This window comes from Erpetoichthys calabaricus, chromosome 1 (assembly GCF_900747795.2).
Source record: "Erpetoichthys calabaricus chromosome 1, fErpCal1.3, whole genome shotgun sequence".
Classification (NCBI taxonomy): domain Eukaryota; kingdom Metazoa; phylum Chordata; class Cladistia; order Polypteriformes; family Polypteridae; genus Erpetoichthys; species Erpetoichthys calabaricus.
Genome location: NC_041394.2, coordinates 319,752,938 through 319,825,026, shown reverse-complemented (window position 1 = coordinate 319,825,026; position 72,089 = coordinate 319,752,938). Strand labels below are relative to the sequence as shown.

At 39.4% G+C, this 72,089-nt stretch overlaps 1 protein-coding gene across 2 annotated transcripts; it reads right to left on the bottom strand.

Annotated features, from left to right (window-relative positions):
* Positions 1-12,754: 12,754 nt before the first annotated feature.
* Positions 12,755-66,212, bottom strand: csrp2 (cysteine and glycine-rich protein 2). Of its 2 annotated transcripts, none has more exons than XM_028818172.2 (6): positions 66,080-66,212; positions 34,760-34,878; positions 21,302-21,470; positions 14,875-15,004; positions 13,242-13,335; positions 12,755-13,047 (listed from the first exon to the last, which is right to left on the bottom strand). In XM_028818172.2, the coding sequence occupies exons 2-6, from the start codon at positions 34,869-34,871 to the stop codon at positions 12,971-12,973; spliced, it is 582 nt and encodes a 193-aa protein (XP_028674005.1). In that variant the 5' UTR covers positions 34,872-34,878; positions 66,080-66,212; the 3' UTR covers positions 12,755-12,970. The 2 variants fall into 2 exon arrangements, with proteins under 2 accessions (XP_028674005.1, XP_051775582.1); XM_051919622.1 differs by lacking the exon at positions 66,080-66,212 and adding an exon at positions 65,789-65,807.
* Between the last annotated feature and the right edge of the window lie 5,877 nt (positions 66,213-72,089).

The window sequence follows — 72,089 nt, the reverse complement described above, 5'->3', positions numbered from 1 at the left end:
AAAATTAGAAAGACTCCGTCCTAAAGACTTCATTTGTTTGAGCTCTGTTAATGCCTGGATTCCCCCTTGGGGACCAGTAGGGTAGGATAAATCGGGAATTCATCTTGAAGTTCTACACTGCTGTGCAGAAGGACTTGACAGTCCTGAAAGAGCAGAGCCGTGAGGACGTGAGGTCTTTAAGCCGGAGGGATTTGTTAAGACTTAAAGACCTTGCGTCCTCACGGCTCTGCTCTTTCAGGACTGTCAAGTCCTTCTGCACAGCAGTGTAGAACTTCAAGATGAATTCCCGATTTATCCCGATTGACAGCACAAGCCTGCATGATTCAATATTTGTATACAGAAATGCAGTGGGGGGGTCCATGACTGGAAGGAAGAGGGGTTTCATCCTGACAAATCACTGTGTAAAAATATGCCTTCGAACGTGACCGAGAGCCATTGGCTTTAATATCACGCCATTCTGCGCTGTCGTAATTAGCTGGCTCAGTGTAGCTTTTACAGCAAAGTCTAAATGATATCTCACGGGATGGTGACCAGCACATGCCGTTTGAGGCTGTGGATCAGAAAGATGGAACTTCTCTATGCGCAAGTTTCAGTCTGCTCTGCACGTGGTATTTCAGGTCCAGCCAAATATGTGTCAGCTGTCCTTAATTAGTAAGTTACTTGAAACATCATAAACGTGTCACATGGGGGTCATTCATAATAAACACAAGTGTGCTTTGGCATTTCCTAGATCGCTGTGTCGGTCACGATGAAGGGCTACAGGTTAGTGCAATTTGATTTTTACTTACATTCAGGACAGAGCTGCATCAGCTCCACTTGTGTGATCAATTTTTCATTTATACATTAACGTTCGCACAAGCACCATCACAAGACAAGTTGATGTTGTTGTTGGAGTCAATGATTGAAATCTACATAAAACTACAGTACCGAGTGAGTGGCAGTAGATTGAGAATCCACAGCGGTCAGTTGACAATATCAGGATGTGTTCTGCAGGGAGCGCTAGCTCCTCAGAAGGACCAGGTTCAGGGTGGGAGTCGCATGGTTGAAGGTTGTTCCACTTACAGTGCCACCACAAAAATCACAAGGGTGGCAACACGAATGAGTTTATCCTGGCCTCAGCCTACAAACCCACGGTCAAGCTCTGTTGGAAGACCCCTGAAGTTATCCGAGATGCTTCAAGCAGTCAGCTGAGGTTCAGTGTACTCCAGTGGTTACCTTCTGCAGATACTGTGGAGGTGTGTGCACAAGTTTGGAGTGCAGGGTTATAGGGGGGGGGGCAATAATTCAGAATTCTGGGGTCTCAAAATGCCTGAGTGAAGCAACTCTTTTTGTAAATTTAAGATGTTGCTTTGGTAGAAAAGAGCAGTCAATGGCTAACAAGGAGCTGCCCGGTAGAGCCCATGGATGTAGATGGCATGAGAATGAAAACCAAAGGCAAGCACTGCATGATAAAAGGCCACGTGAGGTTTCCAACATCACGGTAAAGCTCATCAAAAATAGCGAATGTATTTTGTATATGAAAGAGTCGCATGTTATTTCCTAAGCAGGCCATTAATGAGTGTAAAGCTTTTTAAATGATACGAGCACACTGAGCAGCGGAGCGTACACAAGGACACGAAAAGGCAGCTGAGAAATAGCTGGCCTTCCGATGGATGGAGCTTCACAAAGTAGAACCCATGAAGGTCAGTCCATATTCACCAGCATTTGTTGTGCTTGACTTTGCAATGGCAATGTTTAAAAGAAGTTCTCGCATTGAATTACCAAATTCTTCAACTTTTCAAATGCTTTTGGTCCTGCCGTCCCTCAATGTGTGGGTCGCTGGGTGACAAATCAGATTAGTTCCTAAATGATGGGCACACCTTACCTTTAATCTTCTTCCAGTTTGTTTGGTGGACTTTAAAGTGTCCACCTCGCGTAAACATGACATCTGTCACGTCACCTGCCTTGAACATTCGACCTCTCCCAGTGGCCAGCACGTGGTCCGCAGTTGCACCTCATCTCATATTTCATATGTGGCCTCAGTTGGGGTCTTCTTCCTCATCCCCTGTTCTCACACACTGGGTCTCCCGAGACTTTCTCTTCACTCCCCCTCCAGTGTTCCGTTTGTGTCACATGTCATGTCTTCACTTCTAGCTCTGTGCCATGTGGCCTCCTCTAGCTGAACCCTTTGAATCTTTGGATGCACTTAATTTAGTTTTCTGTTACCTTGCTGAGAGTTTCAAATGGCTGGCAACTTGTCCGCTTAAAGCCAAGTCAGCACCCTAAAATGGCCACCTCTTGTAGTTTGCTGGGTACATTGTGCTAGGGCCCACGTTAAAACTATTTATTATTTTTACCTTGGTTGATGCCCTTTAGCCAGGGTGACTTTCAGCTTGCATTTTTCCCTGCAGTTGGAGCACAAGCTTCTGAAGTGAAGACTCTTGGTCACACACATGGTGTCAGCGGTGGGATTTGAGTTTGCAATCCAAAGCCTTAGCCACTGAGCCACACAGCCCAAATAAAGAATAGTTAGAAGTATTTTAAAAGTTTAAGGATATGTAATATTGTGTGCTAAAATGAAATGAAATACTTGTGTGTTTTTATTCAGAAAGTTCCAGCATTTTCATGAAACACATCACTGGGTGGCCATTTCATTGGGTCCGCCTGTCTAAGACTGGCCTGCAGAATGGACTAAAAGGTTTGTGGCATGAGGTTAAGGATTTTGGTCCATGATGGCTGCAGCTCTTGCAGTTGTTTTTGGCCACACCTTCAAGCAGTGAACATCCCATTGAGAGATGGAGACCTTGTAGGCCATCATAGCGAATGGAAGTCTCTGCTGTGTTTGTGGAAGCTTTGTGACGTGCAAGAAGTTATCTGTTTGAAGAAGGTAGCACTGTAGCCATTAAAGGATGCAAGTCACAAAAAGCGAGGCTAAATGCATTAGCGTGCGTGTGTGTGCCAACACACCATTATGCTACCACCAGCAGCTACACTCAGCAGAGTGGAACTGCAGACCCCAGTGCCTATGTGGTGATGCCCCAACATCACGAAACGCCTCCTACGTCAGTCATGTAACACATTAGGACACCATGGCACTCTGAGTAAGATCAGGGTTGTGGGAGGGAGTTTTGTGACCGACGTTGTGGGCATTACTTGACCCACAGTATGTCACAGCCTGCAGTGAGACCCTTCTCGCCACACCGGCAGTACAACATCTGCATGTCAAAGCAAAAAAATCGAGATTCAGTAGACCAGGTGACATTTTTCCAATCTTCAGGCATCCAGCTGTAGCCACACTGACTGGACCACAACTTCCAATGTTTGTTCTGTTGTAGCTCATCTCCTTCACGGCCCACTGAGTTGATGCCCTTCTGCACACCACTGGTACAAAGAGCTGAAGTTTACATAATGGTGGCCTTTCTGTGAGTCTGCTCTCCTCTCATTAACAGGATGTTTTTTCTCCACTGAAGTGCTGCTTTCTGGATGTTTTTGTTTATCTCACCATCCTCTGTAAACTCCAGAGACTGCAGAGCGTGCACAACCCACCAGGGATTCTAGTTGTTTCCAAAGTGCTGGCACATCTGGCACCAACAAGCATCCCACTGCCAAAGTCAAGTAAATGTGACCGTGTCTGCCTGGTATGTCGAGCGAGTTGTAGCCACATAGCTGGCGCTGCTGGATGAATAGGTGGACCAAACCTCCTCTGATCGTCTCCTATGATGGCTTCTGCTTGTTTTGGCTAGTGATTGTGATGATGAGGGTCCAGCTTCATACTTCCTCTTCCCTTTTGGGAGACTCCCCAACCCAACACCATCAGTAATGTAACGGGGTGAGCTTGGCCAATGCAAACAAATCACACTCCGAGCAAGGGGATGGTGGAAAAGTGTTTTTATTAAAACCAAATCGCAACAGTGTCCATAGTGCAGTCCTCCAAAGTGTTCTAATAAATCCATAAAAGGGTAAAAAAAAATCCAAATGTTTCAAACGAGAGTAAAAAAAACTGCAGCCGTCATTGGGGCAAATCAGCCAAACGCAGCTCCCTCCATGTCCCTCCAGTTCGGATCCCTAGGAAGGACGCCACTCCTCTACATAACCGGTGGGCGTGATCCTGTGCCTCGAGCGCCAATCACTCGCTCTAGTATAGTACACCTGACCGCGCTGACCCCGCCCTCTCTATTGGCTCATCCACTCTCTTTTTCCCCCAATGCTCCTCTCTCTCTCTCTTTTCTGTACTTCTGCAGCTCCGTGGGGGCAGCCCCTCAATCGTGCACCGCAGGAAGCCAATGAAGTGATTGAGAATGAGGAGACCGTCACGTGCAGGTGCGACTCACCTCAATTACCTCATCAACTCCCCACAGCTCCACGAGGGACTGACGTGGCCAAACGGATTATTTAAAAACTGGCCACTCATTCAGAGACAAGATCCCGCTACACCACAATTTCAAGTCATCTTCATGTTCATGGTAACAAATGCTGACCCATTACATAAATGTGTTTATGGGTGTAACAAAATGAAAAAAAACCGCCTTTCAGCATTCTTATGGAAACGGACAGTCAGAGCAGCCTTTTCATCTTTGCAGGACTTCACTTGGCCAGTTCAGTGAGTGCGCTTTTCAATTGAAACTGATCTGTCATGGTTGACAAACTCGGGCATACTGTGTATGTATATACACACACACACACACACAAATACATCCATCCATCCATCCATCCATCCATTTTCCAACCCGCTGAATCCGAACACAGGGTCACGGGGGTCTGCTGGAGCTAATCTCAGCCAACACAGGGCACAAGGCAGGAAACAATCCTGGGCAGGGTGCCAACCCACCGCAGGACACACACAAACACACCCACACACCAAGCACACACTAGGGCCACAAATACAAACACACGGTATTTGGAATGTCTGCAATCAAAGATGGCAGCTGACAGGGTTAAATGGTGGGGAGGAGGAGGAGCCCGTGTGTGTGTGTGTGTGTGTGTGTGTGTGTTAACAGGTCATGGTCAATTCCTACACAGGGCTGATAAGCCTGATCAGCAGGTGGCAGCACTCTCTCCAGCAGTGGGCCCACTTCCATTTTACTTTTGTTTACTTGGCTGACTCCTTTATCCAAGGGGACTTGAACATTTATGATACGATTGCTTTAATTTCCTTTGGTTTCCCAGTTGGAGCACAGGCAGGTCACGTGACTTGCTCAGGGTCACACCGTGTCAGTAGATAGATAGATAGATAGATAGATACTTAAGTGGGATCTGAACCCCCAACCGCAGGGTTTGACGTCCAAAGCCTTAACGACTCCACCACACTGCCTAGCAGTGACACATCACATGCTGTCCATTTACACGTAAGCGCTGGTAGCTCTCTCATGGAATGCTGCGGGGGCTCACTTCTGACCCCAACCGGACAGTCCCAGGGGTCCATTATGGCTGCAGGTTTTTGTCCCAACCACCATCTGCTCTGAGCTCAAATCTTTATCTAGTGAGCTGTTGGTCTGTTTTTGATCTCAAACCAGAAATTGAAAAACTGAATTTCCCAAGTTTAAAGGAAGAAAAGCATCTATTTGTGCGTGTGTCATGAAGAGCAGGGGTTGGGGTAAGATATGGAAACTTGAGTGTTACGTCTTTCTTCACACAAAGATCCACAGACACATGCAATCAATTAAAGTAGCGTGATGGAGAGGACGACTTCCAGAACCTTCACATCTCAATTTTGAGTAAAATGACATCTCCATGAATAGGATGGCCAGGCTTATGGGGTGGACTGTCCTGTTCTCATGATGCACGAGGTTTATCTTTTTTTTTTTCCTGCTCTGATTATTTAGGCCATTCTTTACTAATGCTCACACTAGAAGGTCCAAAACTGATGGAGCTGACGCCTTTCACCATTTAGTGCGGTCTTGTTAATTTACATTATTGGGAAACCACCGGAGGTGAGAATGCCTCAGGAAAAAAAGATAAATAGGAGACACGTTTTGAAAAGTGAAGCACTTCAGGGGATTGCGAGAAAAAACAAATCTTAGCTTTTTTTGTTACTGTCAGCGTCACACTGCACATGTGCTGCTTTCTTGAAAGGAAGACAAGAGAAACGGTTCTGCTAATTAAAAACATAAAACCGGAATAAGGGGAGTAACCCGGATCAGACACAATCATCTCCACGCACCGAGTGTCATGACGGAGTCCTCCTTTGTCAAAACGCTTACAGCAGTGTTTAAAATTATGAAGGGAATTAGTCCAACGGATCGAGACACATTTTAAAATGAATTCATCAACAACACAATTGGAAACTCACAGGTAAATTTCACACAAACAGTAGGAAGTTTTTCTTTATAATAATAATTCATTACATGATGGACACTTGGAATAAGCTACCAAGTAGTGTGGTAGACGGTAAGACTTTCAAAACTTGACTTGATGTTTTTTTAGAAGTAGTAGTAAGTGGATAGGACTGGCGAGCTCTGTTGGGCTGAAAGGCCTATTCTCGTCGACAAGTGGCCTAACGTTCTTAATGAACCGATGCTTAGAAGTTGAAAGTCGACATCATCAGCCACCGTGAATCTGAAAACAAGCACAAAGGCCAAGATCGTGGTCTTGTGTTTTATAAACATGTTCAGCATTTCACGTGCTGTGAAGTAAAGAACATCGATTCCCAATCTGAGTGGGCAATGATTTGCGGTAGGAGCCGGTTGTCGTCGTGTCGCCCGATCAACATGGGAGCTGACCTGACACTTTATTATGACGTGTTTCTGTTAGCGGATTGCAATGCAGCATATGCCACCCTTTGCTGCTCGGTGGTGTGGTTGAGCCCTGCACAGGACTGGCATACTGGTATGTGCGCCTCTTGCCTTACACCCAGTGCTGCCACCATCAAACTAACGCTGCTAGTTTTACTTTAATAAGTGCTGCGCTCTGCATTACGAGATGTAATCCAACATGCGTCAATTAGGACACAAATAGTCATTCCTAGCTTGTAGAAAAGATGCAGTCAGCACAGTCCACATTTGACACTGGTGGGAGACCCTCAAACAGCAGTAGGGGGTCAGGATGCTTGCTGTCACTGCGCCAGCTGTTAACTTGTCAAGGAGAAGTTTGTGGAGTGGAAAGCGCATTAATGATACCTTTAATTTATCGTATATACTTGCGTTTAAGTTACCCCATGGATAAGTCAGGACTTGATTTTATCGTATAATTTGTGGTATGTTATAATGTTGGCCATATAAGTCGAATGCGGAAAAGTCACGCTCTTGATCCAAGAGATTACGATATGCTAATGCCCACCTGAGAGAGTAACCACAGATCCACTGCCTTTTATTCTATGCGGGTGTGGCAGTGCGGTGTGTGTGTGTGCTCTCTCTCTCTCTGCGATGTTTGCACTAATTTGGGTTGTGTCTCACACCCTCATACACGTGCAACAAAATTCGACGTGTTTAAGAAATAGATGCGAGATTGGAGGAGGCAAGAAAATGTAAAAAATAAAAAAAATTGTTACATTTTTGAACGGGCATATAAGTCGGGGTTGGGTTTCAAGACCCGACTTATACGTGGGTATATACAGTATATAGCGCCTTTCCCATGCTCAAGGCACTTAACTGGGTCTTCTCAGAGAGAACAGAAGGGTGTAACATTGGACGCTGAAACAGATAAATACAGGATATACAAAGCATTAAACAGAATAAAGGACAATAAACCAGAGTACAATACTACATTCAATACTAGAAGTAAAGCCTGAACACACATTTATGATCACACACACACAGATTATCCTGAGCATCTGGACAGTTAAACTGAACGAGGAAGCAGAATGTCCGGTTAAGATAAAAGCCTTCCTGAACAGATACTTTTTTTAAAGAATGAATGGAGTCGGCTGATCTCATTAATTTAGGGAGGGCTCTCCAAGTCTGGGTGCTATAGAGCTGAAGGTCCTGTCACCCACAGAGTGCATGTTAGTGTGGGGCACAACGAGAGGACCATAGTGGGCGAACAGCAGCATAGTGCTGGAGAAGCTCACAGATGTAGTGCGGTGTGAGGCCATTTAAAGCTTTATACAGTATGTTATTGTGATGGTGAGGGTCCTCCTCCAGCAGCCTCTTGAACCCACCCCTGCTGATAACGTAACCAAGGATGAGCCCGGCAGGTGAGGACGCATACATCCAGACAAGGGGTAGGTGCATAAAGTGATTTGTTTTAAGTAAAAGCACTAAAGTGTCCAAATAAATAGTGCAGTTCAATCTTCCATAAATAAATAATCCATAAAAACAAGTGCAATTGTGGATGTTAAAACATGGCAGGATTCTTCTCTTTAAAAATCGCAGCCCCCAGTGATCCCCTTTTAAACCGACATCTCTCTGGCTGATCCTGTTCGGATCTTGCAACATGGAGAGACGTCAGCCCACCAGCACAGACAACCTTCAGTCCTGCTCGTCTTCCCGCCACACATGCCATGGCAGTCGACACAGGGTGCCACCGAGCCCCCAGTTTGGACTACACTGCCATTGTGCGGAGTCCCTCTGGAGTAATACTGTTCTTACTCCCATACTTGGCAGGAGCAACCCTCAGCCCCCTCGAGCACCGGCCACACACTCCTCCCCTAGGGCTCCATTGTCATCGTCCTCCTGCTTCCTTCTCTCTAGCACCACTCTCTTTCACTCCTGCCTTTCTCCTTCATCCATTGACCTCCATGCTTTCTTTCCTTTTTTCCACTGCAGGCTCCTTTTAACTCTGCGGCCACATTAAGGTGCCACTCTGATCCACCCTGCTACGCACGAGTGTGCAGCACAATCAGCCCACACTCTCAGTTAACCGCAGACAACAAAATGCACTCGCGCACCCGATTGGAGTCCAGCACCTTCACGGGGACGGGATTATGTATTTAAAGAGTCGCTCTGGGCCACGGACCACTCATCACAGTTATTAATATAATTTTATATTCGACCCTGTAAGACACAGGGAGCCAGTGAATGCGAAGCAGAATGGGTGTTATCTGCTCACTGTTGCTGGTTCAGGCAAGGACTCTTGCATTAGAGTTTTGAATCAACTTGAACTGTGAATAGAAGCGGCACCTGCTAGTAAGGAGTTACAATAATCACATCCTGCATCAATTTAAAGCATGGACATGTTTCTCCACATTAGAAAAGGAGAGGAAATGAGCAAACAAGGGATTTGTTATGGAGGTGCAAGTAAAAAAGTTTGTTAATGTGGTTTATGCGAGTGGAATAAGAAAGGAAGGAATCAAAAATGACATCACGATTCCTTGCATCAGAAGGTGGTCAGCATTGATCTTCACTGCCCCTCTATTGGCTGTAAACAGCTCCATTTGTTTTGTTTGCTCTGTTGAAAAGTACAATTGTGTGAAGTCATTACAATGCTGGCATAGCCCGTCGTGTTTAGTAATTTTTAAGTTTCTTGATGTTACTACTAATGAAGGCTATATGGCTGACAGATTGTGTCTTTGTCACTTCAGCGTGCACGGGACTTCTTTTCAATTTCAGATGCACTCGGTCACAGCCCTACATGACTGCCACGTGTATGTGTTTATCCTTCATGTGTATTTGGAAGTCTGCTGCTGAATGATAAGTTGGGAACAGCTAGCTCTGTCCTGGTGATGGTCATGGCGGTACGGGCCAACAGAATGTTGATTTCCCACTCCGGGGGGTGACACAACCTCTGAGGAGTTCAACAAGGACATCTTCTGACCAAGCCTAACGAGTACAGCAGTGGCAATGCTGCTGCCGTGAGACTTCTAGGCAGCCATCCCACTTTGCACTTGACAACGTGGGGAGCGGCTTTCATCATTTAAAGGAAATGCGTTCTGATAACCAGAATGTAGGAACTCTGAAGACTATCATGGCATGAAGTGCTGTAGCAGTTTTTACACAAATAGTCAACGGAGAAAACCTCAAACTTCCAAAAATGAACATAGCAGTCAGGGGGCAGGCTGGGCCAGGCTCACACACTGGACATTAATATAATATTAAAGGACTCTACATAACCATTTCATTTCTAGCCATGTTTGCCAATTAGGTTTTTATTTTATTCAATTTCTATACTTTAAAATACTGTCATTTTTTTGGTTTAGCCAGAACCCCCAGTAGGTGTAGCACATTTATAAATTACTCATTTACTGTAAGGTTTAAGATATTTGGACATCCCCCTCTGTGACGGCATCACCTAGGTTTGAGTAGGAGTGTGTTAAGATCGTCCATGGTCTCTCACACACACACAGTGTCACATGTTACAGTACAGTGCTGCACGACAAGTAAATGACCCTCATAGAGATGGACAACAGTCAGTGCCCTTTCAAGGTGGCGGTTCATCACCAGTGGCTGGGTATGAGAGATGTGTGGGACTGGAGTGGTCTGCACATTTGTCAACTCTTCTGCAACCCATAGCCAGTCAAACAGCTTCTAACTCAGAGTTGCACGGGCAGAAGGTGGACTAACATTGCCTTTCTAGCAGGGCATCTCCCAACCAATTGCACTGCAGTAATGATGAGGGTGTGATGGCTGTGCTGGGATAACAGGCAGCTGCAGTCCTGCTTCAAGAAGATGATCGCATCTGCTCAAAGTGAACACTACTGCTTCTGCTAAAATGGCCATTTAGTCGATGCACTGGTCTTGACGTACAGCCTGGCTATCCAGAACCACATCTCTAGCTGTCAAATGCATGTACAGTGCATGACATCTTCTACCTGGCATGAAGAACACACTGTGGGCACCTTCACCATACTGTTGGTGCCACTGAGCTGGGGTTTAGGTCCCATCAGCTGTTCCATTACAAATTGAATTACTTCATGCATTTCGTTTCCCCTGCTAGTGAGCATATACACGGCTCCATGCAAAAGTTTGGACAGCCCTTTTCTTAACATTTAAAAGTACATTACTAAATTCAACTTTGACAGAATGGCATTTTTATGAAAATGTTAGAATATGTGATATATCTAATGAACTGAAAAATGTAAAAACCAAAAGTAAACGTTTGGTCCCCCTTTCAGGTGTGCAGCATTAATAAATTCTTTGACTTTGCAAACTTTGTGCAACACTTGGCCACCATGGGCTCTTCGAAGAACCTGAACGAGAATCTGAAACTTAAACTAATTGAAGCTTATGGATTAATGGGGAAGGCTATAAAATATCATGAGCTCCTGCTAGCAATCTCATGTCATGTCATGTCAAGGAGGAGGTGGAGATATGAAGGACCAAGACAGACAGATCCACAACTCGTATGGTGTGCAGGAAGGCAAAGCTAAGTGCAGAACAGAGTGGTGGCACATTGGTCTTTTGTACAACTTGACTGACATGGCCTACATGGAAGAAGCCTCAGCAGGTAACCTTACCTGCAATCCCCTTAGAAAACATTTATAAAGTATGCGAAGCATCTCCTTAAGATGTGACGTTGGTAGATGCAAGTTAAAAATCACACTTTACTGCTTGTTTTTTTTTCTTCTGTGATTATAGTTACTTTCAGAAAAGTACACTCCGTCAACTGTTAAATATGGGCTGGATCACTCGTGCTTTAAGGTTGTGTGGAAGCTAGTGGCAAAGGCAGTGTGTGAGGACAGGAAAGAATGGATTTCAATAAACATCAACACATCCTTGAGGAGAATATCATACAGAAAACTAAAGCTGAGAAAAGGACGACCATACCTCATGAAACACAAGGTGAAGGTTTTGAAATGGTACTCGGCCTCCAGACTTTACCCTTGAAAATCTCTGGATGGATCTGAAAACGGGTGCTGTGTGCACAAGACAGTCCGAGAATGTTGCACAGCTGGACATGCCAGGAAGAATGAGGGAGAAATCCAAAACAAGAGATCAAGACTCGCATAGCTGGCTACAACAAAATAAATAAATAAATAAAAATGGTTGAAATCCTAAGGAGGCATTACTGAGCACTGACATCCAAACTTGAAATGCCACATTCTTTGTTACATTTTTTTTTAGTTAAAAAAAACTAAACATCAACATGTAACTGTAGATTAACATTTTCATAAAAAGCTATCATTAGTTTGTCAATGTTGTACTAATGTTTATTTCAAATGTACTTTAGGCAGAGGTGTCAAAACTTGTGCACAACTGCATATACATACAAACATATGTTCATATACACACACACACACACATTATATACAGTATTTTATTTATATAATTATATTTCTATTGAAATTTCAACAAATACAAAAAAGGGAGCACAGACCTGGCTACAAAACAAAAACAGAAAAGATGACGCATGACATTGGTGCCAAAACGTGGCAAATACTACCCAGGGCACTTAAGAGATCCAAAGTGTGAGTTTGAGCGTCCCACAGCATAACATACAATATAACTAATGAATACATTTAAAGAGAATATGAGAGGTAATGAATATTAAAGTGAAGAGGTAAAGGTAGCAGAGCTCCACAAGTCTTCAATCTTGATGTCAGCTAGACAGAGGAGGAGGGGTTGAAGGGTAGACAATGTTGACTCTCCACAACTTAAACATTCAGACATCAAAAATGCCATCAAGCCCGCTGATGCCCTGAAACTCCAGGATGAGAAGCAGACAGAGAGAATACTTTTATATTTCTAAACAACTGTGCTAATCTCAAGCTATATTTTGGAAACCCCAACCCCCACCCTTAAAGTGGCAGTATGGAAGCTGGGCATTTAGTAGTACTGGATCAAGGGCACAACTTGCACAACCAGGCACACACACACTGTAAACTCCCTGCGATCTTCTTGTAATGTGCAATAAGTGGAGAGCGAGAAACATTCACATGAACGGACTACATGAAGTGAGCAAATGCTTTTGAAAATGTTTATGTGCAAGTGTGTGTACAAAAAGATAAAAGCCAACTGTTTGATTAGACCAAAGCAAAAGGGAAATGCAAAAAAGCTGCAAACCACTTGGCAGCATAAAGCAAAATGCCACATGGTGTTCACAGTAACTGTGTACAAATACAAGGCGCCATGTCTGGCCTCCAGTAATTGCTCTGCTTTTAACCCTCTGAGAAGAATCTTCACTCTGCATGAATGAGAGCACCAGCACCTTGTCCATATCCAACCCCTTTGGGACCAAAATTCTTGGCATAGCAACCTTTGAAATTAAAAAAAAAAAAAAAAAAAAAATTAGATGAGAAGTTATTCTGAAAGTCTAAAATTATGAAAATACAGTACATGAAGTACAAAAGATATGGCTTGGTGTAGAAAAATAATGTGAGACATTTTAGTATCTACTAGTCGTTTATTTTTTTTCCCCCTCTGGAATACCTAAAATATGAGGCAACTTACTTTTACAATAGATTTCTCCATCCTTCTCTGTCTGGGTGGTAGACTCCAGGCTCTTTCCACATTTGGCACAACGAAAGCAAGTTCTATGCCAAGGCTAAAAGAGAACATTACTTTACATTTAGTTTACCTCCGCACATTTACATTTAACACCCAGTGATCATCAAAGGTGACTGTGTGCAGATGGTGCAGACCTATAAATACCTGGGAGTGCAGCTGGATGATAAATTAGACTGGACTGCCAATACTGATGCGCTGTGCAAGAAAGGACAGAGCCGGTTATACTTCCTTAGAAGGCTGGCGTCCTTCAACATCTGCAATAAGATGCTGCAGATGTTCTATCAGACAGTTGTGGCGAGCGCCCTCTTCTACGCAGTGGTGTGCTGGGGAGGCAGCATTAAGAGGAAAGACGCCTCACGCCTGGACAAACTGGTGAGGAAGGCAGGCTCTGTTGTTGGCATGGAGCTGGACAGTTTAACATCTGTGGCAGAGCGAAGGGCGCTCAGCAGGCTCCTATCAATCATGGAGAATCCACTGCATCCACTAAATAGTATCATCTCCAGACAGAAGAGCAGCTTCAGCGATAGACTGCTGTCACTGTCCTGCTCCACTGACAGATTGAGGAGATCATTCGTCCCCCAAACTATGCGACTCTTTAATTCCACCCAGGGGGGTAAACGTTAACATTTAACATTATACATAGTTATTGTCTGTTTTTCACCTGCATTATTATCATTCTTTATTATTATTTATTGTATCAGTATGCTGCTGCTGAAGAATGTGAATTTCCCATTGGGATTAATAAAGTATCTATCTATCTATCTGTAAAACAACTTTACAATGCAAGTCTAAGGTTGCGCTCTCAGGTATTTTTAAATAAACAATCCAGCATGAAAGCATTGAGAAGAATGTGTCCTGCACAGCTCTGCTTTCCACTATAACTTTGTAAAATAAAACCCAGGAGTCTGCAGTTGCTCATTTTTCAAATATACGGTTTCCACTACAATCATATATGGCCTTTCCAAAGCATTCTGTATGCGCAGTACATTTATGTACCTGTACAAACGGTACTTGGTTTAATGATTCAGCGAGGGCAAATGATTCAGGCATAAGCTAAAAATTGTCCACAAAGCTTACATTCAAAAATAAACCTTGAATGTATTGTCAGGAATCTTTAATTGCTCCATTTTATTTTGAAACAAAACTAAATAAAAGAGATGAAGGTGTAAAAAAAATGCAGCAAGCTAAGTGGGGGGGGGGGTGCAACACATCTATCTACACAGTACCCCCTCCCCCCATTAGATAAAAGAGTTCACTGAAAGGAAAAAGGCACTGCATAGTGGTTAGACGTGCAAGAAAGAATCTAGTGGAGTTAAAAGTAGAAGTGCATCTTAGACAGAAACCCAAAAATATTTCCTGAACTAAAGGGCTTGAAGTCGTACAAAGCTACAGAGTGATGTGAAGCAGGAAACCGAACCAGTCCAAAGTAGAAACTGTTAATGGATACTGGAAATGTATTGCTATAAGCCAGCCAAATGAGACCGACACACCAAATGGTTTATATTTGTTAAACTTGCATTTAAAGAGTAATCAGCAAAACTTGAAGATGTGTGCAGAAGTATCCACCAGTGCTCACCTTGCCAGCTCCAAGTACCTTCTCAGCAGCATAAACAGAGTTCCCACATCGAGGGCACTTATCTGCACCACCAAACTTCTGAGCAAACTTTGAAGTGTTTACACTGCTTGTTGGCCTCTGATCTTCCATGCTGTTAAGAAACAAGAATTGTTTGAGGTGTGTTGAGGAGATTTAGCCAAACGTCCTCTGGAATTGCATTAAAGAAAAAAAAAAAACAAACTTCCAAATGGTTATCATTCTTACCAGAGTGTGACAGTAGTAGTTAAAGTGGCACATAAGCACAGTTTCAGAAACGGTTTCATATATAAAAACTGATTAAAAAGGTACAAATGGAGGCCTGCTTTATGATGTGCATGTTTACAAGTTAATAATCCTACAGCCTATCAAATGTGATAACACAATGTCATCAAGGACATTCACATTTAATTAGCCAATGGTATATACATCTTGCCTGAAGAAGGGGCCCGAATTGCCTCAAAAGCTTGCATATTATAATTTTTTTAGTTAGCCAATACAAGAGGTCATTTTGCTTGACTTCTCACTACATTCACAAAGGCTAACACGGTACAACACCCTACTACTACAACAAAATAAAATGGAAAGAATGCACAATCAGGTAACTTAACAAGGACAAAGAAAGAAATCACACATGGCAACATGAATGTACAAGTGTGATATTCAACAATTCCTACAGGAAGGAGTAGCAGCCAAACAATGTGGGTGTTTCAGTAATTTCTGCCCTAGGTCATCTCGTTTTAACCTATAGGTTTGGATTTTGATGCCAATATACTTTCTGCCCTCCAAGGTCAGGCAGACAAGTTTGGTCAATGGATAACTGCAATGCTCTTATGGTAAGCTATGCAACCTTTCCCTGAATAAGTGGGTTAAGAAAATGGATGGATGGAACATAGAATTGCATTAACAAGGGACTGTTAGGCATAGGCAGTCTATTGCATCTTTGAGTTAAGCAATATTGATCTAATCCAAAGTGACATTTAGTGTTTCAGACCAAGGACAAAGAAATCTTAATATAAAAAAAAAAAAAAAAGTGTCTGTACTTCTGTGTGTCCATCCAGTTGCTATATCTGTCATATGCTATTTGGTATGGGATTCATAAAAGCAGGGCTAATGTTTGTGATGCATTTCACTTTTCCTTCCAGAAGATGGTGTACTTTATTACTACATGCACTATAAAATATGTTCCAATAGGTGGTGCACTGCAAATGTTAATGCTGAATATTTCCAACAGAGAGTAACAGCCAAAAATGGACAGAAATCGGCTTATTCACCTTAAAAGTAATAGGGTGTGTGGGTCCGTATCTGTGCGTCTGTCCAGGTTAGTAAGAGAAATTAAAAACAAGCGAAAATGCAGAAGGGTCAAAAAAAATAACAAAAAATGATAAAACATTGGGTCTTATTGACGTATTCTGTTATCCAACATTATACAGCAGCAACTGCAGCATGGCAGTGACTGACTTGCACCCACGTGGGCTTATAAAACCAAAAGGTTTATAGCTGCACTACTAATGACTAATAACTGTGTGGTGGGTAATAGAAGAGTAGAAAGAACAGCAAATCTACACACTCAGGGAAACTAAGTGCACTGTATATGAGGTTCATTGTGGCAAGTAGTGAAAGTAGCCTTTGAAATTAAAGAAGAAAACTTTGGGTATACTTGTAACATGGAGCATAACAGATCTCCAAGCAAAAGTAAACAAGAAACATGTCCAAAACAGATAAATGACAACCCCAACATTTAATAGAATTGCCCAAGTTCACAATGTACAGGTTGCTCAACATCATACTAATCCAGCAGGTTCACATATAAAAATTAACTTGGTCAATCATTTCAAAGAAAAGGGTCAAGTTAGTTCCAAATCTAGCAGTGAGCTGGCAATAAAAATCAGAATTTTAATATTGGACTACGTAGAGTCACAAGTGAAATTGTTGTTGTCTGTAGAAAAGTAGTAAAAATAGGCCATTTTATCCTTCGGCTTGTTTACTTGACAATATAAAATCCAATGCTAAATAGAACGTTCTTTGGTAATTATGTTAGCCTCTCAGCAGCTGATCCTAAGTCAAATGCAGGTCAAAGAACTTTGTCTTTGGTGAGCAATGTTTAGTAGGGATTAAGAGAGATTAACCTACAAAGCCTACCAGTATTAAATGAGTATGAACCTTTACACAGAAAGTTTTGCTAAAGATTAACAAAGCTTCCTGGTAAGAAGCTGTTGGCTCTGTGCTATGTATGTTAGAATTATTCATTTTAAGGTCAATGGTCACTACAGTGAATATTTAACAGTCCTCCTGATGAGTATTTGCCTTTATCATCTGACCCATCATTATACATAACAAATATCAAAACACATTTCAGAATTACTACAGTGACCAAAAAGTAGGGATGAAGAGCCATCAAAGCCTCACTTTACTTTTCTAAACTATCTTTAAAAGCAAGGCCAACACATGCAAAGGCGCTTCAAACTTCGGTATATTGAACAAATTATTTGGTATTTCTCATTCTACTTCACATTTTCAACTACATGCCAGCATTTTTTTTTTTGTTTAATGGTTTTCTAAAACTAATATTTATTAAACAAATCTCCAACTAGCCTGTCTTATAGGCTTGTGTTACTTTGTCACACAGTTATGTCACCAGTAAATTCTTGGAGATGCAAAAACTAAAAATTTAGTTCTACATACTTAGCTGCACATATCTTTCTACCGCTCTTCTCCACATTACTTGAGTGGTACATTTAAACTACTGTACATGCAATAAGATGAATCTGTATTTTGAGATTATATGGGTATGTTTTTAAATAATATCAAAGTTCAGTCTTCCATAATTCTGAATCTGATACCCCAAAGATAATATTTGCAATGTCTGATTTATTCATCTATTAGTAGGCAATGCAGAAAATGCTAGCCTCTTTTTGTTTCAATTGCATTTTGTTTTTATCCCCACTAAAATGTCACATTCTATAAAGAACTTAAAACCAATATTGCATGTTGACTTCTCACATGATTTCGGTGGTGCTGTTGAATGTGAAGAGACCAAAACATCAATTGCTTAAAATTTCAAACCAAAGGCCTGGCTAGCTACTCCTAAATGGGATCTCCAGTGTACAACGTAGCTTGATTACTTTACAAATATGGGGATACTAATTACCATACAATATGGATTTTATATATGCAATTTATAAAGAGTGTTCTTAATTCCCAATTAAAAACTTTGTTCTCTACGCGACATGTCCAGTTATTTATTGTGCACAAATATCCATAGTGCATACTGTTTCTCTATCTGATATTGGATTCTTATACAGCAGACAGAAGCTGCTTGGTGCAATTGGCTATAGATTTCTCAAAATGATTATTCTGAAAGACTGGAAACTGCTGCTATCAAAATTGTTTAAAGATCTGCAATTTTTTTAAATAAATATGCAACCTACACATTGAAAGTACCTTGGATGGAACTCAAACTCTACATTCCTAGAGCTAAGGCGACAGTGTCTTATACTGTGCCATCATCCCAACAGATTACAAAACAAATTCCATTCCTACCTGGAGCAAATAATAGTTATCACCCGAATGTAAAGCTGCAACCCTTCTTACACAGTATTCATCCATTTAGCTTTTATTTTGAACCAGTTTGACTGGATTGCAAAATAAACACACAGGCATCTAGATGCTTGACAGAAGACTGGAGGTTTGTAGAAGGCATGTATAGAGCTTGCAACAGTATGCAGCATGTGGAAAGGTCTACAGCAATGCACAATCCCACTGTACTCTCCGTATGTGATAATAAAATTGACCTTAGTATTGCTGTACCTTTACCAATTTCAGAGCTAACTGCCATTATGGAATACACATAATGGTACTTGTGCATTACAGTTTAGTTTCACACTAAATATACATAATTCTAATTAAGGGAGAGAATCCTGCTTGGCAAAAATCCCCAAGCAACTTCCCACAGTGCAACCTATAGCTGTACACTTACTTGAATATAATCAGTGATGCATACAAGGTTACGTATGGAAGCTAAGTGAAGAAACTACATTAACACAGTAAGCTTACTTTATAACTGATCAGTTTCAAAGACCTACACCAAGCTTCATCAACCGGCGCCTGCAGGCCAGATCCAGCCCAGATGTAAGGTCTTCACTGGCCCAAAGCCAGGTTTGGTGAAAGGATTTTTCAAACACTTCTCACTTATTTAATTTGCAACATGTGAATTCAGAGCAGCACAAGCACTCATGCATCCAATTCACACCAACTCCATTCTGGTTTCAATCCTGCTGGAAGGAATAAACTATGCAGCTTCTGTAGTTTTGGAACAATCTTTGGAGGTACATTTATTATTGTCAACTGGAACATTTTTTTGCACTCCAAGTCTTTCCTATTTTAGAAAGTAAATTCAGCTTCAAATCACAACAGATATGGATATTTACAACATGTACAAATGGTACTGCAAAACGCATTAATGATTCTGATTTATGAAGAATTACAAGGATGGACATCTGTATAGGGAGTAAGGATCCATCAGTGTTAGACTGGCACAAAAGGTCCGAGTGCCTGTTAGAAAGGACTATTTATTAGTGTGTTTTTTTTTTTTTTTTTTTTTTTTTGTAAGGGCTATACAGTACTGCTCATTTCCATGCATCAGTCCTTCACCACACTTCCATATACATTCAATTCCTTTATCCCTGAATCATTAAACATATTTCCAAAGAACTAAACACTTTCAATGCATGCGTTTACTCCTCTCTAGTCCTTATACTGTACATACAGTGCAACTTGTTGGAATTTTGTGAAAAACAAATCTGATTTGTCACACATGTACATCTGGGTATTACCTTCCTGGCTATGGTGAGGTAAGTAATTCCACCTCAGGATGAGATGGGGCACTGATGCGAATGGTATTGCCTCTCTTTCTCCAGCAGCATTGAAGGGCTACTGAAGGAAGATGCGCAACTATGCCCTGCACATCTAAGAACACTCCACCTCCTCTGGCGTGGACACTACAAAAACCTGGCCAGCAGGGAGCCAGATGTCAGAACTTAACCTAAGAAAGAGGACAGTTTCCTAATCCCAAGCCAAAGTAGAAACCAGAGCAGATTTTCAGTGTTGCCGGAATGTGACTGTACTTCAGTTAAGATTAATGACCTGGCTGACACCCCAACTTCCATTAAGATTAGTGACTCAGCTGGCACCCCAACTTTTAGCCTGCCTATGATAGTTTGTTATCAGCCATGTAACAAATTCCAATTTAAGAACTGTAAACAATCTTTTTATACCCTGATTAAGTTTTTTTAGGTGGCATGTAAAATGCAAAGGGATATACATTTTCCAGAGGTAGCTTATTATAATGGTTGGATTTCTGTTGTGCGATTCTCTTACACTTCATATCTATAAAATTTTAACTGCATAGAATGCATTTCTGAAAGAATGAGCTGTAGCTTTGCATGAACAGAAAATTGAGAAACCATCCAGCAGCTGATCCCAAGTACAGGTCAATGCACTTTTGTGAGAAATGTTTAGTCATGATTAAGATAGTTTAAGCCATACCAGTTTTAAACTAGTTTGAGGATTTCACAGGAAATATTGCTAATGACTAAGAAAGCAATCCAGCAAGCAGCGGTTAAAATAAATGGCTCTCTGCTATGCATTTTAGAATTGAGCTGAACAGTTTCTATAATGGATATTTAACAATTCTCCTGATGAGTGCTTTTCTGACCCAATCATTGTACGTAAAACTGCATAAATTACAACTGTCAAAGACTAGGAAAATCCACTGCGCCTCAGACCAATTTTCTAATCTGTCTTCAAAATCAAGGTCAAGATAGACATGGGAGATGTTCAGTAAATACTGTCATTCTGACTTATAAAACTGCATTTCTGAATTAAAGAATTATGAACTGTATAAAAAAAAAAAAAAAAAAAAAAAAAGATATGGCTGATGAAGGTGTAAGATGAAACAAGGTCAAGGGTCAGGTGGATTTGCAGTTTCATTGAAAGTTAATGTAAAAACTGATGCAGAAATGAAAATAGTGCGATGAGGCTATCTGGACAGGAGAAAGGAGACGCAGTAAATCACTGAATGAAAGTGGCCTGTGAGGAAGCCAATAGAGACCAAAATATAACGTGGGAGTGGTAGAAAAATAGCAAGACAAAAAGGCTCTCACCCTAAGCACTACCAAGGCTGTAGAAGGCAAGAGGGAGGAGGTTTAGCCTCAGTCTGTGCTAGAAACAGATAAGTGATCCCATAACGTGTGCTTTACTTTCACAAAGAAAAAAACTGGTCTAAAGCACTGGAGATGACAGTAAATTCTGGTTCACGGAAGTGCTTGCTGAAAGCTTTTGTGGGGAATGTGGACACAATTATTCATATAGGAATTTTCACACATTTACAAAGAACAAACTACATACTTACTCCTGAGGCTTGATGCCAAGTCTCTCTCCCCGGTCCATGTTGAGGGTACCTGCTCCTTGTCCATAGCCATAACCCTTGGGTCCATATTTCTTGCCATAACAAGATTTACAGTAGATCTCCTCATTGTGTATGGCAATAGTTGTGCTATCAAGGCCCTTCCTGCACACCACTGTTAAAAAAAATTTAAAAAAAAGAAATAAATGTATTTGTATAATGTTCATTATATGACCATGTTTTGCAATAAATCCAGTTTATTTGGATGAATCTCTCAAAAGAAACAACGTGCCTGTTAATATCTATCAACACACTCAACTAGACTGGAAGTGCTCAATTTAAATCCCACTGGGCCTTATTGTAAATGAAGATTGACTCGACTCCTTTATAAGATTCCAGTTTTAATAAACATCTTTCACCACTTTTTCTTCCTAGGTTGTGATACTTCGTCTGGCAATAGCCAATACCCTTGTTATCAACCCACCAGTGTGGGTTTTTAGTGCCATTGTTAAATCTCGGATTCTTTCTGCCAGTGCCACTTTCTCCTGCCAATTGGCCTTATATGGATCCACAGCCATCTCGGTTTCCAGAGCCCAGGCTATCCTTTGCTGCCTACTGTGTCTCCTCTTTCTGATAGTTTCTTGTAGCAGTGGCCTCTTTTTTGCTAGGGGGAGCACCCATAATACTGTGTGTGTTAATTAATTCCTGAGTCTGCCCTTGGTACAACAGGAAAAAAAAAATGGTCCACAAGAAAAAACTCACCTCAAACATACACAATAAACGATTGTTTGTGAGGTTATAAAACATCCACAAAATAGAATGCCATGATTACCATGCCCAACAGATTACCAACCTCTTAAGTCAGAGCTTGATTACTACAAGGCAAGACACTCATGACTTAGTTTTCAACTTTTGATTTATCCTCTTGACTTGGACAAATGCTTCTTGGCAAACTTGTGATGAGCATCAATGTTCTTAGTGAGCACTGTTTCAGTCTCACTCCTCATCCATGAAACCCTTTATTACATAAGGCAAGGCAATAGGGGCACACAGATTTATGAATGCTGTTCTGAGATTGCATGTGGCTTAGCAAATTACTTTGCTCTTGCAATATTTTGGCATTCTGCCCACTTTGAAGATGCACAATTTTCATAAAATCTCCACTTAAGGATTAGATTTCTATTTGAGCTTTGTAACCAGTTCCAGGCTGTGGTGACAATTTCATTGAAATAAGCCTAATATTGTAAAATGTATTATAAGCCCAAATACATAAACATCTGGCCTTAGACCTTCTACTAAATGACTGACTGAATCGTCTTGGAGAATGTTAACTTCTACTACACTGGTACTTTAATAAATATAATTAGCTAAAATAGAAAACTCACCCCAGAGCATCACTTACATTCCAGTAGGATATTTTATATGCAGGGAGCATTTATTGTGACAGGGTGGCACGGTGGCGCAGTGGTAGCGCTGCTGCCTCGCAGTTAGGAGACCCAGGTTTGCTTCCCGGGTCCTCCCTGCGTGGAGTTTGCATGTTCTCCCCGTGTCTGCGTGGGTTTCCTCCGGGCGCTCCGGTTTCCTCCCACAGTCCAAAGACATGCAGGTTATGTGGATTGGCGATTCTAAATTGGCCCTAGTGTGTGCGTGTGTTTGTGAGTGTCCTGCGGTGGGTTGGCACCCTGCCCAGGATTGGTTCCTGCCTTGTGCCCTGTGTTGGCTGGGATTGGCTCCAGCAGACCCCCGTGACCCTGTGTTCGGATTCAGCGGGTTGGAAAATGGATGGATGGATTTATTGTGACAACTGTTACAGACACACACACACCAAACATGTGCAATAAAACAAGTATAACCACAAAGCTAGACAGATGCAATCTGAGCTTGATTTTTAACCCTCCAACCAATAATCAGAACTGTAGCAGGCAGGCATAGTGCCAGAAGCCATCTGAAATATGCTGTTTGGAGCATGAAAATTGTAACAGTGTAATTCTACAAACAAATGCATTTTCTACTGTCTTATGTTTGTATATTTGTAAAGGAAATGTACAATGTTAAGCATGATGGCAAATCAGAAAGACCACAAACAGTTTTAGCAGGCACATGTGTAACCTGGCAGAGCACAAAATAGGGACAATGTCAATGAAATACATTTTTGAACTGTAGCTGAAGTGTCATTGTTCATAGATCTTAAATGAAAAGTGTCACAAGGAGGCAAAAACTGCACACTGGATGGAAGTTGGATAGTTTAAACTTCCAATACATACACACAATAAAAATCATAAACAGCTGTTATTTAACAAATCACCCTAGACTGATTCAATCCAAAAAAGAATTTCAGTGTAGTAAACAAGCATTCCCTACAGTCATGGCCGAAATTATCGGCACCCCTAGAATTTTCCCAGAAAATGCACCATTTCTCCCAGAAAATTGTTGCAATTACAAATGTTTTGGTATACACATATTTATTTTCTTTATGTGCATTGGAACACAAAAAAAACTGAAAAAAAGCCAAATCTGACAATTTCACACAAAACTCAAAAACCGGGCTGGACAAAATTATTGGCACCCTCAACTTAATATTTGGTTGCACGCCCTTTGGAAAAAATAACTGAAATCAAGCACTTCCTAGAACCATCAACAAGCTTGTTACACCTCTCAACTGGAATTTCCGACCACTCTTCTTTTGCAAACTGCTCATGGTCTCTCAGATTTGAAGGGCGCCTTCTCCCAACAGCAATTTTGAGATCTCTCCATAAGTGTTCAATCGGATTTAGATCCGGACTCATTGCTGGCCACTTCAGACCTCTCCAGCGCTTTGTCTTCAACCATTTCTGGGTGCTTTTAGAGGTATGTTTGGGTTCATTGTCCTGCTGGAACACCCATGACCTCTGACGCAGACCCAGCTTTCTGACACTGGGCCCTACATTGCGCCCCAATATCTTTTGGTAGTCTTCAGATTTCATGATGCCTTGCACACAGTCAAGGCATCCAGTGCCAGAGGCAGCTAAACATCCCCAAAACATCTTAGTACCTATAGTCAAACATGGTGGAGGCTCTGTGTTCTTTTCTTCGTAGGCCTCATTCAGTTTTCTGTAAACAGTAGAATGATGAGCTTTACCAAAAAGCTCTACCTTGGTCTCATCTGTCCACAAGATGTTCGCCCAGAAGGATTTTGGCTTCCTCAAGTACATTTTGGCAAACTCCAGTCTGGCTTTTTTATGTTTCTGTGTCAGCAGTGGGGTCCTCCTTGCTCTCCTGCCATAGCGTTTCATTTTGTTCAGATGTCGAAGGATAGTTCGAGCCGACACTGTTGCACCCAGAGTCTGCAGAACAGCTTGAATATGTTTTGAAGTTGACTGGGGCTGTTTATCCACCATTCAGACTATCCTTCGTTGCAGTCTTTTATCAATTTTTCTCTTCCGTCCACGTCCAGGGAGATTAGCTACAGTGCTATGTGTTGTGAACTTCTTGATTATGTTGTGCACAGTGGACAAAGGAACATGAAGATCTCTGGAGATGGACTTGTAGCCTTGAGATTGTTGATATTTTTCCACAATTTTTGTTCTCAAGTCCTCAGACAATTCTCTGCTCTTCTTTCTGTTCTCCATGCTTAGTGCGGCACACTGACACACAACAGAAAGGTTAAGTCAACTTTTCTCCATTTTAACTGGCTTCAGGTGTGATTGCTATATTGCAGACACCGGTTTCTTGCCACAGGCGAGTTCAAACGAGCATCATATGCTTGAAATAAAACGATTTACCCACAATTTTGAAAAGGTGCCAATAATTTTGTCTGGCCCATTTTTGGAGTTCTGTGTGACATGATGTCAGATTTGGCTTTTTTTCCTGTTGTTCCAATGCACATAAAGGAAATAAACATGTGTACACCAAAACATTTGTAACTGCAACAATTTTCTGGGAGAAATGGTGCATTTTCTGGGGAAATTCCAGGGGTGCCAATAATTTTGGCCATGACTGTATAATAGATAAGGTGCTGCCTTAAATATATTCTAAAACATTAGGCATCCTTTACCTTTTGCCATTGCTTACGTGCATAATGGACAAGACCATATTGAAGGCTGTGTAATGATGCAGGATATTTCAAACTTAAGCACAGGTTCTTACATTATGTACAATTTTTTTTTACTATCTGCAGACTCATCTTACTGTGACAGCATAGCTTTAAAAAAAAAAAAAAAAAAAAAAAAAAAAAAAGATCCTTTGTCAGAGCATATTGGTGTAGCAAACACATAACATCACACATTAAAAATGGGTGTGAAGAAATGATCCATAACAGATGTCAAATGTTTTGGAATAGTGTGAATGGGGCCTAAAGCACTTTGGAGAAGGAAGAGTGGACAACGATGGTGCTCATTATACCTTTACCGGTTATTGGTGCAAAAAGAAACATGTCCTCAATAGATCAAATTTACTGTGATAATCCAATATACAAGTGTGTGTCACATAGGAAGGTGTTTAAAGAAAGCCAAAAAACAAATGTGTGGAGAAAATGGGTAAACTCCAGATAGTCCAAGCACTGTATTGCCCAATTTCAGCAAAAATATAACCAGTGGCTGGGCTGAGGGGTTAAGTGTAGAGAAATCCTCCAAGAGTTCAACTACAAAGTTAATGATGTCAACAGTATCAACTTCTGCAAAACAGTACTTCTAACCTTCCTACTAGGATATGGTAAGATGAAAGGGCACAGATGTCCAGAAGAGCTTTCAGTCCAAGGCCATGTTCTTAATCAAAATGCACGTAACCTATTGTACATTTATATAATAGCATTACAATCCCATGAATATCCAACATGACTAACAATGGACTGCATTGCAAAGAACAAAAAGAAAGCCACTGTATAATGGTTTCTGAAAATCAAGGGTGTCAGGCAGTGTTTTCTGAGCTCTCTAAATGGACCAGAAGGAGTTCTAAAGGTTGATGTTTAAAAGTCATAAAGCAAACAATACAATCTAATTAAAAAGAGTAGATAATTGGTACTAAGAGACAACTGGCCATTGAGAGACATCATGTGATCCCAACCTTAGGCAGAAATGATTTCTATTAACACAGGACATATGGTCAGCAATGACTCACTGATTTTTGCTGAATAACCCAAGCAGCCACTTTAAAAGCAGCAACCGCCTCCCCTGGAAACTCACAAATTAAACACTTGATATACCAGATTAGTTATTTAATGCACTGCAGAATATAAAATCCTGGGGGAAGTTGAGAAAGGGAACTGAAAGCCACAGGTCTCATTTTGTAAGCACAATGGAATCCCATCATAATGTGTGTGAAGAAAATCGCATTTAGGAAAAAAATGCCTCACAACCAAAATGTCTACACATCTGCCAAATATACATTAAAAGTGCTTAAATACAAGTACTTAATTTTTTTTTTGTCCATCATAAGATCTTAAGACAAAGACAATAATTGAAAGGAACATCAGCAACATTTTTCTGTGTGTCCAAAAACATTTAAAAACAGTCAATAATGGGAAAAAAACATGCAGACTTGTGGTTTATAGTGCACAAATCCTTAGCCACTTGGGATGCAAAACAAAAAGTAGCTGTTTCTTACAGGTTAATATTGAAAGGATCAACAAGCATGAACTTCAAATGGTCAACAGTTAAAAGGCCAAAATTAAGTTCTACTTATTAAATAAATAATTTCTGTAAAAGACAACTAAGAGTAGTGGGGGGCAAGTATCTATTTCAATATTACCTGGGAAGCACCTTGCATCTCAGAGGAGCATTTAGCATAACCTATTCAAAAGGTACACAATTCATAAGATAAGCAATTGGTTGCAAAGCAAAAACAGGGTAAAGTTATCTCCATACTGATAAGGAAAGAAGGCTAAACCTTATTTACTTTGAAGATATACACAGACACTACATGAGCTCCATTGTAATTTTTACAGTATCATAAGTCTGCTGGGTTGCAAATATATATATATATTTATAATACGAATCTTTGTTTAGGCCTAGGGTGATCAGTACAATATTTCTTCCACAGTCCAATTTGGGTCCCAACTTACTTTTACAAGAAAGTTTTACCCATATTTCAGCAGTAACTAATGTGTCAGTCAAGTAATGTGTCTTTTTGCTTACAGATCCTTGTGATTTATATACCTGTGAATTATACTTAATTACCACTCCCATTAGCTCCATCAAACTGGACAAAATCTTAAATACCAGATGACCTGTGAGTGTGATGCACATGCTTATCTCAATACACAAGCAAAAAAAAAAATGGCTAGGTTAGCACTGTATGCACCCTCAAAGGGTTTCTCCTCAAAATAAATAAAAACAGTACTCTAACTGAACAAATAATTTAATTGTAAAATATGACTATCCAACAGAACTAGCCCAACTTCTAACAAAAAAAAGTAAATTGTTTTGCAAACTAGAGCTGGGCCTGTAGCAATTTTGCAGATTTTGATATGAAAGTTTATGGTTAAAGTACATACTCTACAATAAGGTGCTCAGTTTCCATTATCCATCATTGTTCATTTAACATTTATAGTTTACTATCAGCCAAAATGACTTATGTGGCCACAGGAGCTAATCCAGTTTCTTTCAAGAGAAAATTCACAATATACAGTGGAACCTCGGTTCACGAACGTCTCGGTACACGTACAACTCGGTTTACGACCAAAACGTTTGCCAAACTTTTGCCTCGGTTCACGACCACACACTCGGTATACGAACCAGCCAATTTCCCTTTCGGTTTGTGCGCGCGATTATTTCTGCACCTGTTGCACTGTTCTCGGTCAGACGTGCGTGCTTTCGCTGTGAACTCTTTGTGCTCTATTTCATTTCCCTTCCGGTTTGTGCGTGCCGATTACTGTATTTAAGCAAGTGTTCAGCCTCTCCCTGTTCATTGTTCTCAGTCAGACGTGCGTGCTTTACCTGTGAATTCTTTGTGCTCTACAGTATTTCGTGTGCTTTTGCAGTTAACCATGGCTTCTAAGCAAGTGAAGAGTGGTGAGAAGAAAGTGTTGCAATGTTACTTTTCTCTCTTTTTCAAATGTTTATTTTTTTCCATGTGCTTAAAACTCATTTAAAAAGAGTGTTTACAGCGATCGGGCTGTAATGCTATTAGCGTGAACTCCTGCAATATTACTGTCTTGGTTGGCTTTTAAATAAAGTTCGGATTTGTTCAAATGTTCCTTTTTTCCCCCCTGTGCTTAAAACTCATTTAAAAAAAAAAAAAAGTGTTTATACAACGATCGGATTGTAAGGCTATAGCGCAAACTGCTGCAATGTTACAGAGAGAGAGAGGGCTCGCGTGCTTCCGAGAGACGGGGGGGGGGGGGCTGCTGGAGAGGCTCGCATGCTGCTGAGAGAGAGAGCCTGCGCATGCAGCTGAGCAGGGAGCCTGGGTGTTTGTGTCAGTGTTATTCAATGTTTTTACATTAGTTTACTATTACACTGTGCATTCTATGGTGTAATTAACGATACTATCCAACCCGCGGCGTAGCAAACGCCGCATAATTATGTATTGATGGGAGAACACTTCCTGAAAGACAGTTGTCCAAATGGGGTTGGTTTTGATGATACGACTGTAGGTGAATGAAAAGATGCAACTCTGGAGAGGGCAACATACAATACAGCGTTTTACACGCCGCATACAGCAATTCACATCGAAGTATAGACACTGCTAAGACCATGTAATAGCCCTCGCAAACTTTTAAACGCTGCATACAGCGATTCACGTTCGCGACAAATATGATTCTTCTTAGATAGTCCTGCCGCATTCACCCTCATTCTTGAAGCATACACACCGCCTGGTCATGTGCCCGCTCTCAAGAGAAACTCACGGAGACCCGCCCACCAACTCTAAGACCATGGCGTGTAAAACAGTTTGCGATGGTGGACGCGGTCTTGCGTCATAACCGAAAAGAATACAGTGAAACCTTGGTTCACGACCATAATTCGTTCCAAAACTCTGATCGTAAACCGATTTGGTCGTGAACCGAAGCAATTTCTCCCATAGGATTGTATGTAAATACAATTAATCAGTTCCAGACTGTACAAACTGTATGTAAATATATATTTTAAGTTTTTAAGCACAAATACAGTTAATTAAACCATAGAATGCACAGCGTAATAGTAAACTAAATGTAAAAAAATTGAACACTGAGAAAACCTTGAACAACAGAGAAAACTAACACTGCAATAGTTTGCGCTATAGCACTACCAACCGCTGGCTAAAAACTTTTTTTTTTTTTTTTTTTTTTTTTTTTTTTATAAATGAGTTTTAAGCACAGGGAAAAAATTGAACATTTGAAAATATCTGTAATTTAATAAACCGACAAGAAAAGTAACATTGCAACAATGCACACTACGAACCGATCGCTGTAAATAGAAGTGAAAACAAAATCAAGCCCAGTGCATTCTTTAACTGCCTTCCTACCTTGTGAGTCCAGCCCCCTCTCTCTCGCGCTGCCCGTGTGTGTGCGCGCGTCTGTCTCACTCTGGCACTGCCCGTGTGTGTGCGCGCGTCTGTCTCACTCTGGCGCTGCCCGTGTGTGTGCGCGCGTCTGTCTCACTCTGGCGCTGCCCGTGTGTGTGCGCGCGTCTGTCTCACTCTGGCGCTGCCCGTGTGTGCGCGCAGCTCTCTCTCTCGGGCTGCCTGTGTGCCTCTGTCTCTCTCTGGCACTGCCTCTGTGTGAACCATACCATTTGAAGCTGCTGTGTGCCATTACCTGCTGTAAACTAATGAAACATGCTCCTGCACATTTAGTTTTCTTATTAAACTGATGGTAAATTTTTTGCTTTTTCTAAGATTCATAACAATAGTTGAAACTTTTAAAGCAAACAACCAGAAACACATAGTTAGGTCCATAAATATGGTTCTTTACATTACCACAATGAATTTTAAATGAAACAACTCCGATGCAGTTGAAGTGCAGACTTTCAGCTTTAATTCAGTGGGGTGAATAAAACGATTGCATAAAAATGTGAGGCATATAAAGCTTTTTTTTTTTTTTTTTTTTAAAAACACAATCCCTTCATTTCAGGGGCTCAAAAGTAATTGGACAAATTAACTGGAAATAAAATGTTAATTTCTAATACTTGGTTGAAAACCTTTTGCTGGCAATGACAGCCTGAAGTCTTGAACTCATGGACATCACCAGATGCTGGGTTTCCTCCTTTTTAATGCTCTGCCAGGCCTTTACTGCAGCGGCTTTCAGTTGCTGTTTGTTTGTGGGCCTGTCTGAAGTTTAGTCTTGAACAAGTGAAATGCATGCTCAATTGGGTTAAGATCAGGTGACTGACTTGGTCATTCAAGAATTTTCCACTTCTTTGCTTTAATAAACTCCTGGGTTGCTTTGGCTGTATGTTTTGAGTCATTGTCCATCTGTATCATGAAACGCCGCCCAATCAATTTGACTGCATTTAGCTGGATTTGAGCAGACAGTATGTCTCTGAACACCTCAGAATTCATTCGGCTGCTTCTGTCCTGTATCACATCATCAATAAAAACACTAGTGTCCCAGTGCCACTGGCAGCCATGCACGCCCAAGCCATCACACTGCCTCCACTGTGTTTTACAGATGATGTGGTATGCTTTAGATAATGAGCTGTTCCACGCCTTCTCCATACTTTTTTCTTGCCATCATTCTGGTAGAGGTTGATCTTGGTTTCATCTGTCCAAAGAATGTTTTTCCAGAACTCTGCTGGCTTTTTTAGATGTTCTTTAGCAAAGTCCAATCTAGCCTTTCTATTCTTGAGGCTTATGAGTGGCTTGCACCTTGCAGTGCACCCTCTGTATTTACTTTCATGCAGTCTTCTCTTTATGGTAGACTTGGATATCGATATGCCTACCCCCAGGAGAGTGTTGTTCACTTGGTTGGCTGTTGTGAAGGGGTTTCTCTTCACCATGGAAATGATTCTGCGATCATCCACCACTGTTGTCTTCTGTGGACGTCCAGGTCTTTTTGCGTTGCTGAGTTCACCAGTGCTTGCTTTCTTTCTCAGGATGTACCAAACTGTAGATTTTGCCACTCGTAATATTGTAGCAATTTCTTGGATGGGTTTTTTCTGTTTTTGCAGCTTAAGGATGGCTTCTTTCATCTGCATGGAGAGCTCCTTTGATCGCATGTTGTCTGTTCACAGCAAAATCTTCCACATGCAAGCACCACACCTCAAATCAACTCCAGGCCTTTTATCTACTTAATTGATAATGACATAACAACGGACTTGCCCACACCTGCCCATGAAATAGCCTGTGTGTCAATTGTCCAATTACTTTTAAACCCCTGAAATGAAGTGATTGCGTTAAAAAAATGCTTTAGTTGCCTCACATTTTTATGCAATTGTTTTGTTCACCCCACTGAATTAAAGCTGAAAGTCTGCACTTCAACTGCATCTGAGTTGTTTCATTTAAAATTCATTGTGGTAATGTACAGAACCAAAATTAGAAAAAAAAGTTGTCTGTCCAAATTATTTATGGACCTAACTGTATGCTAATATGTTCACCGGCGTGACCCTAGCTATGAGGTAATGCCCAGTTTTGGATTCAAAGGCATAAAGCACTACTACTTTGCTTCCTAGGATGAAACCAATATATTGTTTTAAAGTCTTCACTCTTCAGGGCCCACAGAGTGATTCACTAGCACACAAGAGAGAAGGATGACTGTGCTTTATGTATTTTTTTAGATGCTTCTCCTCTTCTCAAATTTTGCATCTTCCTATGGACTGCTGTATACTTCATTTACAACATTTGAGGTTTCACACAGTGGCTCTTTTTTGTTAGCATAAATGACTGTGGAAATACTGATCAGTTAACTCAACTTCCTGGAGACTGATGCAATCCATTTTCACTCAGCCTCTGCTTGTGCTCCTTGCAATTATTTAGTGAGGCTGGACTCAATATGGGACCATAGCCCAACTCCAACATGGACTCTCTTCAGTTGTTAGTGTATAGCCTTTGGTTATGGGTCACACCATGGGCAACAGGGTTCCTGCTTTGGAATTAAAAAGTTAAACCCATGGCTTTGTTTTTGTAGAGAGCGCAAGGATCTAATGTCAACACTAGACTATAAAAGTATAAATCTGTACTACTCATTAACCTTATCTACGCACAAAAACTAATGGCAACAATTTGACTTATGGTAATTTTTGTAAATGACCAAAATGAGAAACATTACAAGGACTGAAATCTCTCAGAGAATGGATATACCAACACAAGTGTCATTCGACTGAGTGATAGCACCTTATTAGGTGGAAATCCAGATGGTGCATAGCAGAGTGAGGTAACTGTAGCAGTTTAATAGAAAACGCGCTCTTTGGCGTGGAACATTAAGTGTTAATAGTCAGGGAGATGCAACCTCTACAGCAAACACCCGTATTAGCTAAAGAAAACTGGGCAATATCAAGTGGTCCCAAGTTTTAACAATTTGCCTTAGGAGATTCATAGCCCTAGAAGACTTGTGCACATGTGACTTTTGCTGTTAGAATTATAGTGATCAATTTCTTGAACTAGATTAGTACTAGGGTGTTGTACCGTGTTAGCCATTATGAATGTAGAGAAAAGCCAAGCAAAATGACACCTTTTATTGGCTAACAAAAGGTGTCATTTTGCTTGGCTTTTCTCTACATTGAACTAGATTAGTATACATCAGTAAAATCCAACATTTGCAGAAATTGTATTAAAATATTTTAAGATGAAAACACACTTCAATACTACATTGCATTGAGATACAAAGAGTTTAGACTGCAAATATGTATGCTTTGCACAAGACTCGGTTTGCTTTAGTTTGGAATAGTGAGTTTCTGGATGTGACTGTGTGCAAGAATGGTTAGAATAAGATTTTATCATCACTGATAATAGATATGGTTAAACTGCATAATCACTGTCTAGCTCTGTTCTGTTAGCTCCATGGCATTCTTTATTCACTTTACATCACTATGGAAAGGGAAAAACTATTTATGAGTCCAATCTTCAACAGCAGAATGACCAAAAGCTTTCATGTTACTACAAATAACCTCTTAAAGTAATCCTAGTGTGGAAAGTTCTTTTATTGAATTAAACAACAGCCTGTGATGTTTACTCAACACAATGGGGCCCATTTTCAGATTTTCTTCCAAGAACAACAGATCAACTCTGCTATCTAAGACGAATCTTCACAGCTTTGTTATTCAAAGAACGGGTTTCTGTTTTAATAATTAAAGTGAGACAAACCAAGTTAAAAAGATTAAAATTTCTGCTATAAAAATGTGGCAAAAAGTCAGAGCAGGATACCAGCTAATATTTCAAGCACACACTGACTCAACTCTCCTTCCTAACAGCTTTTGGTTTTAGACTATAGTGCATGACACCAGCCTCATGGAAATGCTATTAAGTTTCAACAAAGACAGTACTGTGAATTTATAAAAAAAAAAAAAAAAAAAAAGCAGCTCTGAAAATTTCAAACAATACTTTAGTGTCTTTGCCTGTGACAGTCTGTAACACTTTTCCATAAAGATGCATTGTGTAGACTTTCTTGATCATTTTTTAAACTTAATCTTCTATTTTTGTCTTAAAATCAGTGATCTGTACAGCTCCTAACTGTACAGTTAATAAAAGTGATCAGCAAATCATACTTAAGTGGGATTCTGAACTTCTCTCAATGACTACCTAAGAACCCACCAAGCATACCAAGGGGGAAAAAAAAAAAAAAAAAAAAAAAAAAAAAAACACACTCCACAAATTATACAATTTATGGTCAAAGTTTTTAAAGTAAACAAATTAAAGTCATTTTAAACCCACCCTACAGCACAATGATCAGAAATGGATCCAAAAACATCTGGATACAATTGAAAACTAGAATGAGATAATGGAAGTGCTCATCCATCAGCAGTAGCTGCCAGAGAAGCTTACAAAGCCCTGCGTGAAGAGGCATCAATGTGTGACTGATTGTTACGGGGATGACTACACTAATGTGAATCAGATTCCCAACACTATGAATTTAAATGACAGAAGCTTAGTGGAATTTTATTTAAAAAGGAAAAAGCACCATTTAGATCATGCTGGCAGCCCTGACACACAAGACAAAAACCAGAGACAAATAATCATATAAACTCTTGTATTAAAAGGCCAATTAGAAGCAATGGTGCATTCCTACTTTGGACCATTGCAATCTACATATAAGGGTACATAAAGACAATCAAAACTCAACAATGCGAGATAAATTAAAGTTGACACCTGCAGCTGCCTACCCAGATAAAAAGCACATCATACTTTCACATAGATAATATTAATCAAATGAAAAGCTATAAATTTGATCTTGATATTACACAAATTGGAACAAAAACAGTAGCTCCTAAATAGAGAAGGCCAAATAAAAAGAAAATGACATGACAATAGCCAAACAACTACTGTAACAGTACTGTAGTTAGAGACTTGCTTGCACAAAACACTGCTAATATCAGTCTGTAACTGCAGAATATTGAAGAATGCAGAACTAGTACTTACTACAAAGAAAACAACTCTTGTGGAAGCTCTTTCCATCACAGCATACCTCTTCCGCATGGTACACTGTTCTCTGGCAAGCACTGCATTTGTTTCCTCCACCCCAGTTAGGCATTGTAATGCTGGACATAAGGGATAAAATGAAACTGTTAGTGTAAATACACAAGATGTTACTTGCTTTATCATACTGCCGTAACATTGAGCTTCAGACACTCCATTTTTCCCTAGTGTTACAGTGACAACATGCCAAGTTGGGCTGACTAGGTCACCTCAGCTTTAGCAACTTTTTCTAAGCTACAAACAAAAATATATGCAAACAACAAACACCAGAATTTGGGGGGAATCTCCGATTTCAACTATGGCATGTTTGACTGTTGGAATATTTCTGTAACTGCAGATCTCCTGGGACTGTTGTCTATCATAACATTCTCTCTTTGAACTGCCTTTCCCAAGGTTTCTTCAATTTTCCCTACTAGGTTTTTTTGGGAGTTTTTCCTTGTCTTCTTAGAGAGTCAAGGCTGGGGGGCTGTCAAGAGACAGGGCCTGTTAAAGCCCATTGCGGCACTTCCTGTGTGATTTTGGGCTATACAAAATAAACTATCACACACACACCTGTTTTACACAGAATGGTGCAAAGAACACATCTAGTGAGTGACAGTTCTACGGATAGAAACTCTTTATTGGAGTGTGGTCAGAGAAGAAAGGCTATAGTAACTCATAACCAATGTGTATAACTGTGGTGAGTATAGTAGCATCTTGGAATGTACAATACATCAAACGTGAGGTAGAAAGGCTACAACAACAGCAAGAGATTACGTCAGGTTTCACTCCTATCATTCAGAAATAAGTTAAGACTACAGTACACAAGCTCACCAAAACTGCACAGCTAAAGACAAACTTTGGACTGGTTTGATGAATTTTTATTTCTGTGGAGGCACAGAAATGGTATGGTCAGAATTTGGCACCAACAGCATGAATTCATGCATCCAACCTGCCTTGTGTCAACAGCCCAGGCTGGTGGTGTATTGGCATGGGGAATGTTTTCTTGGCACATTTGGGCCCATTAAAAACAATCACATGAATGTCATGTCCTATTTAAGCATTATTGCGGACCATGTTTACCCTTTCTAATGGCTATTCCCAGCATGATAATGCCCCAGTGTCAAAGTAAAAGTTGTCTCAAACTATTTTCATAAAAATGACAAAGGTTTCAGTCGTCTTCAGTGTCCATCAATAGGAGACTTTTGGGATGTAGTAGAACAGAAGATTGTATGTCTTAAAATTTCTCAACACAGTCACACTGACAGCTGTTGGATTGTTTATTGAATTTGTATGCAGGTGTTTTTTTTAATTTGACAAACCAATTCAGTTTCCTAAATTTCTGCATTACTGGGACAAACAAAATATATAAATATATTAATAAAAAGGACCCTGATCAGGTCCCAGTGTTAATCTCAATCAGACACCACTTATCCTCTTCATTTTCAAGGGAGAATCACTATCCTCATGAGTCTTCCCACCATACCAGCGGTCACAGACAGACAGTTTGACCTGTCACTCTTTAAGCCTGTGGTGTTTAAAGGTGATGATTGACATGACTTTACAAAAATACATCAAAATAAAATACTAAACACTCAAATGAGAAATGAGCGAATAAGGCCGAACACAAGGACCTGGTGCCATCTGCTACAAGACTGCCAGCAAAATGTTATATAGTGTTCTTGTTTTCTTAGTAAATAAAAGGTAGTACACACTAACATACTGTACAACAATAGAAACTACCTACATATACAGTACCTAACATCTGTCACAGTAAAGTATATGTAATGTAAGTTAGATATGCTCCATCTTTGTATGGCTGATAGCACAATCTTTTTTGTTTAGAATGCACGTGATATTTTCATTGGTTATACATTTGGGATAAGAACATTTACATGTTGCTTAAAAACAAAATGTCTTGCAGAAACCCAGAATAATTAATAAGCAACTTAAATGAACACTGCATCTTAACCATAATTAGTTTGGCAAACCTAGCAATATTTTGATTTGGTAGTGTTTATTGTTGTGCTGAACCTTTGTGCTTGAATTTTAAGCATGGTTCATTAACTCCAGAGATTTTGTAAGTTCGTTATAGATCTAAAAATAAGGCGTCTCTCGATGTACTAGAAAATTTAATCATCACAGTTTTGTCCATTCTGATCACTAATCATCACTCGTCTCCAACTGGCTGTCTCTCACCCCCCTTCGCCATCTGATAGCTAATGTGTTATGAGCATACTGGCATAAGAAAGGCTGATTTTACATCATCAAGGTGGATGTTACACATTGGTATTGGTTGAAGTGGTCCCCCACTGTCAATGTAAAGTGCTTCGAGTAGGTCAGAAAAGCACTATATAAATGTAATTAATTCACTTATTATCGGACCACTGTTAATACTGCTGAAAAACTGCAACTACCCCTTGAGATCAATCATTTATTTTTTCTGAGAGAAAAAAAAAAAAAAAAAGAAAATTGGAGATACTCGCAAGTGAATACTAATTAACCTTAAATAATGGAATAATCTCTATTCTAATCGACGCCCACCATAGCATACAGCGGTGTAAGAATAGGAACGGAAAACGGTGAGAAAAGCATTCAGAAATCAAGAAGAAATAAACAGGGTTCCCACTCTTTTTAAGGAATCATTTTCCAGGACATTTCCAGGAGCTTTTTCCAGAAATTCATGACAGGATCTGGTCATACAGTCATACACTTTAGTCGCAGGCTTAACGCCATTTTAATTTCTCTTTGATTATGCAGGGACTTAGTGTCACCGATATGCTAAATTACATAAAGGCAACACCAATTAATGCACTGATGTATAATGGAGTTGTTTGACCTCTTTTTGTTACACACTGTTTTAAACTGCAAAACTCTTTTAAAGAAATAAATACCTCTTGGATTGTGGAAAACTATCCAAACACTGACATATACTGAGCAATTCCATAATGTTCAGTATAGAGCTGTTGATCACACCATGAAATAGGCTACCATAGTGACCTAATTTCAGTAAAAGTTACTTGCATATTACATATGTCATTGTTTGTATCAAATAAATTTATGTACAATGTTTGTATTAAACAAAACTGCATAAAGCCAGTTTATTGCCTATATCATGTGTATGATGCCTATAACACTTATATATGCAACAATTGGCACGCGACAAAACAAAGTCAGAGTTAACTTTCAACTGGTAGCTTTACTGGGAATACAGCAGCTGTAGAATTTGCATAAGTCAACGACAAAGATTATAATAAAGAACTTATCATTGTGGGAAAACATGCAAAATACATCCATTTTAAATCATGATAGCCTTGCCATCAATTCCTGAGTTGAAAACTTGGTTAAACTAGAAAGAATACTAGGAACAAAGGATAAGAGCCTGAACTCCAGTATATTGGAAAAAAAAAAAAAAACAAACAATCTATAAGTCACTGTAGTGTAACCTATGAAAAAGGCATCTGGTGTAGGCCTAGGTTTAGAAACAATGCTGGTGTTGCTCCTTGAGGTCTGATAAAACTGCATCCAGACCGATGACCTCTTTCTTTTTTTCAGCAACACTTTTACGATAGGCATTAGATTTTGTGAGCAGTGTAAAGTCCTGTTTTCTCTCAGCCTTCTCTGCCATTGCATCTGCTTCTTCTTGCATTGCCTCAATGCTAGTGATTATTTTCTGTCTCTTTGCTGCCACTTTTGTGATTTCAGAGCGGAGCTCTTCTCTTTGCTTGTCATTTTCAGTTTCCTTTTTCTTCTTTCTTTCATCATCAAGGTATTGGACATATCGCATTCTGGCATTTCTGCAATGCTGCAAGAGGGGTTTTGGCAATACTCCATCAAATGAGCCACCAGTCAAAGAATCATTTATAAATATAATTGCCTATACATGTCTCAGTAGGTGGAGACATTACGCAGCAGAGGCCACGACCTAGCTCAGCTGTCATCATATCTAGACTTACGAACAGCAAACTGTTTCAAACAGAAAAATTAAAAAGCGAAAACAGAAATAAAATTCCAGGACAAGAAAGATTATTTCCAGGACATTTGGCCATTTCGATCAGTTTCCAGGGGCCTCATGTATAAACGGTGCGTACGCACAGAAATGTTGCGTATGAACCTTTCCACGCTCAAATCGCGATGTATAAAACCTAAACTTGGCGTAAAGCCACGCACATTTCCACGGTAACTCATTCCTTTGCGTACGCAATTTATCCGCCCGGTTTTGCAGACTGGCGGCACCCAGCGTCAAAGCAGTGCTACTGTTCCTGTGTGATCACCCTTTCTTTCTTAGACCCACATTCCTGGCGCGGCTTTATAAATACACTGAAATTAACTGCATATTGTTTATTAGTGTAATGCATCTGATTGTAATTAACCTGTAGCAATATAATGGTCCAGGGAATAGCCATAGTATTCCAAATACCATAACTGCTTTAGCGTTGTAACTCTCACTGCATCTTCTTTCAGCTGATCCCGTTAAGGGTTGCCACAGCAGATCATCTTTTTCCACATTACTCTCACTGCACCACTCGGAGTATTTATTTCACTGTATCCGAGTGGGAAATCACAGCAGCAGCTGATTGGAAAGAGAATTATCGGTACACAGCATGAAGCAGATGCTGCCTGAGCCACAGCAAACGCTTTAGTCCCTGTACGGACTTCGCGGTTTAGAAACAGTTTAATCCCAAGAACTCTAAACGCACTAAATCAGTCCATCAAGTGGTCCCTGTAGAAATGTTTGGACTTATAAGTACAATTACCCCACTGTAAACTTGCACTACAGTTATAATATTGCACAACCTGCGCCACTTTATAAAGCGCGTATTTACATGTGATGACGGTATTCATTTCTAAGACGAAATGCAGCAAAACATGTTGATTATATTATACAGATTAAACTTTAACTTCATTTAAATAATCTGTATTGTTAATAATTAAACATGTGAGGACACGGTGCCGCAGCGCTAGCTAGTTCAGTAATTGTTCCTGCCTTGCGCTGTATTATTGCTGGTGCTGACGCGACACTGGAAAGATAGACGGATATAATAATTAAACACGTACTACTAAGATATTTCAATGTTCCTTAAAAGTTTTGAAGAATCGAAGTTCTAAGCTTACAGATGGCTTCACGTCTATTACATAGCTTATTGTGTGGTGATTGAGTTTTTGGAGAAAGAAAAGTAAGGACAGGAATTGGAGGTTAGTACGTTTGAAAGAGACAGTACTTCTGTGATAAATTATTTCATTGAAGGTTGCGCATGGCGCAGCAAGCCTCTTGCGTGAGACATGAACAAGCACTGCGCCACCGTGTTCCCATGTTTAATAACATGCTTTCATTCCTATCATCATGAAAAAGATATCACGTATACATCTCGTATTTTAATTATTCAGAGAGCTGTAATATCAAGAATGTAATGGATTATGTGTCCTGTCGGAGAAAGAGAAAGCCCGTTTAAAAAGCAGGTAGTGATTCATACACATAGAGCACATAGAAGATCAAATACAGAACAAAGCATTTAATATGCCACTTTAGTTACAATGGGATTTGAGAAACTAGTAAATTAAACGATTTTAAGATGCAGTTCATGATGTTCTACTTTAATGGTAAAATAAACTACGTGATTAAAGTGGAAATTTCGAGATTAAAGTTGACATTTCGTGCTTTTTTCCCCACTGTGTGCCTTTTTTTTGTCTGTACCCTAATAAGCTTTCATATGACACTCAGACGGAGGGCTACGACTCGCTTTTTCACGGCGACTTTGATATGTGATTTCTTTTTTATTTCGGGCACTGTGCGACTTTGTGAAGTTGAGCCTTCGAGTTTCTCCGACACTCTGTCACTCGATCAGCTTCCTTTTGTTGATTATACCACTGTTTAAACCAACAAATAGTACGTTTTTCCTTTGCCTCCACTTGGTATTCGCTGAAATTCTTATATTTTCCCCCGTGCTTTTCTCATTGTCTTTTCTCAGAAGGCTATTTATATTGATTTGCATATTAAAAGAGGCGTAATTCTGGGAGGAGTTGGGGCGGGACAGAAGGCGCGTGCACGTGCGTTACTTTTCACGCTGATCGGGATTTATGTAGTAGAAGAACGTGAAAGTATGCGTGCGCACAGATTCCTGCATCTGGATTTTTCTGTGCGTACGCACAATCCCGCTTTTGTGCTTACGCCATGTTATAGTGTGAGTTCTACGCACGGCGTTATACATGAGGCCCCAGGTCATTTCAATGACTGGAAAATAACCCTCAAAATTTTCAGGTTTTCCAGGACGCGTGGGAACCCTGATAAATACTTCTTGAAAGACGCAGTTGTGCATAGGTGTTTTGGTGGAGAAGACAGATAATGAGTAGAAAGATCTAACCCTAGAAAACTGCAACTGACCGTGGCTGAAGACTGGTATCGGGTCTGTGCTCTGGACTTTGGGTATCTGACAGTGCAAGTAGAATTTCCGGCCAAGCAGGATTACATGTGAAAGTGATAAATAAATCAGGCTTTCCGAATTTATGTACTATTCCCATGGCATCCTGATAGTTCTGTTGCATGTATCTTGGACTTCCTGGAAATGTGGACGGTAATATGATCATTTTGCCTACACGTACGTTATTTTCAGCGTTTGCTTGCAGTGTGTCTGATAGTCCTTTGTATTGTTCCACGCGCAGATCTTGTTGATGTAATCTGAGATAGTTGAGACGCACGCCCTCTGTTTTAACATACGCATCTATGACATACTGTTGGAATAGTTTGCCGCTGGAGTGCAAAATACTAAATGTATTCCTCATTGCTAATCTGTACGTGTAAAATTGGCATTGAGTAAGTCTTATTAGCTTGGCGCTTCTTTTATCGGGAACATGTTGTAAATCTTTGTGCCAGCCAATGTCTCCGTAAGGGAATAAAAGTGGGTAAACCATAGGATCGCATTTCATATGGAGCGTGGAAATCTGTTTACAGGAGTTGCCTATGGGATAGATGCAAATGTCCCTTTCAGCAGGCGGTTCGCCATCTTCTCCGACGAAAATCGCTGCAACATCGGTGTGACACGTTGGGGCATTGTATCGTCGTAAATCCTGCCTAGGGTTTTCCTTGAAAAATATTTGTACAGATGCTGTTGGATTGGACTGAGCGATTTTATGCATGCGTTTGTATAATTTAGTGAAGGGGTTGATGATTCGGAGCATGGAATCTAGCTGGAGAAGTAAATTTTTGCTGCATGCAGAGTTTGCTTTATTTTGTAAGCGTACTTCAGTAGCTTACGCTGTGTCAAAAACATACAACTGTCCATATCCTGGAGAGGTAGAAGTGTTAGCGTATAGTGGAGAGATTTGGTGATAATTTTGCCCGTGTATTTTAAAACAGTATGGTCTGTGGCCAGGAGGTTGAGTTATCTGTGCACCCATGGAAGCAAACGCTAGAGAAGAGTTGTATTCTCGAATGTGTTCACCATAATTTTTAGCTTCTGATGTTTGCTGTGTAAGAAGCTGTTGTAAAGACACAGGTGGCTCCCGCAAAGGCGGTAAAGCTACTTTACCATTGTGGCAGCACCTCGAGTACTTGTTGGATGTATTACGCTCAGCAGGCCAGTATAGTGCCCTATGTTGTAGTGAGAGTGCATTGCCTTCGTCAACCGTTTGTGTCAAGAAATAACCCACCGATAGGAACAGGCAGTTGCCGGATCCCGGAACAGAGATGACGTTGTACAAAAAACCATCGACTGAGAAGATACTGTCATTCATTTTATAACAAAGGCTTAGGAAACAACCGTTGCAGTATAATGAAAATAGCAAGGTGTATGGGAGGCCGCAGGCAGCGTGGGGAAGGGTTTGGAAGAGGACGAATAGGAATAGAGTGATGCCGTGTCGGCTGCGTGGGTGGGACCGGTTTTGAAGAGGAGCTGCAGACAGCGTGGGGAAGGGTTTGGAAGAGGACGAATAGGAATCGAGAAATGCCGTGTCAGCTGTGTGAGGGCGGGACCAGTTTTGAAGTGGAAGCAGGACGAACCAGAAGAGAAATATATTATATATAAAAATATATTTTACATATACATATAAAAATATAAATTTTATATATATATATATATATATATATACTAATAAAAGGCAAAGCCCTCACTGACTGACTGACTGATTGACTCATCACTAATTCTCCAACTTCCCGTGTAGGTGGAAGGCTGAAATTTGGCAGGCTCATTCCTTACAGCTTACTTACAAAAGTTAGGCGGGTTTCATTTCGAAATTCAAAGCGTAACGGTCATAACTGGAACCTCTTTTTTGTCCATATACTGTAATGGACTACAGCTCGCTGGCCGTGGGAGGCGGAGTTGCGTATCGCATCATCACACCTCCCACGTAATCACGTGAACTGACTGTCAACGCAGTACGTAGAAAACAAGGAAGAGCCCCAAAGAGCGCTGAAGAAAACATTCATTACACAATTGAGAAGGCAACGAAACAATAAGAAGCGAGCGAGTTTGGCAAGATTGCTTTTCTCCTGTACAAATATACGTTGCATTCTCAACAGTAAGCTTGCACCACTTGGTCATATTACAACCGGAGTGCTGAACTGACAACGTAGTATACAAAGAGAACTATAACAATCGTAATAAACGAACAATAAAACAGCGGAGAACCCGTGGATTAAATAAAAAGGCTGCTTCCTTGGCGAAGCAAGGAAAAAGGATGGCCTTATATGGCGTTCGTTTATAAAACAGTGGAGAAGCTGTGTAAAGACTGCTTCACAAAAAAACAGCAGAGCACCTTATATGAGCAGGCAGTCAGCTAAAGAAGGGAATCAATAAATAACTATAATCGTAATAAACGAACAAAAAATAGCGGAGAATCCGCAGATTACATAAAGGAAATGGGTACCTGAACAGAAAAGTGAGTCTCAAATACCTACACAATAACTATAACAATCGTAATAAACGAACAATAAAACAATACAGAACCGCTAAGGAAGGAGAAAGGACGGCCTTATATGGCGTTCGTTTATAAAACAGCGGACAGGCTGTGTAAAGGCAGCTTCACAAAAAAACAGATCCTTAACAAATTGTCATTGGTATATTTTCCCTCAATTTAAAAAGGTTTTCTTTTCTTCTTAATTAAAATTTAAAAGCAATACTTCACCGCTGCGAAGCGCGGGAATTTGGCTATATGCAGTGAGTGTGTACGCCTGTTGAGCCCAGAATTAGGGCGAAACACGTGTCGCGTACTCTTTGCATTATTTGACAGTAAACTATTTTCAACCATTCTATGATCTGCTTCTCACAACTGAGGGCACCGTGGCAGATGTTAGCTGACTTGCTGGCCAACCACAATGGTTACCTGGTAGGTAACCACCCATACAATCAGATTGTGATTCAGACTACGAATGCCGTGAATGTAATTACTCCGATCTACATGCTGTCAAACAAACGAACCACACGCCGTGGTGCAATGTTAGAGGCTTCGCCTCTAGCGCGGACGTCCGAGGTTTGATACCCGTAAGGGAATGAAGTGAGTGTGTACACCTGATGAGCCCAGAATTAGGGCGAAACACATGTCGCGTACTCTTTGCATTATTTGACAGTAAACTATTTTCAACCATTCTATGATCTGCTTCTCACAACTGAAGGCACCGTGGCGGATGTTAGCTGACTTGCTGGCCAACCATAAGCGTTACCTGGTAGGTAACCACCCATACAATCAGATTGTGATTCAGACTACGAATGCCGTGAATGTAATTACTCCGATCTACATGCTGTCAAACAAACGAACCACACGCCGTGGTGCAATGTTAGAGGCTTCGCCTCTAGCGCTGACGTCCGAGGTTTGATACCCGTAAGGGAATGAAGTGAGTGTGTACACCTGATGAGCCCAGAATTAGGGCGAAACACATGTCGCGTACTCTTTGCATTATTTGACAGTAAACTATTTTCAACCATTCTATGATCTGCTTCTCACAACTGAAGGCACCGTGGCGGATGTTAGCTGACTTGCTGGCCGACCATAAGCGTTACCTGGTAGGTATCCACCCATACAATCAGATTGTGATTCAGACTACGAATGCCGTGAAAATATATGTGAATGTATGTATGTATATATGTATGTCTATATCTATACTAATAAAAGGTAAAGCCCTCACTGACTGACTGACTGACTCATCACTAATTCTCCAACTTCCCGTGTAGGTGGAAGGCTGACATTTGGCAGGCTCATTCCTTACAGCTTACTTACAAAAGTTAGGCAGGTTTCATTTCGAAATTCAAAGCGTAACGGTCATAACTGGAACCTCTTTTTTGTCCATATACTGTAATGGACTGCAGCTCACAGTCATCATGCCTCCCACGTAATCACGTGAACTGACTGTGAATGCAGTACGTACAAAACAAGGAAGAGTCCCAAAGAGCGCTGAAGAAAACATTCATTACACAATTGAGAAGGCAGTGAAACAATAAGAAGCAAAGCACGGTGTAAACCGTAAGTTTAAATTAAGTTTATAGAAACGCTCCCGCTGCCGTTTGCAATACCATATTCGCGAGATACAAGTTTAATAAGAAGACACGAGGTATAAACAAGATTTGGATCACTTTGTAACAGAGTTAAAATTGCTGTAGCGAGAAACTTTGAAGTGCCAGGTCTTGGCTAACATTAAATAAAGCCGTGGACATCGCAACATCACACAAGAGAGCGGCTCACGTGAACTGACTGAACGCAGCACGTCGGAAACAAAGCACCGTGTAAACCTAAAGTTTAAATTAAGTTCTTAGACCTACAAAAGGTTGCCATTGATTTGAGGCAAAATTGCTTTTCTCCTGTACAACTATATGTTGCATTCTCAAGAGTGTGCTTGCACAGCTTGGTCATATTACAACCGGAGTGCTGAACTGACAACGTGGTATACAAAGAGAACTATAACAATCGTAATATGTATATATATATATATATATATATATATAGATAGATATGTAAATATATATGTAAATATATATATGTAGATATGTAAATATATATATGTATATATATATGTGTGTGTGTGTATGTATGTGTGTATATATATATATGTAGATATGTGTATATGTAGATGTATATATATATATATATATATATATATATATATATATATATATATACAGTGGTGTGAAAAACTATTTGCCCCCTTCCTGATTTCTTATTCTTTTGCATGTTTGTCACACAAAATGTTTCTGATCATCAAACACATTTAACCATTAGTCAAATATAACACAAGTAAACACAAAATGCAGTTTTTAAATGATGGTTTTTATTATTTAGGGAGAAAAAAAATCCAAACCTACATGGCCCTGTGTGAAAAAGTAATTGCCCCCTTGTTAAAAAATAACCTAACTGTGGTGTATCACACCTGAGTTCAATTTCCGTAGCCACCCCCAGGCCTGATTACTGCCACACCTGTTTCAATCAAGAAATCACTTAAATAGGAGCTGCCTGACACAGAGAAGTAGACCAAAAGCACCTCAAAAGCTAGACATCATGCCAAGATCCAAAGAAATTCAGGAACAAATGAGAACCAGAAGTAATTGAGATCTATCAGTCTGGTAAAGGTTATAAAGCCATTTCTAAAGCTTTGGGACTCCAGCGAACCATAGTGAGAGCCATTATCCACAAATGGCAAAAACATGGAACAGTGGTGAACCTTCCCAGGAGTGGCCGGCTGACCAAAATTACCCCAAGAGCGCAGAGACGACTCATCCGAGAGGTCACAAAAGACCCCAGGACAACGTCTAAAGAACTGCAGGCCTCACTTGCCTCAATTAAGGTCAGTGTTCACGACTCCACCATAAGAAAGAGACTGGGCAAAAATGGCCTGCATGGCAGATGTCCAAGACGCAAACCACTGTTAAGCAAAAAGAACATTAGGACTCGTCTCAATTTTGCTAAGAAACATCTCAATGATTGCCAAGACTTTTGGGAAAATACCTTGTGGACTGATGAGACAAAAGTTGAACTTTTTGGAAGGCAAATGTCCCGTTACATCTGGCATAAAAGGAACACAGCATTTCAGAAAAAGAACATCATACCAACAGTAAAATATGGTGGTGGTAGTGTGATGGTCTGGGGTTGTTTTGCTGCTTCAGGACCTGGAAGGCTTGCTGTGATAGATGCAACCATGAATTCTACTGTCTACCAAAAAATCCTGAAGGAGAATGTCCGGCCATCTGTTCGTCAACTCAAGCTGAAGCGATCTTGGGTGCTGCAACAGGACAATGACCCAAAACACACCAGCAAATCCACCTCTGAATGGCTGAAGAAAAACAAAATGAAGACTTTGGAGTGGCCTAGTCAAAGTCCTGACCTGAATCCAATTGAGATGCTATGGCATGACCTTAAAAAAGGCGGTTCATGCTAGAAAACCCTCAAATAAAGCTGAATTACAACAATTTTGCAAAGATGAGTGGGCCAAAATTCCTCCAGAGCGCTGTAAAAGACTCATTGCAAGTTATCGCAAACGCTTGATTGCAGTTATTGCTGCTAAGGGTGGCCCAACCAGTTATTAGGTTCAGGGGGCAATTACTTTTTCACACAGGGCCATGTAGGTTTGGATTTTTTTTTCTCCCTAAATAATAAAAACCACCATTTACAAACTGCATTTTGTGTTTACTTGTGTTATATTTGACTAATGGTTAAATGTGTTTGATGATCAGAAACATTTTGTGTGACAAACATGCAAAAGAATAAGAAATCAGGAAGGGGGCAAATAGTTTTTCATACCACTGTATATATATATATATATATATGACAGCAACACTCATAACAATGACAACACAATTACATTGACAATCATGTTATGTTATTTTTAAAATGTTTCCTTTTCTTTTTCATAACCTCTTTAACACACTACTTCTCCGCTGTGAAGCGCGGGTATTTTGCTAGTATATTATAAATAACAGAGATAAAACACTGCTATAGTATTACACAAATTCATAATTTTGGTTCCACATTTTCACAACTGTGTGTGCGAAAAATAATAATATTACCTGGATTTTATCTTGAAAACAAAATTTCTCTGATTTAGCACCACTATCTCAGAAAAAAGTGATTCTCTAAGGAAAATGTTGGTAGATCTGCTTTATCAATGAAATCTGAAGACAAAGATTAGTAACCCCTCATACTCTTCAATGAGGAAGGCTAAAGAGGTCTCATTACCTTATCCTGTCAGAGTAGGAACACACATCTTCTGGAGCGGTTATGTCTTTTTTTTTTTGGTTGTATGGCAATGTGAAAAGCACACAATACTCCACTAGAAGATTACAGATTCTGAGCAGAATACCCTATAATTGATAATGCAGCCATCTTCTAGTGACAAACTAAATGGGCAAAAGATTTTTTTTTTTTTTTTTTTTTTTTACACCTTGCACTTCATTGACTTTGGTGCAGCAAGATGCTCCTAGACGGAGGGTTCTGAAGTGTAGTGTAATAGTATTACAATGTATGTTTAGTTTAATATAATGCATTGCACCCCAATGCCTACTCCTATGGCTTCTTGCAAAAGTCTCCAGCCTGATGGACTTTTTTTAAAAGGATTTGCAATGTCGAGTTTCCCAGGCTCCTCAAATGTATCTTACAGCCATCAAACACAGAAAGAGGCTTTGTAATTTAAGCAGATAACACTTGAATGTACTGTGGGAAACAATTTGTATTGAATTACAAACAGGTGACTTACAGTCAAGATTTCTACTATGCACATTTTTGAAACTACTTTTATACATATCAAATAAAACACTTAAAGCTTTATTGTTGGTACTGTACATTTAACAATGATCTGCATTCCAAACTTAAGGTCTTGTATATAGTAGTTTAAACAGCAAAATGCCTTTCTTGCTAATGCATTTTTACAATTTATTAGTTTAATTTATATACAGTATTAAAGTTATACAGCATGTCTGTGATATAATTTATTAACTTGTCTTATTTATGTACAGAGAATGCATATGTTCATTAGAATAAATGGCTTCATTTCATTCTTGCAAAGCATTATGGTTTAAAGTAATGAATTCCTGCCAGTAACCGAGGAGTCACTCTTATGAACCAATACTGCAAGCCTCACAGGAAAACAGAAACACAATGCATATCTTCAGCTTGTTTGCATTCCTCAAATAAGTCAGGGGTCATTTTGTTTTCCAACATAGACAGCCTCATTAAACTGCTCATCTGCATTAACATCTGACTTTGTGCACTTTTCTTCAGGGATTAAGGAGTTCAACCAAATTGTTGGCAGCACATAAAACAAAATAGGAGTTCAGCAGAAGACGTTTTCCTTCACAACCATATGGTTTCTAGTGTTCCGAGGCAATGTTGGTCCATACATGTACTGTGCGAAGGAATCAACTGGATTTACTACCAAGTCTTTATAAAAGCAGTGCCAAAATACATCATTTCCAGATGCATTTGGACAGAAAGGTATCAGTAGGTACTGTACGTTACTATGTGCACCAAGAAATGAAATCCTGTATGGCTACTGAACATCCACATATAAATGCAATTTGTATCAAGTCTCATTTTAATGAAAGAGTAACGAGTGTCACTGCCTCACAGTTCCAAGAGAGCGAGCTCAAAATGCTTGAAAAGTCATTGTGTCATGTTGGCACTTTGCTTTCCTACAGGTACTCTATTTTCTTTTCTTTATTAAGTTCCAAGCAGGGTTAACTAGCATTTTACATAAAGTGTTTGACTCAGTTGATGAAGCTACCCCGTGGGACATCTTGAGACTTTGCAGGAACCCCCACCTCACCCCACCCCCCCACGAATTTGCTACATGCCATGGCCAGCCAGTACACTAGTACTTTGAGTGCTTTGCTGAGTGGAGGCAGAACCTCTGCATTTTTTTTTTCCCCCCAGTTGATTCGGATGTTTGTCAGGGGTGTGTTCTTGCTCCTACCCTGTTCAATGCTTGTATGGACTGGGTGTTGGGCAGAGTCATGGGGTCATCTGATGGTGAAGAAAGATTCACTAATCTTGACTTTGCCGACAATGCTGTGATGTTTGCAGAGTCAATGGAGGCTCTGATCAGAGTTCTTGAAAGACTGATCAAGGAGTCAAAGTGTCCTGGATAAAAACCCAAGATCCAGGCCTTTAATGACCTCTTGGACACAGCCATCAGCAGTGTGCCTGTCTGTGGAGACAGTGTCAACTACTGTGTTAAGAGGTTTACTTACCTCAGCAGTGACATTCATGTCTCTGGTGGCCCTTCCTAAGAGGTCAGTACACAGATAGGGAGAGCATTGGGGGTCATGAGGTCATTCAAGGGGTGTGTGGCACTCCCGATATCTTTGCAAAAGGATGAAGGACAAAGTCTTTAGAGTCCTGGTGCTTTTTGTTTTGCTACATGGTTGTGAGAAATGGACGAGACAAAGACTGGACTCTATACCATTTCTCTTTGGAGAATCCTTGGTTACTGCTGGTTTAACTTTGTGTTGCACAAGCAATTGCTCACAGAGTCCCATATGAGACACATTACCTGCATTGTGAGGAACCGTCACTTATGGCACTACAGCCATGTGGCGCAATTCCCTGAGAGTGATCCTATTTTTGAGGACCTAAGTGGCTGGATCAGGCCAAGGGTACACCCACGCAACACCTGGCTGAAGCAGACAGATGGCCTTTTCCAGAGGGTGTGACTAGGTTGCGTGTCTGCCTGGGGGGTGGCCAACCAGGATCCCAAGCCGTTTCATCATGTGATGGATATGGCAACACACGATACCAGTGCAAGCTCCCCAACCTGACCTGATTGGCCTGGATGAGAATGGGATCCTTACCCGGACAGGAGGACAAGATAAGGGAGCAGTGGGGGAAATATCCTAAATTTATATATTTACAGCCTAAAGGACTGCGGTAACCATGTGGAACTCAGCAGGGCAGGATGGGAGTTTAGTGCCGTGAGTCATTCCTACGGAGTCCCATGGGAGACATCTAGGGTGGGATTCATTATCCGTACTTTTTGGGACTTTCAGCTGATCTGGAAGTTCTTCCTTTGGGCTGTGCCCTAATACCTAATGTACTCCCAGGTTTGAAATAAAAAGGAGGCCGCCCAGCCGCCTCAGGTGAGTCACAGCTGGGAGGAAGGAAGGCAACACTCGCTGGAGGAAGGTGGACTGAGACAGAACAAACAGAAGGAGGAAAGAAAGAAGACTATTGAATATATTTGTGCTTTTGTGACTTGGAAGTGTGTGTACAACATTAATTGGCAACACAAAATTGGTCCCCTACAAGTGTGGATACATGCAAGGTTCTGCCAAGTGATGGACTGCAACCCTAGCCAGATCTGGTTCCTACATTGAACTGAATGCTATTGGGATTAGCAGCAGCATTCCATTACTCTATAAGTAGATTAAATGAGCTCAAAAAATGAACAAAGTAATCCCATTACTTATGAGAATTACAAACTTCTGTGGAATGTATAGTGGCGATTCCAGCTTGAACATTTGCAGACCTCTTCATAAATATTACTGAACATGTCAAAAGCGGACAATTCTGCTTAGTCTGTATAATGCACGCAGACAGTAAAAGTTTCATTCACATATAGTTACAATAATATCATTATGACACTTCTACTTAAAAATAGGTAGAGTAATTACTTAACTCACTGATGCCACTGATAAAACGACTGCAGCAAATAGAGAAACTTAGTTAAGGAAATAATGTTCATAATTGCCATTCCATGTATCTGTGACTGCCCACACATTATGTTAAAAATATATACAGTATATATATATATATTTATTTATTTATTTATTTATTTTTTTTTTTTAATAAAAGTTTGACACTATCCAAGTAACAATTCTTGGAATCTGTCAATGTCAGAGAAAGAAAAACAAACCACACGCAATCCCAAAGAGCTGTACAGCTTATCATATTGCAAAGAATAAAAGATGACAATTAAGCTTGAGAGGCAAAATGTCTTCGTAGCATAAATCAGTTGTAACAGTGCATTATTTATATAGAGAGATATTTTTGGACTGGAAACACCACAAGACAATGTTAAGGATTCCAGACATTTTGAAGTACTAACAAGTGAACCTACGTACAGCAGGGGAAAAAAAGTATTGAACACAATAACAATTCTCACAGTAAATATATTAATGGGGCTATTGACATGAAATTTTAACTAGATGTTGGGTAACAACCCAAGTAATCAACACATACAAAGAAATCAAAACAAATAAATCCATCGATTAAGTTGTGTAATAAAGTGGAATGATACAGGAAAAAATATTGAACACAAAGAAAAGGAGATGCAAGAAAGGCATGGAAAGCCAAGAAACCAGCTGAAATCTGTCAGTATTTAGAAAGCAATCCTGCCCCCTTTTAGTGCAAATTAATATCGGCTGGTTTAGTTCTAATTGACGGCCTATAAAAATGGTTTCTCATTACCAAGGTGTTGCAAAGAAGCATCTGATGATGGGTAAAAGCAAAGAGCTGTCTCAAGACCTTCACAACCTTATTGTTGTAAAACATACTGATGGAATTGGTTACAGACGCATTTCTAAATTTCTGATGTTCCAGTGAGCACCGTTGGAGCCATAATCCGGTAGTGAAAAAAACATCATTTCACCATAAACCGGACACAACCAGGCGCTCATCGCAAGATTTCTGACAGAGGAGTCAAAAGAATAATCAGAAGAGTTGTCCAAGAGCCAAGAACCACTCGCAGAGAGCTTCAAAAGGACCTGGAATTAGCAGGTACAGTTGTTTCAACAACAAAAAAAAAAAAATTATATTATACATATATATATATATATATATATATATATATATATATATATATATATATATATATATGCTCAACGTGCAAGACTCTACTGCTGAAGGAAAAGCATGTTGAGGCTGATTTATAGTTTGCTGGAAAACATTCGGACAAGCCAATGAAATACTGGGAGAATATAGTCTGGTCAGATGAGAAAAAAATTGAACCATTTGGATGTTATTGCACACCATGTTTAGAGGAGAAATGGCACTGCAAACCACCCCAAAAACACCATACCAACATGCTGTTTTTCAGCATATGGTACAGGCAGACAATTGAAGGAAAGATGAATGGAGAAATGTACTGGGATATTCCTGATAAGAATCTGCTGCCATCTACCAGGATGCTGAAGATCAAAACAAGGGTGCACACATCAGCAACACACAAAACACAGCCAAGAAAACTCTTGGTTTCAAAGAAAGAAAATAAAGCTGCTAGAATGGCTCAATCACCTGACTTGAATCCAATTGCAAATCTATGAAAGAACTGAAGATTAGAGTTAATAGAAGAGGCCCGCAGAATCTTCAAGATTTGAAGACAGTTTGTGTGGAAAACTGGGCCTAAAATCACACCGGAGCAATGGATGTGACTAGTTTCTCCATACAGGAGGCATCTTGAAGCTGTCATTACCAACAAAGGCTTTTTTTACGAAGTATTAAATAAATTTCAGTAAGCGTGTTCAAGACTTATTCCTTGCGTCATTCCACTTTATTACAAATAAATTATGGACTTATTTAGTGTGCTTTCTTTGTATGTGTGGATTACTTGGGTTGTTACTGACATCTGGTGAAAATTTCATGCTAATCGCCCCATTAGAAATATATATACTGAAAACGTTGACACATTCAGTACTTATTTTCCCCATTGTATTTTTCAGTAGCAACTTCCAAACTGGCATGTGTACAACTTTTTACTTGTACTGTGCAGATATCATAGCTTTGCTTTGTAAATCTGGCAGTAGTAGATTGGGGCCCCGATTCAAATTGATAAGGTGCAATCAAGTCTTGGCCTGTTCAATTTATAATTAAGTGGCATTCAATACTCAGTACCATAAGGGCAGACAGAACGCTCAGAGCAAGCTTTGAGTGGTCATCCAGGCCGAAACAGACTTGGGACTTAATCCAAAACGTCTGCCAGAACTTCTGGAACAGTATGATGTCTAAGCAGCTGGACAGTTTACTAACCCCCCCCCCCCCCCCATGACAAGCTGGTTAAACTTCTATTTCTAATCTTTTGCAGCTGCATGATATATCAATGTCAGTGCATTAGTTTTTTTTTTTGGAATTATAAGTGAAACATACACACAGACCTTAAAGTATATACATAAGCACATACTTCATTCTCAATTTACACATACAGTGCTGTGTACAAAATGTATTTTGCTTTTATGAGCTTAATCTCATATATAGGCATTAAGTATAAAATTTAGACCATTTCATTAATGATCTACAAGCTTTACAAAACATTTCATGTTCAGTTGTCAGATTTCAAAAGGAAGCATGAAAATAAAAACCAAAAGAACATTCCATGACACAAGGGTTAATATTAAACAATTTGAAGTCTTGGGAGTGAAGTGTACAAATCTGTATCAAAAGGCATTAAACATCATTTAGACCTCTGAACAGCCCATTGATCAGATATAGAAGTGCAAAACTGCCACACTGCCTAAACTGGGCTCTCTCTCTCTAAAGACTGTTGCCAGACAAAGGCTGTAATAGAAATCATTCCAAGACCAATCACCATTGTCAGTGGATGAACAAAACACACACACACCAAGTAATTCCATAAGCAGTGCTCATGTGGGAGAAAGACAAGAATGCAACCTCAGCTTTTAAAAAAAAAAAAAAAAAAAAAAAAAAAAACCATCATCATCCTTGGGGTCAAAGTATTTGAAAATTGTCACTTTCAAAATACTGCACATATGATTTCAAAAGCTTATTGGTCTGATGAAACCAAATTAAGATATTCTCAGCCAAGAGCTTGACAGATGCAAGGCAAACGATCAGTTTAAACCATAACAATCTAAGTATGGTAGTGTGGTCATCACATTATAGGGATGCTTTGCAGCAGCAAAGTGTAAAAATATTACTTAGATTGCCACAAGCATGAATGAAGCTTAATACAAAGCACCTCTCCAAACATTTTTATATTTCAGTATGCCAGTGATACAAAGTAGTGCTGGGCGGTATACCGGTTCATACCAAAAACTGTTTTTTATTTTTGTAATGATATGGATTTTTCTTATATCGGAACACCAGTTTAAATAACCTAAACAACATTCGGAACGTGGCGCAGCGGGAAACTGTTTAAGGGGGACCTTTTTCACTGGTGCACCGCAAAATACGCATCCAACAGAGTACATGTGTTAGTGGAGGTATTGAGCGGTGAAAATGGACAGGGAACATTCTGAAACTGAAGCTGTAGCAGACGATAAAGTTGAACATGAGAACACAGAAGAACTTTTGACGAAAAAAAGTGCTGTATCTGTTATCTGTAGATACTTTGGTTTTAAAAGGTCGAATGTGGAGCATTATGTTCAAATGTATGTATACGGTTTCTATACTACTGGATAATAAAACAAGTACAACTTGGCTTGCAGTATTTAATATATAGCGCTATATAAATGTAATGAATTATTATTATTATTAAAGTGCTCAAGTACTTTTGTTAAAAACAGTCAAAGTAAAACCAAAAGTGTCCGTTGGACAGTGTTCAGAAAAATACAGTACCCAAATAAATAGCAAATCCATAAAGCCAGTGAAATGTGGGGATAAAATCCATAATAAATATATCCGTTAAAATGCGGCCTCTCTCCTCGCCCGATCGCAGCACACCACCTTCCGTCTCCACGGCTCACCCTTCACTGGCGTTGCTGACGGAGCCTTTGCAGCACGAACTGCTTAATTTGTTGTCAAAGTTTTAGTTTAAGCGGTTTGCAAAATTTGTTCAATAAAAAGGTTCTATATTTTGACAGCAACTGTCATGCAGTGTGATTCCTTCTCTTCATTAGTGCCCCCCCCCTTTGAAAACTATCACTTTATGGAGCCATGCAAACCTGTATTAATACTTGTGTGCACATTAAAATGTTTTTTTGTACAATGTACAATTCCCATGACAGTGGAATAGGTTATTCTTAGCCAGTCTACTGCAGTAATTGCAGTGGAAAATGTGATTAACTCATGCATGGGAAAAAAATACCGTCGAATACCGTGAAACCGGTACAATCTTGAAAAATACAGTGATATAGAATTTTGGTCATACTGCCCAGCACTAATACAAAGCATCTGTCTAGAGGCATACTACAGATTCTTAAAATGAATAAGATACTCATGAGGGACTCATAACCTGCCAAGGGATATTATGAAATTGTTGTTCCCCAAATATCCGACACAGCTAGAGAAACTGCAATAAAGAATTTGAAAATACTGCTCCATTACAATAAGCTGAAGAGACACTACAGTAAAAAGCTTTGAAATGTGCTCCATGAAGCAACCAGCATGACTCAACCAAAATCATGCATCAAAATGTGAGTCTATATGATAAAGGGGTGAGTGGAAAAATATTTTTCCAAAGACATGTATAATCACTCATAATATTTAGTTATCTATGGCACAGAATATTGAAAACAGAAGAAAATATGCAAAATTTAACCTTTTGAAAAATGTCTAGATAAAATCCAGAATCATAAAGGTACCTACTTTAAGGTTTGACATTCTGAACACTTCACATCTAAACTAGTGTTATCTGTCAATTTCCCTGCAAAAAGAAACAACTCCTCTCAAAGTAAGGTATTTGAAAGTTAAAAGGGAACCACTGAGGTTAAATTCTCTACCAGGAATGATGAAATTTAGTATGAAAGGAGAACTATAAACCTGGAAGTTTCAGTCTGCATTGAGCATTTTTTTCTAATCTACCTAGAGTATATTTTCACCTCCTTAAAACATTGCCTTATACAAAATCTAAATCTAAGCCTTCACTCAAAACACAGCAAACAAAGAACCATAACACCTATTTTAATGCAATCACCCTTCACTTATCCTTTCCTTTTCTTTCAGATACAGATACTGTACAGTGGTCTTAAGGGCTTAGTTTACATTACGTTTCTGGGGTTAATCATAGTAGAGTCACACTTCGAGACACTGTGGAAAATCAAATGTGATCATATAATAAATTAGTAATATGAAACATTTCACTGACATGCGAGTACGAATGCTGGCAATCAAACCAATTTTTTTTTGGAGCACAGCAGATTTCAGTGGTGTTAACTCTTCTAGCTCAAATATAATAAGCGGCTCAACACCACAGAGAACATTAAAAATCTGTTTTTCATTACCAACTATGTATCCATCCACCAGCCCCTTTTTAACCTATCTAGTTCTGAGTCATGTACTGTGTTGTTTTTGCTTTGCAATACTCTGCCCGATTATGCTAACAGGTTAAAACAGAAAATAAAATGTGCAAGACTTGAAAGGGAGAAGGTGGCAATTAAAGAAATGCAAATGAACAACAAATGAGGAACTTTTATTTTATAGCCTGGGATATGCATAGCACCACAATTAAAGTCACAAAAATATTGATGTGTTTGGGGAAGAGACAAGAAGCTCATTAAAATATTTACTGAAAGTCAAAAATGACAGTACAATCACTATTGAAATCAAAATATTTAAATCTCATTCAAAGCCAGAGTGTTTAATTTAGGTACACAGTAGATCAAAGTATATAATATCACATTCTGGAGTTAAATTCATTTGTTCAACTTGGCACATGTACATCTTGAATCAAAATATCTGAACTAGATAATGGAAATATTTCAATTTGCTTTGTACCTGCACTATAAATTCTATTTGCTTTTGATACCGTTTCTCAAGTTAAAATAAAATGTTACAGAAATTTAGGACTTTTAAAAAAAAAACAACAAAAAAAAAAAAAAAAAACAGTGACCTATCAATTCTTCTGTTTGAAGCTCCCCTTAGATAAGTATTTACAAAGCAGAAAACAACTAATTCACTTTACTTTGTATTGGAAACCAAACAAAAGGAAAATTATACCAACCGCTTTACGATATAAAGATCAGATGCAATATCTCTATCATGAAAGGCAATTTCTTCATACCCATTTTAGGAATTTATAGTGTATATAAATCACTGGAATTTTCTAAAAAGTACTTATCTTCATGCTGATAACTCATGGAACAACAAAGTAACAACTAGATAACCTCCACTTAAGAATATTGGAAATTTTAAAATGTTCCACATAAGCTCATTACCAGGGAATTTTTTTGACCACTATACTATTAACATAAAGTCAAAGCTGTTCTCTAACAAAAATGGGGCCTTTTTCAGCCAGAACCACAAACATTACAAACAAGTAGATGGATCCGTCTTTTCAGAGCAAAAACCTACAGGTAAACGAGATTAACAACTATACATTAATCATCCATCAATTGTAAATAACAGATTTTTTTCTGAACATAGAATGTAACAACTATAAAACTTGCCAATATTGTGCCATGTTAAATTCGGGACTAATTCAAAGTTAGAAATTATGTGCTCCCCCAAAGTGAAGACAATCCCGAAAACTACCTTTTAAAAACTTTTTTTAAACATGACTTAAAAATATATTAGCCATACTTAGTTAAGGACCCCATAAACTAGTCCCCATTCTCTCAGACAGACATCAGCCTAACGGGAGCAACCGAAAGAAGATTATGTAAAAAATGGATTTAAAAACAAATACTGAAAATGGCAAGCTCTTTCTTCAAGCAAAAATACAATGGCTTTTAGACCTTTAATGCTCCTAAGCAACAGTAAGTAAGGGTTTATGATAAAAGGAAGTGTACACCAAAGAATGATACAAAAAGCAAGTGTGGTTTTAAGAGCAGTGCTCAAATCAACTTTAGACAAAAAAGGGACAAGAAAAGCTGTAAGTGCAAAGAAGAACTTCTGGGAAATTTGGAAGTCACTAAGCCTTGCACTGCAGTAGCCTACAACTAATATAATGGGTGGTGTCAATAGTAGAGTTCAGGCACTGACACTCTACCCTCTAATGTACAAGCAACAGAAAAAAAAAAATTACCAAAAAAAAAAAAATCTGGCTGCATGATGGTCATAATTTTAAAACGTATCACACGAAGCATCAGCACAGCAGTGGACAGTAGACATCTAGTGCCCTCCATAATGTTTGGGACAAAGACATTTTTCATTGATTTACTCTTCTGCTTCACAGTTAAATTTAACCACATCTGAATGGTTTGATTTTAAGTGCACATTGCAGAATTTAAGATTATTCACATATATTTTGGTCACACAATATAGAAATGACACTTTCTACATGGTCCCCCTCATTTCAGGGTACCATAATGTTTGGCACTTAGCAATGGCAAGCACCACTGAGCATGGGAAATGCACTATATAAATAAAATTAGTGTTATTACTATTGTTAATGGCAGAAGTATTAAAGCATTCATATTTAGTACTTTGTTGTATATCCCTTGCATGCAATAATTGCTTGAAGTCTGTGATTCATAGACATCACCAGTTGCTGAGGATCTTCTGCCAAACCTCTAATTCAGCCATCTTCAGCTCCTACTTGTTTTAGTGGATTGTGCCCTTAATTTTTCCCTCCAGCATACAGAAGGCATGCACAATGGGATTTAAATCTGGTGACTGGCTTGGCCATTCAAGAATTTTCCATTTTTTTAGCTCTGAAAAAACACATTAACCTGAAATCAGCCCAAACACTTAAGACAGGAAGAAACCCATGTGGAAAGCATGTAAGAATCCCATTTAAATACATAAAGCTTGGTTAACGGTCTCTACCAAAAGATGTAGAAAACTCATTCATGCTTAAAATTCCCATTTAATTTCCAGAATCAGCCATGAACCAAAAGGTGCAAGTGCAGTGAGGGACAGTACAGAATTGTCACAATAAACTGGTATCTTTTATAGCCCTTTTTTTTAATATAAATAGGCTTATGTAACTCAGTCCTGGAGAGCCACCTTCTCCTAACAGCTGCAGGAGGAAATGAGCAACTTTAGGAGAAGAATGGACAGAAAAGTAAAACCCCTAGAATGTACAAGTATTGTAAACATGTATGCACAATAGCATATTTCAAAATTGTCTGTATATGTTGTAATAAATCCACAAGTCAAACAAAAGCAATAAATGTATTTTTTTACATGCCCATATGTGTCTTGTAAATATTTTTTCATGATGTCTGCACTACCATTAAAATATGCAAATTGAACAAGTATATGCAGAGGCAAGTAGCACATCAGAACTGGGTGAGTATGTTTTAATCAAAAATCCCAACTACATCAAGTCACATACTTCGAAAGGATCATTACCATTTGGATAGGTTATCAGATTGGATTCACAGCATTCCAATGATGTACAGTTCTCCATGATTGGTCATTCATATTACACGGCACGACTATGTGAGTGATAGATAGATAGATAGATAGATAGATAGATAGATAGATAGATAGATAGATAGATAGATAGATAGATAGATAGATAGACAGACAAAATTACCTGTAACAGCTCAACTTGAAGGACTCTATGCTAAGATTGATTTGTGAGTATTGCTCATAGCAGAACTCTGAAGTGTCATGGAGTGAATTTTTACAGTGTAAGTGTCATTCAGTTACCATACCTGGATGTTGTTTGTTCTCCATATGTTAGTCTTCTAAGCAATGCTCTTTCAATATCAACTTGGAGTACCTGCAGTTTTTTTTTTTTTAAAAAAAAGCATGTTAAGAACTCTTACGCTGTACCCACGCCTCTTAAAAGTTTCACATGAGGATCCCCTTCAATGTCACTGAATCGCAATGCTTGTGTCGATGGGTCAGGAGCACACTGCGGGAGTGGAACAGTCTTTTCAGCCATGGTCCAAGGGTGTTTCCTGCCCTGTGCCCAAGGCTGCCAGCAAAGGCATTGTCCCCACTACATAACCCATCAGAAGAAGCTGGGAGGAAAATGTATGTACTTCATTTATTCCAGAAGTGAACTGCAGGAAAAAAGCTACAACAGAACTAAAAAACTCACACTAAAGCTTTACGGGTTAACAAAAACATCAATCAACTGTACAAAATGTAACGTTCATGTGTCTACTAGTAAATACAAATTGTTTCAAGGACTGACATGAAAAAATTTTAAAAGTGAAGATTTGGTTAAGTATGTAATTATAAGTAATTAATTACAAATTGTTTAGTTGTTGCCTCAGAGTGACATATAATGTTTATTTGTGTGTATATACAGTAACCACAGCACTTATTTTCAAAGACTTTACGTGCAAGGGACTAAATACTTTCAAAAAGAGGGGCACTGCCAAACAGTACAACTTTGCAGTGCTATGGAATATTCATCATACTTGGTACAATGATAGCTAACAGACTAGTGAACTAAAGAAAAGCAATTCCAGGGTTGTGAATCATAAAAGGTTTTGGTTCTGTACTGTAAAATCCAGTTTTTTGGACAGAAATCTGTAAGGTCCAAATATGTGTTATATTTAGTAGATCTGGTAGTATTGGTGTGAACAAAAGGTTTTCAATCATATAAAACATTTTAACGAATGAGTATTGTACTGACTGCTCTTCAACTGTTTGCAGCTCCTTTATTATATAAGCATAATAGCAGCTATTTAATATTGTGTTGTGTAATATAACAATGGCAAAAAACCCGTAATGCAGAGGGAATTAATTGTGAAAAAAGCAAAAGAATTTCAAGTTGTTTGTATTTCAAAACTGACACTTGTTTCCGCCATACTGAAAAGGATTGCTGAAAGGTCATTGATGATTCAGATTTCCTTAAGAGCAGTACTGCAGAATAAAGAAATGTTACTCGTTTTTCCATTCATGACACAAAGCGGGGTCTATCCGGACGAAAAGGAAGCTACAATTAGATCTCAGACAATTCACAGGAAAGATTATGTAAACAGACAGCAGCTTTTCAAAATGCACCCATGTTACACAGCAACTAGAGAGAATATTACACAAACTTTAGGCATAATTTGTTTAGTTCCACACCACTCAGTAAATTGCCCTTTAAAAAGTAAGATTTTAATTCTGAAGAAAAAAAACTATACATATCTTGAACACACACACACACAAACTGCATACCCAGCCATCTATACATCTTCCTATTTACATACTGTAAATTCATAAAGCAGAAGAGGAAACCAGGTTGATCCACTGGGCCTTTCCCTTACCAGACTGAATCACTGTGTATTTTTAGCTCACTTGACTTAAAAGTTCAGTATTTTTCTGTCAACGTCATTCCCTTATCATCATGGTATACATTAAATTTGCCACATACAATTGTGTTCTAAAGTAAAGCATTTTTTTTAGTATAAAATTTTAAAAATACTTTGCTTTGCACATTATAATAAGGCTTAAGATAACCCAAGTCCAAACATGAAAAGGGCTTAAATTTACAAAATACATTCACTTTGAAACAAAAGTTTTGATTTAGGAAAATGTGCCTTCACATTTATAAGACATCCTTGTGATAATTAAAGGAAACTAGAAAAATGATATTACAGTACTGACTCTTGGTACTATTTTCCTTGAGGTAAGAAGATATTTCCCGTTTGCTCATTTTGTCATGGCGGAAGTTTACATATAAATAAGGAAGTTAATAAACACAAAATCAATTACATGTCTGAAACTACTAAGAGCAACTTTGTATTTTAGGAAAACGGTTTGAAAATATGCACATTCATGTGAACATAAATTTACAAAACAAAACAATTCCAGTTTTCATTGACTTCTTTACAACCCAGAACTTGAAGGTATTGTGGTTACCATAAAGCTTAGGTTGGACACAAGGACTTGAATGGAAGACCTAATGAAAATGGACCTGCAAATCTATAGTGCTTATTTCTCCATGAACAAGTACTTACAGCCGAAGGAGAGGAGGAGAAAAAAAACCAACAATACCTTCTATACAATCAGTCTGATCTCAAACACACGAAACTTGGTGTTAAGCATGTCACAATGAAAAAAAAAATAAGATCAATAAGCAAACTAACATTAATGAAAGCTGCCAAATTGGAATTTCAGGTTTTCATCATTTCTTCCAGTTTAATTTTGCAAAGTGGAAAAAGGTCTGTAAAACTCAGTGATTGGCGATAGCCGAAAAATTAGTATTCATCAATAACACATCGCAGCCTCACATAACAAAGTAGGCTCATGTCTCGACAAGTCTAGGTTTTCCAGCGATGGAAGCAGTATATCCTATTATACTGCAACTGAGGTACTCTGAGTAGCCAGAAGTTCACATCGCAAATTTTCTGTTCCATCGCCATACTTTCTAGTTCTAGATTTTGCTCTCCTGTTTGTTCTTTCATCTTTGATCTGTTGGATCTCATCTGTATAATTCTGGCTCATATAAACATGGTTCAGTAGTAATGCTAAAGATACTGGAAATATTGCAGATTTAAAATGATGGCTTATTTGTCTAAATCCTGAAAGAAATACCTGAAAGTAGTAGGTTCTTAAAATGAAATTAATGTGTGCAGCTTTCACAACACAAGCTAGTGGAAACCATGCTGCTTGGGGGTGAAAGGCTATCGTGAAAAGCAAGAATTTCTCAAAGATGAGATGCAGAGTTGGTTTACTTTTACAGTGGCCAAATCTCAAACATTTGTTTAGTTTTTTTAATTTCATTCTAAAGAGACAGACACGCAGTTTTATAATATTCATGCAATCTTAAAATGCAGATCACTATCAGATCACACTATTGCCTTAAAAAAATGGATGTATTTTAAGTTTAAGCATTTTTTTTCATGTTTGGACCAGGATACCTCAAGACTTACTGTAATGTGCAAGAAGAGACAACTTTAAAAAAAAAAAAAAAAATTCATAAAACACACTTGTGCAACCCATCTAAGACAGGCTGAAAGTGCAGTGTGTCAATCAGGTTGCTACTGTATGTTTCTGTTACATACCATTTGATATAATATTCAAGAGACACAGCAACCAGATGGATGCACAGGCACTTGTTCTTAAATTAAGTTGGATGCTTCACTTTAGAACACAATTTTATGAGGCAAAAAGATTATTTATATATATATATATATATATATATATATATATATATATAAAAATCTCATGACTGTAAAGAAATACCATTGACTTGAAAAATACCACCCCTTTCCTTTAAGCACCATGGTAAAGTACTTTCCCTCTTAAGTCACATCTCTCTCATTCCAGATGTTTCTTCCTCCTGCTAGTGAGCCTCTGCCCTGACTCTCCTCCCAAATCTAAGATTAAAAACCTAAAGACTTCAGAAGGTTTTGTCTGCCTTCCAGGATTTCCCTTGCAACCCCTGGGCATCCTGCACACCTGAGCCCTTAAAGACCTTTGAAGGGTAGCTCTCCTAAGGCAAAGTAATGTACTAAAAAGCAGTATTTCTCAACCTTTAAAATCTCACAACCCAATTTTATCTTTACAAGTTAGACAATCTACAAGGGCAGGGATGAGTGTGAATGTAAGAGATACTCTCCACTGATGAAATGAACCTGAATGTAAGAGTGGGGTTCCTCTTAGTAAATGAGCACAAATGTTAGAGCAGGTCAGGGGGTGAGGGCAGGTCCAATTTGGATGAATGAGCACAATAGTAAAAGCAGGAGGGTCCTCTTGGTGAGACAAGCTTGAATGTAGGTGTGAGGGTGAGGCCCTGTTCAAAAAAACATCCAGTTACAAATGGAGATAAAAATTGTGCATGGCTGATGATAACTTAGATGACCAACACACGACTCACTTGTGCACCCAACGACAGCAACCCACTGGATGAGAAACACTGTTATAAGGAGGTTAGCACAGACCCAGTCTATCTCCTTTTGCATTTTTTTTTTTTAATAAAAAACACACTTCAGGAAGTTTGCTGGTCTGTAATTGTTTGATAGAAGACTACAGTACCAAGACAGTCACCCTCTCATCCCAACTCACTCCATCTCACACTCTCTCTGTGGCTTGTTTCAAGTCTGGCACATCATAGTAAAATGGCTTTTTATGTGAACAAATGTTTATTGATAAAAATAAACAGGTATTAAAAACTGTGACAAATATTACTAGTTGAGGGAAAATGGTACAATGCAGAACCAAAAAAAATGGCAACCTGTGAAAAAGTGAAACATAAAGGGCTGAAGTATAATTGTGCAAGCCCTAGAGCAGATGGAGGATGAATTAGGAAAACATTGTGTTTACTATAGGGCTATTAGCAATCTAATACATGCATAAAGCAAACATATTTCAAGATTTTGTTGTATATATTTCATTTCATTTGTTAATGCATATTTTACATATTTTGCTAGTTATTCTGTATTTAATCTCTCCTTTCAAATCTGTGCATATTATACCAACAGTGTTAAAGTGTAACTAGACCACCTAATGTCTGGTTGTAGGAAGTTGAGAAACAAACAAAGATCATACTTAAAAACGTATTTACGACTGGCATTAGAATCAAACACTTGCTCCTAGGAGTGAGAACAGTTACCAGCTACCAGAATAGCACTCTTTGCCAAGATGTACAATGATCTATGAATTATGAAAAATCAGACAAGAAGTAAAATTTTGAAAGCAGACCTGTTCTCACAGTTCATGCATTCATCCACCCTGTTTACTGAACTTTCACTCACCAGCTGAAAGTCACTAAAAAGACCTGAGTCATCATTATGATAACCTATTACTTTTTGAAGGTTGCGGGGGTTACAAAATAAAAGCACAGGTAAAAACGGGTAGAAAAACTAAAAATAAACACAAACATGGCTGAGCCAGGATTGAGACACTGTCCCCTTCGCCTGTGATGCCGCACCTCGCATTTTAATTAAACTCAAAATATGTTATCCTAAATGACAAAACTATGGGGAATGAGCACAAGGATTGAAAAGCGGAACAGCAGTTTATTTTTGCATTACTAGCTTTCATGGTTAGCGGTTCAAGAAAATCAGTGCAAAATTCTGCATCATGATAGGGTTAAATCGTATTCTGTAAATACTACTCTGCAAACTCAACCTGCATTTATACAACATTTAGTAAACTTTCAAAAGATAGCAAATGCAACCCCCTTAATTATCATGAAGAATTAACTTGTACTTAACGAAAAAATAAGCCGCTGCGGCCCCCCGGGACCCCACGGTTCATATACGCTTCAAGTCCGCTGTGATCTCAATTAGGCTGAATAACCTTGGCGTACCGCCTTCACGGCAAGCCGAGATGTCGCTCGGTTTAGGTACTTACGCTGCGGCGTCACCTGCAAGCCCGGGAAATCAAAAAGGGCAACAAGGAAGGGGAAGCGGAAGCTCCCTGCTTAACTGTGTACACCTTTAAAACGACTATGCATATTAATTCAATGTTTGGCATTTTCAAATGTGCACAGAAGACTATAAGCCTAGATTTAATGCAATAAACTTGATGCAAACAAGCATTGCCATATACAAATTCACGAATATGAACCAAAAGTCGCGGTTTCGAGATAAAAGTGTTGCACATTTTAAAAATAAAAATACTAAGAATACGAAAAACACTCACAGAATATCTTCTTCCACAGCAGAACAGCTTTGTGAACAGCAGCAAAGAAAATTGCGGCTGTATTAATACACTGGCAGACTAACTTCTCCTAGATTGCAGTGTGCGCGTTCTGGGCGTGGTTCTAAATTTATACCATCCACGCCGGTAGGGCAAACTGAATTTAGACGGGAGCTGTTCACCTGTCAATCATTTTTATGCACTAATCACCTGAAAGAATATCGGAGGAGTACCCGCCCACCATGTGTAAACTAGTAGTTAATACTCAGATAAGGGCGTGGCTCTGACACGGGCTACTGCAGAATAGTGTGATGTTGTGCAGAATGTTCAAATAGTGTAAGTAGTACTAGGGTATTGTACCGTGTTAGCCATTATGAATGTACAGAAAAGCCAAGCAAAATGACACCTTTTATTGGCTAACTAAAAAGATTACAATATGCAAGCTAGATCTTGCTTGAAGTAGGGGCCTGAGTTGCCTCGAAAGCTTGCATATTATAATCTTTTTAGTTAGCCAATAAAAGGTGTCATTTTGCTTGGCTTTTCTCTACAAATAGTGTAAGTAAAGTCTTGAGAAGAGGAAGACCCTATTTGGGACGAAAGTCAACACGAGTTAAAGTATTTGATCAATATAATTAAGCATAGAGCCTTAGGTATTGAAGTAGTCGAATTCCTAAGGCTGTTGTTTTCGCCTGTTGATTTGCTGTGCTTATGTAATATAGTGAAAAAAACAAGAGAATTCCCAAAGCAATTGAATCATTAAGCAATAGTCTAGTAATGTAGTTCAATCTTCACATATACTTCAACTTTGTCATATGTGCTCAATACAATGAAAATCTTATTCTTCAGGTTCTCCAGAAATAGACAAGAATACACAACAGACAAGGATACAAAACAATAAATTAAAATAGTTGAAAAAGAAATGAAAAAACAAACAAAAGAAAGAATGCACGTGCAAATAAATAAGTGATTCAATGTAAGCTCTGCAGGTATATCTCAAGATGGCTTTCCATTCTCCAGACACAAGCAGTGCACTGTTGAAGGGGAGGGGCAGTGGATGTTGGGCTCTGTTTACAAGCCTGATGGCATAAGGGAGAAAATTGTCATTTAGGCTTGATGTTCTAGCTGCTATGCACTTAATAGCATCTCCCTGACCGTAGTAGTATGAACAGTTCATGTTGTGGTGGGTTGTGTCCTTTAATGTTATGGGCCCTCCTGAAAACGTTGGTGTTATGGAAGTCCTCCAGTGCAGGGAGTGCTATTCGGATGATATTTTGCACTTATTTTACCACCTGCTGTAGAGCCTTATGGTCCCATGCTGTACTGCTTCCAAACAAGACTGTGATGGAGTAGGTGAGTATACTCTCAATTGTACATCTGTAGAAGTTGCTGAGGGTAGTGCTTGTCATGCCAAACTTCCTCAGACTTCTCAGAAAACTTAAATGCTGCTGGGCTTTCCCTGACAGGTTTGTGACATGGTAGGTCCGCCTGAGATCCTCAAATATATTAATGCCAAGAAATTTAAATGTGGCCACTCTCTCCACCTCAGTCTCTCCCATGTACAGTGGTGGGTGCTGACCTCTCTTCCTCAGTGTGTCAATAGTCATCTCTTTCATTTTGCTGATGTTAAGAAAGAGATTACTGTCCTGACACCACTTCACAAGGCCAGCCACCTCCCTCCTGTACAGTGACTTGTCACCCCCAGAAATCAGTCCATTGACGGTAGTATCATCTGAAAATTAGTTACTGAGAAGCAACACACTCATGGTTAAAGCACTTGTACTGCATGGGATTCAAAACACATCCTTGTGGGGTTCTTGTATTTATGATTATTGTTTTGGAAATGTTGTTCCCCAGCCTGACTGACTGGGGTTTGATTGTTATATTGTCCAGGACCCAGTGTCAGAGAGTAAGTGGCATACCTAGAGTGGAGAACTTGTTGGTGAGCTTAGCTGGTATCACAGTGTTAAAACCGAGCTATAATCAATAAACAGCAACTGGGCATAGCAGTCCTTATTCTCTAGGTGTGTAAGAACTGTATGCAATGCATTGCTAACTTTTTAATACCGTTTTGATACAATAAACTAATTTAAGCATGTAACCAGGAGTTTTTACTCTCTAGAAGCCAAGTAAAACAAAAGAAGAAGTTTCTCAGGTTTTCCCCCAGCAGAGACCAAGAAATGCTTTCTCATACAGCACAACAATAAAAACAAAGCAAACAATGCAAAACCAAAACGAAAAGAGAGCACTGTAAAACAGTGATAAAAATAGTAATAATCTGAAATACAAATTTATATGAGCAGGCTATTTATATAAGTGCCAAGCTTATTAAATAAACTGACCACAAGAATGCACTGAAGATCCTGAATCTTCATGGCTGCGTACAATAGGCTCAGATTGAGATCACAGTTCACTGTACAGACTCGTGTCTTCAGGACATGGGAGGAAACAGACAAATGCATCATATCCGTAGCACTAATTTTAAACTCTTCCTGTATTCCCTTTATTTTATTCCCAATAAAAACACTGCAGGAGTGGTCACATTCCCGAGAGAGGCATATGGAGTTGAAATTAAATATGTAAGGTGAAGATGTGTGTAATAGAGTAAGAAAATGAATGTTTTGTGAGACTATTCTGTCTTGGATACTATGTAGTGGTAGCATTTCTTGTGCTTATTTTAATTCAAACATACTTCCAAATGGAATGCTTAAATGTAATACAGGAGAAGACTGGATCATTAAATCCTACTACAGTACTGCCAGACTGTGATCTACTACATTGGGCCCTTGAGGAAGAGGCTTAACCTAAGAATTGCTCAAGATGTGCTGTACAATGGGTGACCCTGCGTTCTGACCCTTAAAGGTCATGCGCAGAGATAATTTTCCCTCAGGGTTTAATGAAGTATATCAAATCAAAATAGCAATGTTTGGTATGAATATTATGAAGAGGTGTGCTGACCACTTGTTCATATCTTCAGTTAAATGAAGATCTGTAAAGAGTTTGGTTAGAGTTCCTCCAGGGTTTCCACATTTCCACCAAATCCCTAAGAAAAATACTGTGAATCGTTCCTCAGAGAGAGACAGAGAGTTTCATTTTTTTCAATTCAGGAGGAGGAGGAGAAGGTTGGGAGCATGTGCTGATTAGAGCACATTGCTGCAACCACTGCATGCCGAACCACCTGTATTGGGACCCTGGTGCGGTGGGTGACACATCATCACCCCACTGTGATGCTTTTTTTACAGTGGCTGGGGTACCAATCCTGCCACCAACCCCAAGTTTTAAGGTAATATAAGAAATCACTTCCTTTGGTTTATGAGAAGTAAACTAGAAGTCGTCAAATTCAAGAGATGAATCTTCAAGTGAGGTCAATAATGATCCTCTAACTACAGTATACTCTAATGGTTTTCTCCACAGGGTTTCAGAATCTTATACTATAGGTAAGCAAGTGGTAAACAGTACATCAGGTAAGCTGACATGTGTGTTTACTATTACATAAAATGAAGCTCTGTATTTTAATAAACTGTTATAATATTTTGATTGTAATGATACTGCATGTTGAGTTGTACTGTTTGGACAGAAATCAGGGAAGTATTTTTTTAAATCTAATTAATATTTTTCAAATCAACAAACAATTATCTAATTACCTTCCATTTGCTAACAAATGATTTGTGAGGAAACCATGGAGACTTTTTTCAGCCCCGTCAGTTATGACAGCTATGTAGAAGCAGATCTGGGTCCCTTTGGGGAAAAAGGCTCCTTTGCAGAAGTTCTTCATGAGACTAATTGGGTGGGGCTGCAGAGTCTCAGTGTCTAGACATCAATCGGCCTTTAGTGAGCAGCATGACCTAATTGTGAAACACTTTATGCATCCTGCTTTAAACATCACACATATAGTTTATTATTAGTATCGTAATATATTCTTGTTCATCACAGCATCAAGTTGCAACATGTTGCATGTTGGCTGGCAATGCAAGTAAGAATTTCTCTATATGAATGACAATATGACTACTAACACTCCAGTGATGTGCAGGATAGAGTTAACTGGCAACACTAGACTGTCACAGACCAAGTGTGAGAGTGTCCTGCAGTGGTTTGACACCCCATCCAGGGCTGTTCCAATTTTCAGACCTCCCCAGTTACCCTGATTTGGATCAACATCCCCTGTTGTAAAGGTTAGTTAACACATGTAACAACAGAGAAAATGGAAGGGGTATCTACACTTTGAATCATAATAGTACACTTTAGCTTGGACAGATTTCTCTAAACTGTCCCTGCTTATGTGTGCTATAGTCTGGCATTCCACCTAGGGAGGGTTTTGATGCTATGGGATTGGTTCTGGCCCCAAACAGCACCCCTACACCTGCTGTGACCTTGGCACTTGAATGAGATGTAATGATTAAAATAAATGTTTTTAGATCATTTCCCTTTCTCCCGGATTACCACTACTTTATTTTTTCTAATGCCAGATTTAACCCAATGCCAAGTGTAATGATCAAATGAGTTTCTGTGAAGATTTCTCAAAATAATACCACCCCTCTTCTCCTCTGACTCATTTTGGACATCTCTTTTATTCTCAGTTCATGATTCCTCTTTTGTAATGTCACTCCTGTTGCTTGCTTGGAATTTAACAGCAGGTGTTTTTTGTGATGTATTGTTCCTCTTTTGATGGTTCCTGTATATCTGTTCTTTAATTCACAATTATTTTATTGAAGTTATAATTTTTCTTAAACTTGGGGCCTTAACACTGTATCTTTGGGTTCTAGCTCCATCTTCTGGACAAGTTACTACATAACAAGTGACAAGCAAGTGGGGGGCACAAGGTATCTCCTAAAACTTTATTATCATAGAAGGAATTTTGTTTGCGGCAGGAAGATCCCAACATAGCACACTCTTCCACAGTCATAATAAGATAAAACAAAGTACAAGAAATGGTAGTACAGCAGCAGGTAGACTAATAACACCTATGCTGCAGGTGCTAAGTTGAAGTCACTGGCTAAAAATTGTTCAGATTTCCATTCCTCAATGCTTCATATTCTTATCTGGACCATAAACCCATGGGCAGATCTAAATCTAGTGGAGCAACAATAGGAAAACTCCTGGCACTTAAGCGAGAAAGCAGATCTCCTGATCTCTACTACAAATGTTACAGATGACACTGCACTAGGATTACATTCATTTTCTAGAAGGATTTTTTCAGGGGCTATACATCACTAAAACATTGTTGCTGTTATCTGAAGAGGGGAGTTATTCAGTTAGGAGTAAGGAGGTGAAATGGAGTGACCAAGAATACATGTACTGGAGGACAGATCAAAAGGTGGTAATGAGAAAGGCCTGGCTGGACTGGATAGATTGGCCAAAGTGAAGACAATGCATCAGGTCAGTTAAAATGAATTCAAATAGTGGTAGTACACTATAAGACTAGAGAAAGACTGGGCCAGGGCTGAACTCTGGCAGTACAATGGACAGACAGAGAGACGATGGGTGGGAGTGGCATAAGAAGAGTGACAGGTGACATCAACTCACAATTACTCCTCTTTGTTGCTGCACCATGGCCTAACAATTAGAGAGGATTATTTCTGGTTTCAGAGTTTGGTGAGCCTGATATTTAACAACACAATAAAAACACCTATGAAAAAAGGAGCAGAACTGCTAACCCAGTTTGTGTCTTTGTCACCTGTCTCAGTGCTCATTCCAAGACCTGTTGCTATTGCTAATATGACTTCAGATCAGAATATTCAATTCTGACAGTACACTGCAATACCTGGCAGGTTGGCCTCTTTCTCTCTGCCTTTAATGTTTCCCACCCCATTGACCCCCAGTGTCCTAACACACAGACACCTCAGTTCATCTCTAAAACTAACAATGCGTCACTAGTAATGGACGTTTGCTTTATATAGCATCTTTCATAATGAGATTTAGAAAAGTTCTACAGGGGAAATGAGCAGCTCTGCATCATTCACACTGAAATCTGAATATGACACATAGGAGTGTTTTTTCTATTTTAATAAAATCCAGA

Excerpts from the sequence above, each read along its gene's own strand:
- csrp2 (XM_028818172.2), bottom strand. The coding sequence starts at position 34,871 with ATGCCTAACTGGGGTGGAGGAAACAAATGCAGTGCTTGCCAGAGAACA. Across the intron at positions 15,005-21,301 it reads CTTGGCATCAAGCCTCAGGA|CATGGAAGATCAGAGGCCAA; the intron begins GTAAGTATGTAG and ends GTTTCTTAACAG. Across the intron at positions 13,048-13,241 it reads TGGAGAAATCTATTGTAAAA|GTTGCTATGCCAAGAATTTT; the intron begins GTAAGTTGCCTC and ends TTAATTTCAAAG.